The 72089-nt window shown below is 44.3% G+C and overlaps 2 protein-coding genes and 2 non-coding genes across 4 annotated transcripts; 1 reads left to right on the top strand and 3 right to left on the bottom strand.

Annotated features, from left to right (window-relative positions):
- Positions 1-33644: 33644 nt before the first annotated feature.
- On the bottom strand, positions 33645-34034 carry LOC137365904 (histone H2A-like). Its single transcript, XM_068028148.1, has one exon. It carries the CDS (start codon positions 34032-34034, stop codon positions 33645-33647), a length of 390 nt encoding a protein of 129 aa, XP_067884249.1.
- An 896-nt stretch (positions 34035-34930) lies between these two features.
- LOC137365872 (histone H2B-like) lies at positions 34931-35308 on the bottom strand. Its single transcript, XM_068028116.1, has one exon. It carries the CDS (start codon positions 35306-35308, stop codon positions 34931-34933), a length of 378 nt encoding a protein of 125 aa, XP_067884217.1.
- Positions 35309-48747: 13439 nt separating this feature from the next.
- trnat-agu (transfer RNA threonine (anticodon AGU)) lies at positions 48748-48821 on the top strand. Its single transcript has one exon. It is a non-coding gene; the product is annotated as a tRNA-Thr (tRNA).
- A 23119-nt stretch (positions 48822-71940) lies between these two features.
- Positions 71941-72029, bottom strand: trnar-ucg (transfer RNA arginine (anticodon UCG)). The gene is given in 2 exon segments: positions 71941-71976; positions 71993-72029. It is a non-coding gene; the product is annotated as a tRNA-Arg (tRNA).
- Positions 72030-72089: the final 60 nt, after the last annotated feature.

Below are 72089 nucleotides of genomic sequence, written 5' to 3'. Positions count from 1 at the left end.
ACTGCCTGTGAGTGTAGGTTATGTTCAGTATCTGTCAGTCTCTGGTACTGCCTGTGAGTGTGGGTTTTGTTCAGTATCTGTCAGTCTCAGGTACTGTTCGCGTGTGTACGTTTTGTTCAATATTTTCAGTTTCTGGTCCTGCCTGTGAGTGCAGGTTATGTTTAATGTCTGTCAGTCTCTGGCACTGCCTGTGAGTGTAGGTTATGTTCAGTATCTGTCAGTCTCTGGTACTGCCTGTGAGTGTGGGTTTTCTTCAGTATCTGTCAGTCTCTGGTACTTCCTGTGAGTGTGGGTTTTGTTCAGTATCTGTCAGTCTCTGGTACTGCCTGTGAGTGTAGGTTATGTTCAATGTCTGTCAGTCTCTGGCACTGCCTGTGAGTGTAGGTTATGTTCAGTATCTGTCAGTCTCTGGTACTGCCTGTGAGTGTGGGTTTTGTTCAGTATCTGTCAGTCTCTGGTACTTCCTGTGAGTGTGTGTTTTGTTCAGTATCTGTCAGTCTCTGGTACTGCCTGTGAGTGTGGGTTTTGTTCAGTATCTGTCAGTCTCTGGTACTGCCTGTGAGTGGAGGTTATGTTCAGTATCTGTCAGTCTCTGGTACTGCCTGTGAGTGTGGGTTTTGTTCAGTATCTGTCAGTCTCTGGTATTTCCTGTGAGTGTGGGTTTTGTTCAGTATCTGTCAGTCTCTGGTACTGCCTGTGAGTGGAGGTTATGTTCAATGTCTGTCAGTCTCTGGCACTGCCTGTGAGTGTAGGTTATGTTCAGTATCTGTCAGTCTCTGGTACTGCCTGTGAGTGTGGGTTTTGTTCAGTATCTGTCAGTCTCTGGTACTTCCTGTGAGTGTGGGTTTTGTTCAGTATCTGTCAGTCTCTGGTACTGCCTGTGAGTGTGGGTTCTGTTCAGTATCTGTCAGTCTCTGGTACTGCCTGTGAGTGGAGGTTATGTTCAGTATCTGTCAGTCTCTGGTACTGCCTGTGAGTGTGGGTTTTGTTCAGTATCTGTCAGTCTCTGGTACTTCCTGTGAGTGTGAGTTTTGTTCAGCATCTGTCAGTCTCTGGTACTGCCTGTGAGTGTGGGTTTTGTTCTGTATCTGTCAGTCTCTGGTACTGCCTGTGAGTGGAGGTTATGTTCAGTATCTGTCAGTCTCTGGTACTGCCTGTGAGTGTGGGTTTTGTTCAGTATCTGTCAGTCTCTGGTACTTCCTGTGAGTGTGAGTTTTGTTCAGCATCTGTCAGTCTCTGGTACTGCCTGTGAGTGTGGGTTTTGTTCAGTATCTGTCAGTCTCTGGTACTGCCTGTGTGTGGGATGCATTCAGCAGCCATTAATCTCTGGGTTAGTTTGTCATTCTGGATTCACTCTACACAAAATTACATAGTATTTACAGCACAGAGACAGGCTTTTCTGCCCAAGTGCTGGTAGTTCCAATGAGGTTACTCCAACCCTACTTCATCTAATCCTATCAGCAAATCTCTCAAATTGTTTCTGCCTCATTTAATCATTTCGCTTGATGTTAAATGTAACAATGTTCAGCAGCTCAAGTGCTGTCAAAGCAGGGTAAAGAAGATTCCCCTGAGTTATTTATTTAATTTATTACTGACTATTTCATATCGACAGCTTTGGACTCCACCACAAGTGGGAAACATCTCTACCTCTACCCTAACGAAACCCTTCATATTATTCAATGCTTCTATTAGGTGACCACTTAGAGAAAAGAGCCCAGGCTTGTTCAATAGTATGAACTCCTGTGGAACATATAGCTCATTTTGCATTTATGGAATAAATACTGTATCTCAGTCTGAAACTGTATGTGATTTTAGATTGGCATATAATGTGTAGCTCAGGCTGCAATAAATAACTGAGACAATATCTTTCACTCTAACACTATAGTTTTGTGGAGTGCTATGTTATTTGTCATTCAGTCTGTTCTGATAGAATATATAATGTTACCTTTAAGTCTGAGGCAATGGGGGGTCAGGTAGAGGGTCCGGGGGTGCCCAATGGGGACGGTTGGAGCTTTGAGGGTGGCCCTCCATGGGGAACAGGGTCCCTAATCAGGAGGACCCCCCCCCCCCCCGCAGCCCGCAAGAAAGATGCCTGGTTTTATCAGGCAGGGTTCTTGGTGCCTTTGCCACACTGCCTCCCCGCCCCCAACCCAACCGAGGATAAAATACCTGCAGCAGAGAGAGGAGGCCCATAAGTGGCTGTTAATTGGCCAATTAAGGGCCTTGATTGGCCTGGGGCAGACAGGCTGTTTCTCCCCACCCCCGTTCCCTGTAATATTGCAGTGGGTGTGGGAGGGGGTCAGAAAATTTCCATCAGATTGGAAGTTGGCAAATGTTACACTGCCTTTCAGGAAAGGAGGGAGAGAGAAAACTGTGAACTACAGGCCAGTTAGCCTAATATCAGTCCTTGGGAAAATGCAGGAAGTCTGAACAATGCATTGAGAAAAGTATTCAAACAAGTCAACATGATTTTCCTGAAGGGAAATCTTGTTTGACAAATTTATGAGAGTTTTTTGAGGATTTAACTAGCAGGGTAAAGGGAAACTAGTCGTATTCCTGGATTTCCAAAAGGCATTCAATAAGGTGCTACATAAAAGGTTGATAGAGAAGATAAGGGAATCATGGAATTGAGGGTAATATATTAGCATGGATAGAGGATTGGTTAATGGACAGGAAGCAAAGAGTGGGTATAAACAGATTGGCAGGCAGTGAATAATGGAGTGTTGCAAGGATAAGTGCTGGGGTCTCAGCTATTTACAATCTAAATTCATGACTTAGATGAAGAGACAGAGAGTAATGTATCTAAGTTTGCTGATGATACAAAGGTAGGTGGAAAGGGAAGCTGTTGGAGGACATAGAGAGGCTGCAAAGAGATATAGACAAGTTCAGTGAGTGGGCAAGAAGATGGTAGATGGAGTATAATGTAGGGAAGTGTGAAGTTCTTCACTTTGGTCATAAGAATAGAAAAGTAGAATATTTGATAAAAGGTGTGAAACTTGTAACTGTTGGTGTTCAAAGAGACTTGAGTGTTCTTGCACAAGGAATACAGAAAGTTAGCATGCAGGTACAACAAGCAATTAGGAAGGCAAATGGCGTGTTGGCCTTTTTTTTGAGGCGATTAGAATACAGGAATAAAGAAGTTTGCTACAATTGTACAGGATTTCGGTGAGACCACATCTGGAATACAGTGTGAAGTTTTGGTCTGCACACTTAAGAAAGGATATATGTGCATTGGAGGCGGTGCAGCAAATGTTCACTAAATTAGTCCCTGGGATGAGGGGATTGTCCCATGATGGGAGGCTGAGTAAATTGGGCCTATACTCTGGAGTTTAGAAGAATGTGAGGTGATCTCATTGAAACATACAAAATTCCAAAGGGGCTGGATAGGGGAGACACTGAGAGATTGTTTCTGCTGGTCAGACAATCTAAAACATGGGGACACAGTCCCACGATAAGGGGCTGATCATTTAGGACTGAGATGAGGAGAAATTACTTCACTCAAAGGGTTGTGAATCTTTGGAATTTTCTACTCCAGCGGATTGTGGATGCTCCATCATTGAATACATGTAAAGCTCCGATAGACAGATTTTTGATCTCTCAGAGAATCAGGGGATAAGGCGAGCAGGCGAGAAAGTGGAATTGAAGCCTAAGATCATCCACGATGGTACTGAATGGTGGAGCAGGCTCCACGGGCCACATGATCTACTCCTGCTCCTATTTTGTGTGTTTTTGTGTTCTGACTAATTCTGCTGTCGGTGATTGTGGAACTGATGTCTCTGCTCTCTGTGAGTGATACTGTACTTACTGTGTGTGAGGAGCTGGCTGCACTTCCCCTTGTGTCGAGGAATCACTACATTTATTCAGCTTCCTCAAGTATTGCCTGTAGAAAGAAAAAGTATGAATTATAATTCAGGAAGAGATGTGGTGGAAGTTACAAGAGAGACCAAAACAATTTTTCAATGAATAATCATTGTGAACAATCACAAAGGAAACCCAGCAATACAAACAGAATCAGTGTCTGATTCCACTGCCGTCCTGCAGCCCCCAGCTACTGCATACCAGGGGCTTTGGCCATTTTACAAAAATTAAATAACATCCAGAAACAATCCACTGGGCCATGAATGGGACTGACCGACGGAACAGGGACTTTTAGACAGGTCAGATTTCCTGTTCCCGCTCCCATGGTCTAACCGTTCAAATGAAACCAAACAGCCGCTGTTTAAAATGTGTCCTTCACACTTCTCACCTGGTGCCGATAATAGTGTACCTCTTTGTGTAACTCCCCACATCCTGACTGTCCGCTTCTGTTTCTACTCTTCACTGTCCAATAACAACAGACTGTGGGAACAGGCTATATCCCTCTCATTCCGCTAGCGCGGACATGATGGGCCGAATGGACTCATTCTGTGCCGGAAGTTTTCCAAGTTTCTGGCTGAAGTGCTGCAGAAATCTGGGCCTGCGCTCCCCTCCCCCAGCACTGCCTGTGAGCGGAAGAAGATGGTTTAAAACAGCCGCGAATGGAGAGATCCCGGTCCCGGGGGAAGGGAGCAAACAGCAGCCTCCTTCCAGCAGGACATCGCTTTGGGAGCATGTCCGCAGATAGACTCAGAGATCAGCATCGAGTCCGGGGCAAGTTCAGGGGCAGGCGGGGGCTGTTTGTAGGAGGCGGAGTGGATCTGAAACTGGTCTCGGAACATGGAGTGAGTGGAGAGGCCATTCTCCGGTTGTGTGTGGACAAGGGGATGGAGACAGAATGGGAAGAAACTTATTGTCGTGGAGTGAAACAGTGACAATATTTGTGTTGCGGTGGTTCTTTTGCGGGTATCCATAATGATTATTATTTGAGAGATTAAATTCATTAAAACTCTATATCTTTGATCTCACCTGTATTTTAGTTACAAACATACTTTTGTTCAAACAGGCAAATGATTGAATGAACCAGAATAAATGGGCTATTTCCTCCACCCAAGTTACAAGGAAGAGTGCCACCAGATCCTTCTCACACACAATACGTACATTATCACTCACAGAGCGCAGAGACACAGACAGGTCATCAGTTCCACAGTCTCAGACAGCAGAAATAGTTCCAGAGACACATTTTCAATCCATCAATCAAATAGAGCAGGAAAGACAGACGTTGTTTCTATGTCACCCCAACTCATTACCACTGACAGGTAGATACATAAATCCCAGTCCAACATCTCACCCACAATCAAATTATCAGTGTGGCAATCCCACAATAGTGCAACCTCAGCTACAAATTAAACACACAGAGAACTGACACGTGGTTTCTGTTTCAAAGTTGCAGAATTAACCTCAATAATGTACTCTGAGATTTAAGTTAAATACCAGCCCAATATTTACACAGGTTATGAGTTTATTATCAGTATTAATTCCCATAATGTTTCCAGACATAAACATTAGACTCAAGTCCATAATCAGATTGAGAGATTCTGAAATATCGTATAACCTGAGATCCAAACTCAGATTCCAGTTTAAAACTCATCCAGATTGTGAAACTAAAAGATACATTATAAATTTGATCAGTATAGTCTGAGCTCTAAATTACATAGCAGTCCTGAAACCGCATAGTGTCAGATGGAAGATACTGTACAATTCCAGACTGAGCTCATTTTACATGCAAAACCAAGATACTCACTCAGACTGAATGGCACTGATCAAATTGATTAGTACAGCCTGAGTTACACTTGCACACCAATCCTGTATCAGATTGTAGGATACATTATCTTTCACTATTGTGTTCACAGTGACAGATATTTAATACTAAGCAAAACCTCAAATATATTGTCTGCTTAAAACCTACCACATCAGTGGCCTGTTGCTGTGCTGACATTTTATGGAGAATAAATCCAGACTTGCCATCAGTCCCAGGGACGGAAGATTATATAATGAATCCCACACTCACACAGAGTACCACATACTGACAGATAGATAGTGATGCTGAAACACATGCTCAGTGCCAGATGCTGAAAGATATAGGTTGATTACTGCACTCACTCACAGTACTTCAGCCTGAGTCATCTAAAGCAACCTAACACACAAAAAATAGCAGTGGGAGAGTAAGAAAGAGTCCAAAACTCACATAGTGTACCAGACACTGATAGATACAAACTGAAAACTACACACACATGGATATAAGATTGGCTAACTCACAGGAAGCAGAGAGTGGGGACAAATGGGGCATTTTCAGATTGGAAAACTGTAACTAATGGAATGTCACAGGGATCAGTGCTGGTGCCTCAACTATTTATGGTCTATATTAATAATTGCATGAAGGCACTGAGTGTACTGTTGCCAAATTTATGGGTGGTACAAAGATAGGTAGGAAAGAAAGTCGTGAGGAGAACATAAAGTGTCTGCAAAGAGATATAGATAGGTTAAGTCAGTGGGCAAAAGTTTGGCAGATGGAGTATAATATAGGAAAATGTGAGATTGTCTACTTTGGCAGGAAGAATAGAAAAACAGAATATTATTTACATCGAGACAGACTGCAGAATGCTGCTGTACTGAGGGATCTGGGTGCCAGGTACATGAATTACAGAAAAGTTAGCATGAAGGTATAGCAAGTAATTAGGAATGCAAATGGAATGTTGGAATTTTTTAGCAAGAGGAATGGAGTATAAAAGTAGGGAAGTTTTGCTGTAACTGTACAGGGCATTAGTGGCATCCCAACTAAAGTACTCCATACAGCTTTGGTTTCCTTACTTAAGGAGGGATATACTTGTATTGGAATCAGTTCAAAGAATGTTCACTAGGCTGATTCCTGGGATGAAGGGTTGACTTGTGAGAATAAGTTGAGCAGATTGGGCCTCTACTCACTGGAGTTTAGAAGATTGAGAGGTGATCTTATTGAAACCTATAAGATTCTCAGTGGGCTGGACAGGTAGATGCTGGGAAGATGTTTCTCCTTGTGGGGGAATGTAGAATTATGGGCCACAGTTTCAAGATAAGTGGTCTCCCATTCAAGAAAGAGATGAGGAGGAATTTCTTCTGTCAGAGGGTTGCTCATCTTTGGAATTCTGTTCTCCAGAGGACTGTGGAGGCTGGGTCATTGAATATATTCAAGGCTGTGATAGACAGATTTTTTGATGTACAAGGGAGTCATTGGTCAATGGGCACAGGCAGGAAAGTGGAATTAAGGCCTCAATCAGAACAGGCATGATCTTATTGAATGGCAGAACAGGATTTATGGGCCACATGGCCTTCTGGAAGCGATCCTGAGTGTCATTGTCGATATCTGCCCTTGGTGACAGGAGGTTCCCAAGGTATGAGCAGTGATCCACATTGTCCAGTGATTCGCCGTGGATCTTAATAGTCGGGGGCAGTGTCGGGGAGCAGGCTGGCAGAGGACCTTAGCTTTCCGGATGTTTTGCTTCAAGCCAATTCTTTCATACGCCTCCATGAATGCATCGATGAGGGTTTGAAGCTTGGCCTCTGAGTATGCGCATATGCAAGCATTGTCAGCATACTGCAGCCCGATGACAGATGTTGGAGTGGCCTTGCTTCAGGACTGCAGGCAATGTAGTTTCAATAGTTTCCCACTCGTCCTGTAGAGTAGATCTGCTTACACAAACTAAAGAACAGCTGATGGGCTGAAAGAGTGCAGGAAATACAGCAACTTGCTGACAGCCACGACATGTGTGGATTCTTCAGCACCGTCAAGACCATTTATGGCCCAAATTACCAAGGACCGACCCTACTGAGAGTAAAGAATGGAGTGACACTGATCAAGGTCAGAGAGGCAGTCAGCACTCGTTGGAAGTAGCACTTTGAAGATCTTCTCAATCGCAACTCAGTCCTTGATGCAAGTGCCACATTCCACAGCATGTTACCCACCATGACGTCAGCACAATCCCAGCCCAACAGAAATTGAAAAGGCAATCTAACAGGTAAAAAAAAAATGAAGGCCACCGGCATAGATGGAATTCCCTCTGAAAATCTAAAATACGACAGAGAATAACACTTAACACAAATACATGGTCTCATTTCCCTCAGCTGGAAGGACGAGAGCATGCCAGGGATCTCTGAGATGCTGTCATTGTGATCATCACCAAAAATGGTGACAAGACCGACTGTGGTAATGACAGAGGGGTATCCCAGCTGTTCACTACAGGGAAGGTCATCACAAGAGTCCTTCTCAACTGTCTCTGCCCCGTGGCTGAAGATCTCCTACTGGAATCACAATGTGGATTCTGTCCATCAAGAGACACAGTTGACATGATCTTCACAGCAAGACAACTCCAAGAAAATGTAGGGAGCAGCAGCAACCTTTCTACCTGGTCTTCTCTGACCTGACAAAGGCCTTCGACTCTACCAACCAGGAGGGATTATGGAACGTCTTCCTCAAATTTGGCTGCCGGAAAAATTCGTCACCAACCTCCAACGACTGCATGATGACATGCAAGCTGTAATCCTTCCCAACGGACCTACCACTGACCCAATCCCAATGCAAACTGGGGTCAACTAAGTCTGTGTCATCGCACCAACGCTCTTTTCCATCTTCCTCGCCGCAACACTCTGCCTCAACTCCTCACACTCAAACACAGCAACAGAGACTGACAGATACAGAATGGATGTCATACTCAAACACAGTACCAGAGTCTGACAGATACAGTGGTGCAGTGGTTAGCACTGCAGCCTCACAGCTCCAATAATCCGGGTTCGATTCTGGGTACTACCTGTGCAGAGTTTGCAAGTTCTCCCTGTGACCGCGTGGGTTTTCGCCGGGTGCTCCGGTTTCCTCCCACCGCCAAAGACTTGCAGGTTGATAAGTAAATTGGTCATTGTAAATTGCCCCTAGTGCAGGTTGGGATTACTGCAGGGCTAGTATAAATGGGTGATTGTTGGTCGGCACAGACTCGGTGGCCCGAAGGGCCTGTTTCAGTGCTATATTCTCGAAATAAATAAATACGGAATAAATCCACACAGCACCAGAGACTGAGAACTGCTGAATGACAGAACACACTCAAACACAGGAGCAGAGAATAAAAGAAATGGAATTAATTGCACACTCACAACGACACAGAATCATCAATAAGCGTCCTCTCAACAACATGCAGAACATTTCCAGAGAGCTTGACACAGGGAGCGGCTCTTTCAATGTAAACTGCAGCTGGAGAGAGTCTTTGTGAAACAGACTTCCTGATTGCAGTACGAATGTTTGTGATTGGCTGCAAAGTTTGAATGTGATTGGATGGTGAAGGACACCAATTATAGTATGACAATATAAAATCATTGTGACATCACTCCCAATCACGCAATCACAATCTTTACTTTCCCCCATCCCTCATTAGCATAGTGCTGTGGGATTGTCTATTTAATCCGCACTCGGAAGGGGTTTGGTTTATTTCTGTGTCTGAAATTGAATCTGAAGATGGTTGAGGAGAAGAAGAAAGCAGCTGCTAAGAAGGGCGCAAAGAAAACTGTGAGTAAACCATCAGCAAAGGGCGGTAAGAGGCGGAGAAAGTCGAGGAAGGAGAGTTACTCCATCTACATCTACAAAGTGATGAAGCAGGTTCACCCCGACACCGGCATCTCCTCCAAGGCCATGAGCATCATGAACTCGTTTGTGAACGATATTTTCGGGCGCATCGCGGGTGAGGCTTCCCGCCTGGGCCATTACAACAAGTGCAGAACCATCAGCTCCCGGGAGATCCAGACCGCCGTGCGCCTGCTGCTGCCCGGGGAGCTGGCCAAAGACGCCGTGTCGGAAGGGACAAAGGCGGTGACCAAGTACATCAGCTCCAAGTAAAACTACACAATGGACTGAAAAACATCCCAAACACAACGGCTCTTTTAAGAGCCACCCACAATCTCTCTGAAAAAGCTACATCATCATCTCTGGTTTTAATTTGTTTTGTTTTTTTATACGGAGAGTCTGGAACTTTCTAATTGCCTTTCTGATCTCTTTTAACCCCATGGATTCTGGGTGATTCAGTTTCACTGTCTGTGAGATCTTTTTGTCTCTACTTAATAATGCGGCGTAAATTAATTACTGATCACTGAGCCCATGTGCGCTTTGATCTCGGACTATTCTCCGTCCTTTTTGAAACAGTCTGTAAGCGGCGGCAGAAAGTCTCTCACAGCATTCTGGAAGCGGACACATTTCAGGTCAATCTTTGTGAAGATACCGCATCACTGATTCTAGATTGAACCTATCTGTGGGAGAAAAAAGCGGAGAGAAGATTTTTACTGTCAGGAGTTGAAATGAGAGACTGAGGTTTCCTACAACAGCGGGGTTTCTAGTAAATGTACTTATTATTGAGGCCGAGCTTGAACAAGGGAAACAAGTGACTGAGAACTGATCTGTCAGCTTATTGACGAAATAGTACAATAGCGAAAATGAACGCGCACATGGGGTCAGTGATCAGTAATTAATTTACAGGGCATTATGTAGAGACACAAAGATCCCAACAGTGAAAGTGAATCACCCAGAATCCATGGGGTTAAAACAGAGATCACAAAGGTAATTGGAAAGTTCCAGACTCTTCATGAAAAAAACAAATTGATACCATAGAGATGATGTACCTGTCACTCACTGGAACTTTGTGAAAGTGTGCAATACATTCTGTATCTGTCGGCCTCTGGTAGTGTGTGTGATTGTGGGATGAATTAATTAGCAGTCAGTGGTGCTCGATGGGAATGTGGAAATCATTCTGTAACTCAGTCAGATATTGTTCTGTGAGGGTGGGAATCACATGTATCTTTCAATCCCTGGTGCTGTGTGTGAGCATGGGATTCATTCTGTACCTGTCAGTCATACTGTACGTATCTGTGGGATTTATTCTGTACCTTTCAGTCGCTGGTATTTTGTACGAAAATGGGATTAATACTAGATCCACTGCCACACACTGGTTGAGTGTGTGTGTGTGTGTGTGTGTGTGTGTAAGAAGATAAAAAGATACAAAATAGGAGCAGGAGATGGCCATTTGGCCCATCGAGCCTGCTCTGCCATTCAATAAGATCGGGGTTGTTCTGATTGTGGCCTTAACTCCACTTTCCTGCCTGCGCCCATGACCATTGACTCCCTTGTAGATCAAAAATCTGTCTATCACAGCCTTGAATATATTCAATGACCCAGCCTCCACAGTCCTCTGGAGAACAGAATTCCAAAGATGAACAACCCTCTGAGCGAAGAAATTCCTCCTCATCTCCTTCTTGAATGGGAGGCCACTTATCTTGAAACTGTGGCCCCTAATTCTACATTCCCCCACAAGGAGAAACATCCTCTCAGCATCTACCTGTCCAGCCCACTGAGAATCTTATAGGTTTCAATAAGATCTCTTCTCAATCTTCTAAACTCCAGTGAGTAGAGGCCCAACCTGCTCAACTGTTTCTCCTAAGACAATCCAACTTCCCAAGTATCAGCCGAGTGAACCTTCTCTGAACTGATTCCAATGCAAGTATATCCCTCCTTAAGTAAGGAGACCAGAACTGTGTGGAGTACTTTAGTTGGGATGTCACTAATGCCCTGTACAGTTACAGCAAATCTTCCCTACTTTTAAACTCCATTCCCCTCTCTAAAAATGCCAACATTCCAGTTGCCTTCCTAATTACTTGCTATAGCTGCATGCTAACTTTTTTGTAATTCATGTACCTGGACACACAGATTCCTTGGTACAGCAGCATTCTGCAGTCTCTCTCTATGTAAGTAATATTCTGTTTTTCTATTCTTCCTGACAAAGTAGACAATCTTACATTTTCCCATATTATACTCCATCTGCCAAACTTTTTCCCACTGATTTAACCTAGCTATATCTCTTTGCAGACACTTTGTGTCCTTCTCACAACTTGCTTTCCTCCCTATCGTTGTACCATCCATAAATTTGGATTTACACTCGGACCCTTCATGCAAGTTATTAATAAAGACCATAAAGATTGAGGCACCAGCACTGATCTCTGTGGCACTCCATTAGTTACAGTTTGCCAATTTGAAAATTCCCCAATTATCCCCACTCTGTTTCTTGTGAGTTAGCCAATACTGTATCCATGTGCATGCAGTTTTCAGATTGTGTCTATCAGTGTCTGTTACTCTGAGTTTTGGACTCTTTCTCAATCTCTCAGTGCTACTATTTGTGTGTTAGGTTGCTTTAGATGACTCAGGCTGAGGTACTGTCAGTGAGTGCAGTAATCAACCTATACCTTTCAGCATCTGGCACCTAGCATGGGTTTCAAAATCACTCTCTAACTGTCAGTGTCTGGTACTCTGTGAGAGTGTGAGATTCATTACATAACCTTCCGTCACTGGGACTGGTGCAAGTCTGGATTTATTCTACATAAAAATTCAGCACCGCAACAGGCCACTGATGTGGTAGGTTTTAAGCAGATAGGTAGATACATAAATCCTGTTTGAGGTTTTGCCTGGTATTAAATAGTATCTGTCACTGTGAACACAATAGTGAAATATAATGTATCCTGCAATCTTATACAGGATCGATGTGCAAGTGTAAGTCAGGCTGTACTCATCAATTTGATCAGTGCCATTCAGTCCAACTCTGAGTGAGAATCTTGGACTTGCATGTAAAATGAGCTCAGTCTGGAATTGCACAGTATCTTCCATATGACACTATATGAGGTTTTAGGACTGGTACGTAATTTATAGCTCAAACTATACTAATCAAATTTATATTGTATCTTTTAGTTTCACAATCCGGATGAGTTTTAAATTGGAATCTGAGTTTGTACCTCTGCAATCTGATGATGCACTTGAGATTTGTATCTAATGTATATGTCTGGACACATTATGGGAATTAATACTGATAATAAAGTCAAAACCCGTGTAAATATTAGGCTGGTATTTAACTTGAATCTCGGAGCACTTCATTGAGATTATCTCTGTAACTTTGAAACAGCAACCATGTGTCAGTTCTATGTGTATTTAATTTGTAGCTGAGGTTGCTCTATTGTGAGATTGACACACTGATAATTTGATAGTGGGTGAGAATTTGGACTGGGATTTGTGTATATACCTGTCAGTGGTACTGAGTTGGGGTGACATGAAAACAACGTGCGTCTCTCCTGCTCCATTTGATTGATGGATTGAAAATGTGTCTCTGGATCTGTTTCTGCTGTCTGAGACTGTGGAACTGATGACCTGTCTGTGTCTCTGCACTCTGTGAGTGATAATGTACGGACTGTGTGTGAGAAGGAGCTGGTGACGCTCTTCCATGTAACTTGGTGGAGGAAACATCATATTTATTTTGGTTCATTCAATTATTTGCCTGTTTGAACAAAAGAATGTTTATAATTCAAATACTGGTGAGGTAGAAGATACAGGATTTTAATGAGTTTAATCTCTCATAATAATTATAAACGCCCACAAAGGAAGCCCAGCCTTACAAATATTATCATTGTTTGACTGCACTGCAGTAACAGGTTCTTCCCATTCTGTCTCCATCCCCTTGTCCACACACAACCCGAGAATGGCCTCTCCCTTCCCCCACTCACTCCATGTTCCGGGACCAGTTCCCGCTCCACTCCGCCTCTCACAAACAGCCCCCGCCTGCCCCTGAACTTGCCCCGGACTCGATGCTGATCTCTGAGTCCATCTGCGGACACGCTCCCAAAGCGATGTGCTGCTGGAAGGAGGCTGCTGTTTGCTCCCTTCCACTGGGACTGGGATCTCTCCATTCGCGGCTGTTTTAAACCATCTCCTTGCGCTCACAGGCAGTGCTGGGGGAGGGGAGCGCAGGCGCAGATTTCTGCAACAATTCCGCAAACAGAAACATGGAAAATATCCGACACAGAATGAGGCCATTCGGCCCATCATGTCCGTGCCAGCGCAAAGAGAGCGATTCAGCCTCATCCCACAGTTTCTTGTTATTGGACAGTGAAGTGTGGAAACAGAAGCGGACAGTCAGGATGTGGGGATTTACACAAAGAGAATCTATTATAGGCACCAGGTGAGAAATGTGAAGGACACATTTTAAACAGTGGCTGTTTGGTTTCGCGTGAACGGTTAGACCATGGGAGCGGGAACTGGAAATCTGACCTGTGTAAAAGTCCCTGTTCCGTCGGTCAGTCCCATTCATGGCCCAGTGGATTGTTTCTGGATGTCATTTAATTGTTGTAAAATGGCCAAAGCCTCTGGTATGCAGTAGTTGGGGGCTGCAGGACTGCAGTGGAATCAGACACTGACTCTGTTTGCAATGCTGGGTTTCCTTTGTGATTGTTCATAATGATTATTAATTGAAAAATTGTTTTGGTCACTTTTGTATCTTCTACCACATCTCTTCCTGAATGATAATAAATACATTCCCTTTCTGCAGGCAAATACTTGATGGAAGCAGAATAAATGTCGTGATTCCTCGACACAAGAGGAAGTGCAGCCAGCTCCTCACACACAGTAAGTACAGTATCACTCACAGAGAGCAGAGACATCAATTCCACAATCACCGCCAGCAGAAGTAGTCAGACTGGCACTGATCCCAAGTTCCAGAGACCAACAGTCAATGCAACAGTCACACAGAGCAGGAAAGATTGAACTTGTTTCCATTTCACCACAACTCAGTCCCACTGACAGGTAGATACATCAATCCCAGTCCAAAATCACACCCACTATCAGATTGCAAGGCACTGTGTCACTCTCACAAGACAGCAGCCTGAACTACAAATTCAATGTCAGATGGAACAGACAAACAGTACCTGATTGTAAAATACAGAATTAATCTCAATAATGTACCCAGACTGCAGACTGAGCTCCATGTTACACACGACTCCACAAATCTCACTAATAGTCAGAGTGGAAGACACAGTATTCATTCCATTACTGCAAACTGAATGAACCTGACCATTACATACCAGGACATAAAACATATTGTAAGATGAAAGGACACAGACCTGAAATGTTAATTCTGTTTCTCTCTCCACATACGCTGCCTGAACTGTTGAGTATTTTGAGCATTTTTGTTTTTTTAAATTTCATATTTCCAGAATCTGCAGAATTTTGCTTTTATTTTAGAGTTAAGGAAACATTGCATTGTGAGGTGAGAGTGACTGCCCTTGACATCAAGGCAATCTTTGACCATTAATGGCACCAAGGAGCCCTAGCAAAACTAGTGTAAATGGGAATCATGGCAAAACTCTCTGCTGGTTGGAGTCATACCTCGCACGAAGGAAGATGGCTGTGGTTGTTCAGGTCAATCATCTCAGTCTCAGGACATTACAGCTGGAATTCCTTAGGCTCGTGTTCTAGGCCCAACCATCTTCAGCTGCTTCATCAATGACCTTCCCTCCATCACAAGGCCGAAAGTGGGGATGTTCACTGATGATTGCGCAATGTTCAGCACCATTCATGACTCTTCAGCTACTGAAGCAGCCCGTGCCCAGATGCAGCAAGACCTGGACAACATCCAGGCTTGGGCTGATAAGTGGCAAGTAACATTCGCGTCAGATAAGTGCCAGGCAATGACCATCTCAAACAAGAGAGAATCTAATCATCTCCTCTTGATGTTCAATGGCATTACCATCACTGAATCCCCCACCATCAACATTGGGGGTGGGGGGGGGTTACCATTGACCATAAACAGAACTTGACCAGCCACATAAATGCCGTGGCTACAAGAGCAGGTCAGAGGCTAGGAACTCTGTGGTGAGTAACTTACCTCCTGTCTCCCCAAACCTATCCACCATTCACAAGACACAAGTCAGGAGTATGATGGAATACTCTCCACTTGCCTGGATGAGTGCAGCTCCAACAACACTCAAGTAGCTTGCTTGATTGCCCCCAAGCACCACCTTCAACAATCACCCCATTCACCACTGATGCAAAGTGGCAGCAGTGTGTACCATCTACAAGGTGCACAGCTGCAACACACAATAGCTCCTTTGACAGTACCTTCCAAACCTGGAACTTCTACTACTGAGGAGGACAAGGGCAGCAGTTGCAAGGGAACACTACCACTTGCAAATTCCCCTCCAAGCCACACAACATCCTGACTTGGAACTATATCGCCATTCCTTCATTGTCGCTGGGTAAAAATCCTGGAACTCCGTTCCAAACAGCACTGTTGGTGTTCCTACATCTCAGGAACTGCAGCGGCTCAAGAAGGCAGCTCACCACCACTTTGTCAAGGGCAATTTGGATTGGGCAATAAATGCTAGCATAGCCACTAATGCCTACATTCCACAAACAAATGAAAAAAGTGAGGAAATAGCGAAGGGCTTTTTTAGAATACATGGAGACATGCTTCCACTTGTGGTGGCGTCTGAAACAAGAGCCAAAATATAAAATCGTCATTCATAAAACCAATGAGGAATTCATGAAAAATGTATTTACGCAGTGAATGGTTCGAATCTGGAATTTGTTATCACAGGGAGATGTTGGGGTGAATAGTATCGATGCACTGAAGGGGAGGTGGAACAAATGAACAATTGTATGTGGAGAAAGGAATCGAGGGATGTACATATCGAGCTTCATTAAAAAATTTTTTTTGCATATGAAGCAGGATGGCTGGAAATATATGTCGAGCAGAGAGCAGTTGGGACGATCCCAGTGCAGTGTTTTGTCTGGATGGATCTGCCCAGAACACTTGCGATGCAGGAGCTGGGAGCTTCAGTACTTCAGTGGAGGCAGATAATGACACCGGTTTTCATTTGTGGATGTTCTTAATGATTATTGATTGAGAAATTAAATTGACCTCTTTGATATTATGCACCGCATCTGTTCTTGAGTTATCAGATGTATTTTTTTCTTCATACAGGCAAATACTTGAAGATATTGTGATGAATGTGATGGTTGCTGCACTCGAGGCACAAGGAACAGTGCAGCCAGCTCCACTCACACACAGTAGGTACATTATCACTCAGAGTGCAGATAGTGCATCAGTTCCCTGGTCTCAGACTGCAGAAATAGTCAGGCTCACATTGATCCCAAGTTCCAGAGACACATTTTCAATCCAACATCCAAACAAAGCAGGAGAGAAAGAAGTTTTTTCCATTTCACCCCGATTGAGTCGCACTGACAGTCAGATACTTCAATCCCACGTCAAAATCACACCCACTAGCAGATTGAAATGCAATGTGTCAATCTAACAAAGAACAAAGAACAGTACAGCACGGGAACAGGCCATTCGGCCCTCCAAGCCTGCGCCGATCTTGATGCCTGCCTAAACTAAAACTTTCTGCACGTCTGGGGTCCGTATCCCTCTATTCCCATCCTATTCATGTATTTGTCAAGATGCCTCTTAAACGTCGCTATCGTACCTGCTTCCACCACTTCCCCCGGCTGCAAGTTCCAGGCACTCACCACCCTCTGTGTAAAGAACTTGCCTCGCACATCCCTCTAAACTTTGCCCCTCGCACTTTAAACCTATGTCCCCTAGTAACTGACTCTTCCACCCAGGGAGAAAGATTCTGACTATCCACTCTGTCCATGCCACTCATAACTTTGTCAACCTCTATCATGTCGGCCCTCCACCTCCGTCGTTCCAGTGAAAACAATCCGAGTTTATCCAACCTCTCCTCATAGCTAAGGCCCTCCAGACCAGGCAACATCCTGGTAAACCTCTTCTGTACCCTCTCCAAAGCCTCCACGTCCTTCTGGTTGTGTCGCGACCAGAATTGCATGCAATATTCTAAGTGTGGCCGAACTAAAATTCTGTACAGCTGCAGCATGACTTGCCTATTTTTATACTCGATGCCCCGACCGATGAAGGAAAGCATGCCATATGCGTTCTTGACTACCTTATCCACCTGCGTTGCCACTTTTAGTGACCTGTGGACCTGTACGCCCAAGTCTCTCTGCCTGTCTAATATAATGCAGACTGAGCTAGCAATTAAATATCAAATAGAATTGGCACACGCTACTGATTGAATGGCACAGAATCTAACCTAGTGATGTACCCTGAGATTTAAATTAAATATCATACCCAAAGCTCACACCCATTCATTATAAAGGATGTTTAAACATCCCCATGGTGTACCCTGAGGTACAAGTTACATACAAGTCCAACATTCATTGCAGTGAATGTTTCAAAGGTGCTGAAAGATATTGTCAGCTGAGACACAAATTAAATACCAGTTCAGACCTCGCCCACACTGTGAAATTGAAAGAGACAGAATCAATTCCATCAGTGTAGATAGATATAAACATTACATACCATTCTAAAAAGTGATGCAATATCAAACTAAAATACAGTATCAATTCCACCAGACCCCCACCACCCTCTGGCTAAAAAGTCTTTTCCTCATCTCCCCTGTGATCTTTCTGCCAATCACTTTGAATCTATTCCCCTAGTCACTGATCTCTTTGCTCAGGTAAACAGGCCCTTCACTTCAATTCTATCCAGACTCCACAAATTTTGTACATGCCAGTCAGATCTCCCCTCAGCCTTCTCTGTGCCAAGGAGAATAGCCCCAGCCTATCCAATCTTTCCTCAAAGCTGCATTTTTCCAGTCCCGGCAACATCCTCGTAAATCTCCTCTGTACCCTCTCTCGTGCAATTACATCCTTTCTGTAATGAGGTGATCAGAACTGCACACAGTACTCAAGTTGTGGCCTGACTAATGATTTATACAGTTCCAGCATAACCTCCCTGCTCTTATATTCTATACCTCAGCTAATAAAGGAATGGATTCCATATTGTCTTCTTACCACCTTATCGCCCTGTCCTGCTACCTTCAGGGATCTGTGGACATTTACTCCAAGGTACCTCACTTTCTCTACACCTCTCAACATTTTCCTCTTAATCGTGTATTCCTTTGCCTTGTTTGACCTCCCCAAATGCATCACCTCACACTTCTCTGGATTGAGTTCCATTTGTCATTTTTCTGTGCATCTGACCAGACCATGAAGATCTTCCTGCAGCCAACAGCTATCCTCCTTGCTATTTACCACACAGCCAATCAAAATTTCAATCAAGTTGGTCAGACAAGATCTTCCCTTAACAAATCCATGCTGACTCTCCATGATTAATCTGTGCATTTCTAAGTGACATTTTATCCTGTCACTCAGAATAGATTCCAATAATTTGCCCACTACTGAGGTTAGACTGACTGTCCTGTAATTATTCGGTCTATCCCTCACTCCCTTTTTAAACAGAGGTACAATGTTTGCAGTCTTCCAATCCTCCAGCATCACACCTGTATCCAGTGAGGTCTGGAAAACGATGGTCAAACCTTCCGCTGTTTCCTCTCTTGCTTCTTTTATCATCGTGGGGTACATTTCATCCATCCCTAGTGATTTATCAACTTACAAATATGCTATTTGTATGTCCTGTCACTAATATGTCCTCTCTCCCTCTATTGATCACATCCAATACTTCATACCCTTCTTCCTTAACTCCAATATCTGCATCATCACCCTCTTTTGTGAAGACAGATGCAAAGTATTTATTAAGAACAGTGCCAACATCTTCTGCCCCTACTCATAGGTTACCTTCATGATCTTTTATGGGCCCTACTCTTTCCATAGTTATCCTTTTTCTGTTAATGTATTGATAAAACATCTTTGTGCGAACCTTGATTTTGATTGCCAATATTCTTTCATGCCCTCTCTTTGCTTTCCTAATTTCAATGTTGATATCCCCCCTCCACATTCTATACACCTCTCGGCTTTCAGCAGTATTGAGTTCTCTGAGTCGGGCATAAGCTTTCCGTTACTGTCTTATAATACTACCTTATAAAATCCATGGCGCTCTAGATTTGGCCATCCCACCCTTTTTCTTTGTGGGAACATATTGACTCGGAACCCCTGGAATCTCCCCTTTGAGTGCTTCCCACTGCTCTGACATTGATTTACCTTCAAGTAGTTGTTTCCAGTCCACTTTTGCTAATTCACTCCTCAGCTTAGTAAAGTTGTCCTTGCCCCATCTGAGAACTTTAACTCCTGTTCTATCCTTGTCCTTTCCATAATTATGTTAAAACTGACTGAATTATGATCACTACCACCAAAATGCTCTCCCACTGCCACTCCTTCCACCTGCCTATCATCATTTCCTAAAACTACATCTAAAACTGCACCCTCTCTTGTTGGACTTGCTGCATATTGGCTAAATAAGTTCTCCTGAATGCACCTCAAGACTTCTGCTCCCTCAATTTCTTTCACACTAAAAGTATCCCAGTTCATGTTGGGGTGGTTAAAATCCCCTACTATTACTGCCCTATTGTTCTTGCAATTCTGCTCTTCTATCTCCTGTTTGGGGGTCTATAGCACACTCTCAGCAGTGTGATTGCCCCTTTTTTGTTCCTCAGCTCAATCTATACGGCCTCATTTGATAAACCTTCCAAAATATCATCCGTCTTCACAGCTGTAATAGTTACTTTGAGCAAAACTGCCACCCCCCCTCCTTTCTTATCCCCCTCCCTATCACATCTGAAAACCCTGTAACCAGGAATGTTGAGCTGCTATTCCTGTCCCTCCTTAAGCCATGTTTCTGTAATAGCTGTGATATCATACTGCCACATGTCTATTTGTGCCCTCAGCTCATCTGCTTTATTTTCTATACTCCTTGCATTGAAATAGATATGCTTGAGCACTGCCAAACTCTTTTTAAATTTTCTAACCTTTGTTTCCTCTTTCTTCCAGACTCATCCATTAATTTTGTGACTTCCATTTTCATTTCTGATTTTGTCCCATCTGACTCCACCTTCCGTTTCCCATCCCCCTGCTAAATGAGTTTAAACCCTCGCCAACAGCACTAGCAAAATGTCCCGCAAGGAACTCTGTCCAGGCTCTGTTCAACTGCAATCCGTGGGACCTGTCCCAAGAATCTAAAGCCCTCCCTCCTGCACCATCTTTCCAGACACACGTTCATCTGTCTTATCCTTTTATTCCTGTACTCACTTGCGCGTGGCACTGGGAATAATCCGGAGATTACTACTTGTGATGCCCTGCTTGCTAATTTCTTACCTAGCTTCATAAATTCTGACTGCAGGACAACATCCTTATTTCTACCTATGTTGTTGGTTCCGATGTGGACCACAAAGGATGGCTGTTCACCCTCACCCTTCAGGATGCTCTGTAACTGCTCAATGACATCCTTGACCCTGGCACCAGGGAGGCAACACACCATTCCTGGATTCACGTCTGTGGCCACAGAAACAGCTGATTGTTCCCTTCACTATTGAATCATCTATCACTATGGGTTTTCCAATCTTCCCTGTCTCCACCGTTGCAGCTGAGTCACCCATGGTGCCATGGACTTGGATCTGGCTGCACTCCCCTGGTGAAGCATCACTGTCCTCCGTATTCAGAAGTGAATACCTGTTGGAGAGTGAGATGCACTCGGGATGTCCTGCACTTCCTGCCTGATTCTTTTTGACTGCCTTGTGGTCACCCATTCCCTCTCTCCCTGCGTACTCTTAAGCTGTGGGGTGACCACATCTAAGAACATGCTTTCCATGTAACTCTCCTCATGAATGCACAGCAGTGTCTCCAGCTGCTGCTCAAGTTCCAAACCCAGAGCTCAAGCAGCCGCAATTGACAACACTTACTTGCACAAATGTTTTTTTATTTCCAAAATATACTTTATTCATAAAGATCTGTAAAAAATACATGACAAAACAGTTCCAAACAGCACCAAGTCAAAAAATACAAACAGTGCAAAGGAGGTCAGTTTCATTCAATACAGGAGTGAGTTGCCTCACAACCCTTCCATTTCATTTTTCATGCCACATACATTTTATGGCAAACGAAAATTTTCCCGCTGCAGTTTGAGGGGTTTTCCATGGATCCAGCCCCTCAGTTCAGCTTGGTGGGGGGAGCTTACATGGTGGTCTTTCCCCATTGAGCCTTTGCTGTGGCTACCCCAAGCTTTAGTGCGTCCCTCAACACGTAGTCCTGGACCTTGGAGTGTGCCAGTCTGCAACATTGGACAACTCTTTGTGCTGGAAGACCAGCAAGTTTTGGGCAGACCAAAGAGTGTCTTTCACCGAATTGATAGTCCTCCAGCAGCAGTGGTGGTTATCTCGGTGTGTGTCCCTGGGAACAGCCCGCAGAGCACAGACTCCTGTGTTACAGAGCTGCTTGGGATGAACCTCGACAAAAACCAATGCATCTCTTTCCACACCTGCTTTGCAAAGACACATTCCAGAAGAAGCTGGGCAACCATGTCATCCCCACCACAGCCACTTCGAGGGCATTGTGCGGAGGGGGTGAGACTTCGGGCGTGCAGGAAGGATCTGACGGGGAGGGCTCTTCTCACCACCAGCCAAGCTACACCTTGGTGCTTGTTTGAAAGTTCTGGTGATGAGGCATTCCGCCAAATGATTTGGCGGTCTGCTCTGGTAACCATCCGACAGGATCCACCATCTCCTTTTCCCGTTGGGCCTTGAGGACATTCCGTGCAGACCACTGCCTGATGGATTGGTGGTCAAAGGTGTTTTCCGCAGAAACTGTTCCACGAAGGATTGGTGGTACGGCACAGTCCAACTAGATGGAGCGTTCCACGGCAATGCGACCAGGCCCTTCCTTCACAACACTGGGGACAGAGAGAATCTCAGCACGTAGTGACACTTGGTGTTGGCGTATTGGGGATCTGCACACAGCTTGATGCAGCTGCACACGAAGGTAGTCATCAGGATGAGGGTGATATTGGGTACATTATGCCCGCCCTTATCCAGAGGTTTGAACATCGTGTCCCTTTGGACCCGCTCCATTTTGGATCCAGAGATGCAGCTGAAAATGACTCGGGTGATCGCCACAGCGCAGGAATGGGGTATGGGCCAGACCTGTGCCACTTACAACAACAACGTGAGCGCCTCGCACCTGATGACCAGGTTCTTACACATAATGGAGAGAGTTGCTGCTCCCACATGCTCAGCTTGTGTTGGACCCTGGCTACTCGCTCCTTCCAGGTTTTGGTGCATGCCACGGCCCTTCAGAACCATATCCCCAGCACCTTCAGGTAGTCTGACCTGACGGTGAAGGGGACAAAGGATCGGTCAGCCCAGTTCCCAAAGAATATGGCCTCTCTCTTGCCGTGGTTAACGTTGGCTCCCAAGGCCAGTGCGAACTGGTCGCAGATGCTCATCTCTGCGCACAGACAGCGGGTTCGAGCAGAAGGCGGCGACGTCATCCATGTCCAGGGAGGTTTTAACCTGAGTGCCTCCACTGTCTGGGATTGTCACCCCTCTCATGCTCGCATCCTTCCTGATAGACTCAACAAAGGGTTCAATACAGCAAATAAACAAGACAGGGGAGAGAGGACAACCCTGTCTGACTCCGGATTGGATCGGGAAACTTTCCGATTCCCACCCATTGATTGAGACTGTGCTACTGATGTTTGTGCAGAGCAGTTTGATCCAATTGCAGATTCCCTCCCCAATCCCCATTTTGGAAAGTACGTCCATCATGCAGGTGTGCGATATCCTGTCAAAAGCCTTCTCCTGGTCCAGGCTGATGAGGCAGGTGTCCACCCTCCTGTCCCGTATGTGGGTGATCGTGTCCCTGAGTGGGTAAAGTACAGGTCTGATCAGGGTGGATCACCAACTCCAGAGCAGACTTGACTCGACTGGCTATGACTTTTGACAGTATCTTGTGGTCGACATTAAGCAGTGAGATGGGCCGCCAATTTCTGATTTCTGCCCTCTCCCCTTCCCCTTGTTGATGAGGGTGATGATGCCTTTCCTCATGGATTCTGACATGCTGCCGGCTAGGAGCATACTGTCGTATACTTCCAGCAGGTCCGGGCCGACCCAGTCCCACAGGACCAAATACAACTCAACCGGTAAGCCGTCGCTTCCAGGAGTTTTATTTATCTCGAAGGATTTGATGGCCTTAGTCAGCTCATCCAGAATTAGCGGTTTGTCCAGTCTCTCCCTCCTGCTGTCATCGAAGACCTCTGTGATAGATGACAGGAAGGACTGGGAGGCTCTGCTGTCTGTGGGCTTCGCGTCATACAGCCCAACATAAAAGGATTTGCTGGTCCTTAGTATGTCGGACTGCGAAGACGTTACCGAGCCATCCTCTTCCTTCAGGCTGCTGATAACAGAGCTCTCTCTGTGTACGTTTTAGAAGAAGTAACACGAGCACATCTCATCCTGTTTAATGGAGGGGACTCTGGACTGGAAGATGATCTTGTAGGCCTCCGTGGCAAAGAGCGAGGCCTGCTGGCTCTTCACCTCATGAAGGTCCTCCTTGACCTTGACCCCCATCGACTGAAGCCAGAGCAGATTTTGCATACTTGTCTGGAGTCGCGACATTTCCATCTGTCTCTCTCTCTCACCCTCTGAACCCCTTTGAAGATAAAGAACCTCTTGATGTTCTCCTTGATCGCTTCCCACCAGGGAACTGGAGACTCAAAGGTGGGGTTTCACAGTCCTCCAACCTTTGTAATCTCTTTTGAGTTCCTCAACATTCTCTGGGGTTAGCAGTGTAGCATTGAGCTTCCATGTCCCCCTGCCAACCCGCTGGTCATCCTGTAAGTGAAAGTCAGCCAGTAAAAGGCAATGCTTGGAGAAGAACACCGGCTTGACGTCGGTGAATCTGACCGTGAAAACACGGGACACAAATAGGAAGTCAATACTGGAATGGGCAGACCCGTCCTTTCTTGACCATGTGTATCTATGCTGCGCTCTGTCTGCAGGTTTGATGAAGACGTCGTGCAGTTTGGCATCTTTTACTGTTTCTATTAAGAATATGGACATAGCATCCAGTTTGCTGTCGTCTCTGCCGGATCATCCAGGTGCATCGATGATGCCGTTGAAGTCACTGCCTAGGATGACCGGCCTGGACGTCACCAGCAGCAGTGGGAGATGCTGGAAGACGGTCAGATGCTCGCTGCATTGATCCGGGAAGTAGACGTCAATCAACGAGAGCGGAGTATTGTTGTACATTACATCTGCTACGAGGTGATGACCGCCAAATGGTTCTCCAGGACACGGGAAGCATCCAGGAGCTTCCACATAGCACAGGAGGTGCACTCTCGAGGTTGAAGCCCCCCTGCCATTCCTTTACGTTCACTGTTTTTCGGCTGCCGCATACAATGATGGGCCAAGTGGTCTCTTTCTCTGCCTTAAACCTTCTATGATTCTATGATGCTCACTAACATTATCCCCTTTTCATATACAGCACCACAGAGAGAGAGAGAATCAGTCCGGCCATTCGTAACAGTGTGTCCATATCACACTGTATTACACATTCTTATGTATCATCAGAGACAGTATTAGTAACACAATAAAGTGCATACATATCATCCTAAATAATGGTATCCCAAACATATGTACAGCATTAGAGAGGGAGTGTCAATAGTGCATTTTCTATTCGTGTGTCCATATCACACCCAATAACTGGGTCCCACGTTTTTCTAGAGCACTAGAGACAGAGCTGAAAGTGAATAAGTGAGAGAGAGAGAGAGATCCCCATCAGCAGTTACAGGCTGACCTGGAAGCCTCATTTTGTCTTGAAAGATCCGTGGGAGACAGACGGTGCAGTCTCATCTCTAACTGATATTGTCTCAGAAACAGACACATTATTATTCCTAGACTCTGGGTAACAGTTCGAGAGTGAGGTGAACAATGTTCCAAATTTAAGGCTCTTGGCCCTGTTGATCTCTGTAATCTCTCAGCTCACACCGTTCGATATGACTGTCAGTGAGGGACAGTTTCAATGTGATGACTTTAATCTGGGACTGTTACTGTCAGATATTAACTCCTGCGCGATCGCAGCAAACACAGCGACTCCCTCGGAGGATTGCTTTGAGAAGACGGGTGAATGAAGAGCAAACACACTGCAGGGAATGATGTCAAACTGAGCTTCAGAAAGGGGGAATCCCCCAGCTTGAAACGTTCTCTGACCTTTCCCCACAGCCCCAGTTCCTTTGCTCAAACTCGGAGAAAACTGAACTGGGGAAAGTTCCAGTTTATTTTTGTCAGTTCCGATGAAGGGTCACTGACCCGAAACGTTAACTCTGCTTCACTTTTCACAGATACTGCCAGACCTGCTGAGTGGTTCCAGCATTTCTTGTTTTTATTTCAGAATTCCAGCATCCGCAGTATTTTGCTTTTCTTCCAATTTATTTTTTTTTTGTCAATGAGTGGGGAAAGAAGCGCATGCGCGATGCGCCTCCTCCAGCCGTGTCCTTCTGCGTCATTTAATTAGTGAGCGGAAGAAGTTTGTTTGAAACAGACGGGAATGGAGACTGAGAGCCCCGGGATAAGTGAGTAAACAGCAGTCTCCTTCCAGCAGCACATTGCTTTGAGAGCCCGTCCGCAGAGGGGCTCAGAGATCAGCATTGACTACGGAGCAAGTTCAGGGGGAGTTGGGGGCTGTTTGTAAGAGGCGGAGTGGAGCAGGAACATGGAGTGAGCGCGGAAGGAGAAGCCTTTCTCAGGCCGTTTGTGGACAAGGTAACGGAGACAGAGCAGGAAGAAGCTGCTGTTGAAAATCATTGTTGTTTTCTCTCCTCAAACCTGTAATGCATGTTCATGGTTTAGCTCCAGTTTCACACTGTGTTGTTATTGAGCAGTGAATACAGGGAACAGAGCCAGACAGTAGGGATGGGGACAGTTATGCAAACAACACCTATTGCTGGCGCCAGGTGAGTAGTGTCAAGGAAACATTTTAAACAGCAGCTGTCGGTTTCCGTTGAACGATTGATCCAAGAGAAGCAAGGAAATGGCAGATACTCTGAACAAGAATTTTTCATCTGTCTTCACAGAAGTAGACACAAAAAACATCCCAAGAATAGTAGAAAATCAAGGGGAGTAAGGAGGGGGGACCTTAAAACATCACCATCGCGAGAAAAACATGTTTTTGGAAAACTAATGGGACTAAAGGTTGACAAGTCCACTGGATCTGATGGCCTACATTCTAAGGTTTAAAAGAAGTGTCTGCATAGATAGTGGATGCATTGGTTGTAATCTTCTTAAATTCCCTAGTTCCTGCAACAGTTCCAGTGGATATTAAACTGCAAATGTAATGTCCCTGTTCAAGAAAGCAGTAAAGAGAAAGCAGGCAATGATAGGCCTGTTAGCCTAATGTCTGCCATTGAGAAGATGCTGGAACCAATGATTAAGTCAGTCATCGCAGAAAACATAGAAAAATTGGAGCAGGAGTAGGCCATTCGGCCCTGCTCTGCCATTCAAAAATGATCAAGTCTGATCATATAATTCAGTACCCTCTTCCCGCTTTCTCCCCATATCCCTTGATCCCTTTTGTATTAAGAAATATATCTATCTCCTTCTTGAATATATTTAATGACTTGGCTTCCACTGCCTTCTGCAGTACAAAATCATGAGAGGTATAGACAGGGTGGATAGCAAGAAGCTTTTTCCCAGAGTGGGGGATTCAATTATTAGGGGTCATGAGTTCAAAGTGAGAGGGGAAAAGTTTAGGGGGGATATGCGTGGAAAGTTCTTTACGCAGAGGGTGGTGGGTGCCTGGAACACGTTGCCAGCGGAGGTGGTAGACGTGGACACGATAGCGTCTTTTAAGATGTATCTAGACAGATACATGAATGGGCAGGAAGCAAAGAAATACAGACCCTTAGAAAATAGGCGACATGTTTAGATAGAGGATCTGGATCGGCGCAGGCTTGGAGGGCCGAAGGGCCTGTTCCTGTGCTGTAATTTTCTTTGCAGAAAATTCCACAGGTTCATCACCCTCTGAGTGAAGAAATTTCTCCTCATCTCGGTTCTAAATGGCATACCCGTATCCTGAGACCGTGACCCCTGATTCTGGACTCCCCAGCCATCAGGAACATCCTCCCTGCATCTAGCCTGCCTAGTCCTGTTAGAATTTTATAGGTTTCTATGAGATTCCCTCTCATTATTCTAAACTCAAGTGAATATAGGCCTAGTCAACCCAATCTCTCCTCAATGTCAATCCTGCCATCCCAGGAATCAGCCTGGTAAATCTTCTTTGCACTCCCTCCATGGCAAGAACATCCTTCCTCAGATAAGGAGACCAAAACTGCACACAATACTCCAGATGTGCTCTCACCAAAGCCCTGTATAACTGTAGTAAGACTTCCTTGCTCCTGTACTCAAATCCACTTGCAATGAATGCCAACATACCATTTGCCTTCCTAACTGCTTGCTGCACCTGAATATTTGCTTTCAGCGACTGGTGTACAAGGACACCCAGGTCTCTTTGTACCTCCCCCTTTCCCAATCTGTCGCCATTCATATAATAATCTGCCTTTCTGTTTTTACAACCGAAGTGAATAACCTCACATTAATCCACGTTATACTGCATCTGCCATGCATTTGCCCACTCACCCAACTTGTCCAAATCACATTGGAGCCTCTTTGCATACTCCTCACAACTCAGTTTCCTCCCCTGCTTTGTGTCGTCTGCAAACCTGGAAATGTTCCCTCACCCAAGTCATTAATATATATTGTGAATAGCTGGGGCCCAGGCATTGATCCCTGTAGTACGCCACTTGTCACTGCCTGCCACCTGGCAAAAGGCCCGTTTATTCCTCCTCTCTGTTTCCTGTTTGTCAACCAATTATCAATCAATGCCAGTATATTACCCCCAATTCCATCTGCTTTAATTTTGCACACGAACCTCTTATGTGGGACCTTATCAAAAGCCTTCTTAAAATCCAGCAACAACACATCCCCTGGTTCTCCCTTATCTATTCTACTAGTTCCATCCTCAAAAACGACAGTAGATTTGTTAAGCAAGATTTCCCTTTCGTTAACCCATGCTGTCTTTGTCCAAACCCGTTTATGCTTTCCAGGTGTTCTGCTACCACATCCTTTATAATAGACTCTCGCACTTTCCCCACTACTGATGTAAGGCTAACTGGTCCGTAATTCCCTGTTTTTTCTCTCTCTCCTTTTTTAAATAGTGAGGTTACATTTGCCACCCTCCAATCTGTGGAACATTTAGAAAATTATAATACAATCATGCAGAGTCAACATGGATTTATGAAAAGGAAATCAATTTTGCAAACATTATTAGCGTTCTTTGAGGATGTAAGAAGCACGGTAACTGAAGGGGAACCAGTAGATGTAATGTATTTGTATTTTGAAAAGGCATTCGCTAAAGTGCCATGCAAAATGTTCTTACACAAGCTAAGCGCTTGTGGTGTTAACGAGTACTATATTATTTATTTTATTTATTTAGAGATACAGTACTGAAACAGGCCCTTCAGCCACCGAGTCTGTGCTGACCATCAACCACCCATTTATACTAATCCTACATTAATCCCATTACCCTCTCACATCCCCAACTTCCCTCAATTTCCCTACCACCTACCTATACTAGGGGCAATTTATAATGGCCAATTTACCTATCAACCTGCAAGTCTTTGGCTGTGGGAGGAAACCGGAGCACCCGGCGAAAACCCACGCGGTCACAGGGAGAACTTGCAAACTCTGCACAGGTAGTACCCAGAATCGAACCCAGGTCGCTGGTACATGCTAACTAACAAGAACCAGAGAATTAGGATAAATGTGTCATTTTCAGGTTTGCAAACTGGAACTCGTGGAGTGCCACAGGGATCAGTGCTGGGGCCTCAACTACTTACAGCCTAGATTAATGATTTGGATGAAGGGATCGAGTGTATTGTAACTAAATTTGCTGTTGATACAAAGAAAGGTGTGAAGGCAAGTTGTGCGGAGGACACAATGAGTCTGCAAAGAGATAAAGACAGGTTAAGTGTGTGGGAAAAATTTGGCATATTAAGTATAATGTGGGAAAATGTGAGGTTATCCACTTTGGTATGATGTAGAGAAAAGAAGAATATTAAATAGGGAGAGACTGCAGAATGCTGTAGTATAGAGGGATCTGGGTGTCCTCTTATATGAATCACAAAAAGTTAGCATGGAAGTACAGCAAGTAATTAGGAAGGCTATTGGAATTTTGGCCTTTATTGCAATGGGGTTGGAGTAGAAATGTAGGGAAGTCTTGCTACCACTGTACAGCGTGTTGGTGAGACTTGACTTGTGCAAATATCCCTGCTCCAGCAGGTATTCTCATTCATGGAGCAGTGCAGATGTTGGGTTGTTCCTGGATGTCACTAAATTGTTATAAAACTACCAAAGAAAACCTGATCAGCAGAAGCTGAGTGCTGCAGTGGAATCAGACACTGACACTCTTTGTATTACTGATCATCCTGTGTGGTTGGTCATAATGATTATTAATTGAAATATTACATTCATGTCTTTTCTAGTTTCTACCTCAATTGATCTTGAGTTACAAGAGATATTTTTCTTTCTTTCTGTCAGGAAATACTTGAAGGAACCAGAAGGATTGTGATGATTCCCCAGCACAAGGATATGTACAGTCCACTCCTTCTAACACAGAGTAGGTACATTATCACTCCCAGAGCTCAGAGACACAGACAGGCCATGAGTTCCACAGTCACAGAGAGCAGAAGCAGTCAGACGCACACTGATCCCAAGTTCCAGAGACACATTTTCAATCCAGCAGACAATCAAACAAAGCAGGAGAGGCAGAAGTTGTTTCCAATTCACCCCAACTCAGTACTGCTGAAAGGTAGGTCCATCAATCTCAGTTCAAAATCACACCCACTATCAGATTGAAAGGCACCGGATCAATCCCACAAGAGTGCACCCTAAGCTACAAATTAAATATGAGGTAGAGCAGCTGATGGAAACGTGCAGAATGAATCCTAATAATGTAGCCCAGACTGCAGACTGAGTGACAGATTACAATGTAGTACAAACATCTGATACAGTATCAAAAGGAAAGTTACAGTATTATGTCAATTAGTGCACACTGCACTGCACATTACATACCAATCCAATAATCTCTGTAAGAGCTGTACTGAATGATATCGTATCAAATGAATGATTCTGATTATACTGAGCATGCCATGTGTGAGTTTGAAATATATGTTGTCATTCACAAATGTGTTCATACAGTTGCAGACTAAATACTAGTCCAAAAAGCTCAGACCACAACTGAGTAAAACACACAGTTAAAATGTGCAGTGGTTTATATTTTAAAATACCAGTGAGACAAGAAAATAGTGATACATTATGGTGTCCAACAAATAGTTCTCAATAGCATCCCGTAGATACATATTAAGTACAGGTACAGAAGAATTCCACACTCATACAGCACCAGCGTCACATAGATACAGAATGTATCACGTTTGCAGACAATACCAGTAGCTGAGAGATACAAAATGAATCCTACTGTAATGGACTGTGCTAGAGATAGACACATAAAAAATAAATTGTAACACACATTCAGTACCAGAGACTGCCAAATGCAAAATGAGCACTGGATATGCACACGCAGACTGTACCAGAAACTGACTGATACAGAATGAGACCCACACTCATACGTAGTACCAGAGGCGAACAGGTAAAGAATAAATACAATATTCACTTCCAGTACCAGAAAATAATATATGCATAACAGATATCACTTACATACATTAGCAGAGATTGACAGACAACAGAATGAATCCCACAATCTCATTCAGTACCAGATACTGACAGGTACAGAATGAATCCCATACACACTGAACTAGGCACTGAAAGACAAAGGAAGAATTGCACAGTCACATACAATAGAAAATACTGACAGATACTGTCGGACTCACATGCTCACAATCATTACCAGATACTGTTGAAAAGAGAGTTAATCCCACACTTGTATTCATTGCGAGAGACTGAGAGACATAAAAGATATCCACACTCATATAGAGTAACAGAGACTGACGTGCAGAACTTGAACCACACATATGCATAGTAGCAAAGTCTGAAAGGTATTGAGTCAATCCCATAATCAGATACAGTGTCAAAGACTGATAGGCATATTTGAGTTCACTTCCATAGAATACCAGAGATTTTCATGTACAGAATGAACCTTATTTCACATTCAGTCTGGATACTGATAGATACACAATGAATCCTACAATCATGTTCAATACCAAGTTCAGACAGACACCATATATACCCCCCACTTATTCACAGTATCATAGACTGACAGACACAGAGTGAATCACAAAAGCAATTAATTTCAGAGACCAGCAGATAGAGAATTAATCTCACTCTCACAGAAAGAACCAGAGATTGACATATATACATTGATACCCAAGCTCACATAAAATGACAGACACATAATTAAAACCATGGCATATATAGTACTTTAGACTGACACATAGAGAATGAATCACACAGTCACATTCTGACTGTGAAGAGTGGTGCATACAGAATGAATCTCACACTCACATTTAGTTCCAGACACTGACAGATACAGAATGATATCCACATTCAGCCACAGTAGCAGATAGATACAGAAGCTGCCACGCATACAATACTCATGATTGACATACAGAATGAATCACACAATCACATTTAGTTTCATAGACTGATACTCAAATAATCTCACACTCAGACACAGTACCACAGACAGATAGATGTAGAATTAAACTCGCTGTCACATAATGTACCAGAAAGTGTCAAAATTAATCTCATGAAGTACAAAAGATGGATGGAATTTGTCTCGCACTCAATGTAATCACCTGCACTGAGCACGCCAAGCGCAAGACGGTCACTGCCAATAATGTGGTGTACGCTCTGAAACGGCAGGGCCGCACTCTCCGGATTCGGCGGCTGAACAATTCGACCCTTTTCAGCAAACACACAACAAAGGCTCTTCGAAGAGCCACCCACTGCCTCACAGAGCGAGCAGTGACCTAGAAATGGGAGCTGGGATAGGCTGTTTAGAACAGTTCAATCAATCTGAAATATTTCAGATTTCCAGCATTCGCAGTATTTTGCTTTCACTTCTTTGTTCAATCAATCTGCTGTGTTCGGGATGAAAAAAAATGGAATCCCCGAATTTGACATTTCATTTGCAGCAAGGATGTGCAGTGGATTTGATTTTCTAAACGGGCTGTGTAAACAGTGCCCGAGACTCTACAGTTAGTTATTTCCCCAGTCGACACATGCCCTCAGTGAAAAGCCACATCACTCCTCCAGAATCACTCATTGTTTTCATAGAATTTCAAAATGATTTCGCTGCAATGAGGGAATCCGGGAGTTTAGCAGCAGCCGTTGAATCGGTCACTGGAACCAAACCCACTTGTGATGTTATTTCCCCCGAGACGGTGTTTCCTGCACTGAAACTGACAGGGTTTGTGAAACTGATCAGTTTCAGCTCAATCATTCAGGGACCTGGAATTCCCGCAGTTTGAGCCAGCGCTATCCCGAGCCCACTTCTGATTGGTCACCCTCTTCTCATTCACATGTCTTAACCAATCGCAGAGCTTCGAATTAGGAAATACAACAATCACTGGCTTAAATTGGCAGACAGTTTGAATTCGAAAAAGCCGCCAATTTCAGTGTCGGAAAGAAGCGAATTGATGGAAAATCTGGCGTTAGTTTTAAGCTGTTCGTAAAATCGCGCCAGGACTTTGTGCTGATAAAAGCGGAATTAAAAAAGTTTTTGATGGGTTATATATATTACGTAGTTCTAATCTAATTTTTTGTCTACTTATCTGTATCTGGCGGGAAAAGACTCTATTCAGCAATCTGTAACGGGACAAATAACTCAAACTTGGTGTTAAAGTAATAAATTAGACAGGCTTTGAGGGGAGTGAGAAATCACTGAAACAGATGCTTAAACATTTGAAATAGTTCTCATTCGGTCCTGTTACTGACATTTTGGAATCAGACAGGAACCAGCCCTTACACAGAGACTGTGGGTGGCTCTGAAAAGAGCCTTTGGTTTATTAGATGACATTTTGGCCGCTTTACTTTTTCTGGGAGCTCTGAGCGCTGGTTTTCTTGGGCAGCAGCACGGCCTGGATATTAGGCAGCACCCCGCCCTTAGCGATAGTCACCCCTCCCAGCAGCTTGTTGAGCTCCTCGTCGTTGCGGACGGCCAGCTGCAGGTGTCTGGGGATGATGCGGGTCTTTTTGTTGTCCCGGGCCGCGTTACCAGCCAGCTCGAGGATTTCAGCGGTCAGATACTCGAGCACAGCAGCCAGATAGACCGGGGCTCCGGCACCCACACGCTCAGCATAGTTACCCTTTCTTAGGTGCCTGTGAACACGACCCACCGGGAACTGCAGTCCAGCCCGGGAGGAGCGAGACTTGGCCTTGGCCCGAGCTTTGCCGCTGGTCTTTCCTCTTCCAGACATTTCCACAATCTCACAAAGACTTTCACAAAGAATGGATATTTTCTGCAGCATTTACTTTACTTATAGACTGAAAACTCTCCCCATTGGTCGCTACAAAATTCACCTCATTTGCCTATATTCTTCACCAATCAAGTCACTGACAAACAGAAGTGGGCGGGATTTTCCCGCCACAACATCAGAAGCAGAAAATGTGTCAATTTCAAAAAGCCCGCCAATTTCATTGTCAGAAAGGAGCGGATCAAAATAAATGTCATCCTAAGTCAAATATTTAAAATCCCTTCTCTTTATTTTGTTCTATTCAACTCTTTCCGTCACCAATTACAGACGCGGGTTTAAAATGTTGTTTAAATTGTGTATCTTTCTCCAATCGCTTTCAAACTGTCCCGGGACTAAATCCCTGTTCACAGCATTTCCCTGAAGCGAAACATTCAGTTTATCTTCAATCAGAGCCCAGTGTCCTTCTCTGAAAAGAGGGAGCCGGATCGAGTCCTCAAACTTCCCTTAGTCTGCTGTGTAATAATCCCATTCAGGGCTGTTGCAGTGCGGAGAGTTGCTGTTAATAAAATGATGAATTAGTTCACATTTCAGGAACAGAGTGAAGGGACTGAGGTCTGACCCTTACCGCTGAAAGCAGCTGTTAATGCGGTCATTCAGGGGCTGTGCAAAACCACATTAACAGCTTTATGCAAAAAAGGAAAGGCGGATGAGCGGATTATGGGTTTGAGTTCGGTTTTTGGGACAGCAGTCAAAAACACAAGAGTGGGACATTTATTATGTTACACATTGTCTTAAAATGATTTCATAGAGATGTTCGGATGCAGCTATTTCAGAGAGATTGTGGGTGGCTCTTAAAAGAGCCGTTGTGTTTGGGATGTTTTTCAGCCCATTGTGCAGTTTTACTTGGAGCTGGTGCACTTGGTCACCGCCTTTGTCCCTTCCGACACGGCGTGCTTGGCCAGCTCCCCGGGCAGCAGCAGGCGCACGGCGGTCTGGATCTCCCGGGAGCTGATGGTGCTGCGCTTGTTGTAATGGGCCAGGCGGGAAGCCTCACCCGCGATGCGCTCGAAAATATCGTTCACAAACGAGTTCATGATGCTCATGGCCTTGGAGGAGATGCCGGTGTCGGGGTGAACCTGCTTCATCACTTTGTAGATGTAGATGGAGTAACTCTCCTTCCTCGACTTTCTTCGCTTCTTGCCACCCTTTGCTGACGGTTTACTCACAGTTTTCTTGGCGCCCTTCTTAGCAGCTGCTTTCTTCTTCTTCTCAACCATCTTCAGATTCAATTTCAGACACAGAAATAAACCAAACCCCTTCCGAGTGCGGATTAAATAGACAATCCCACAGCTCTATGCTAATGAGGGATGGGGGAAAGTAAAGATTGTGATTGCGTGATTGGGAGTGATGTCACAATGGTTTTTTATTGTAATTCTGTCAGTGGTCTCTTTCGCCATCCAATCAGATTAAATATTTGCAACCAATCACAAACACCCTGAATGCAATCAGGAAGTATATTGCACAAAGACTCTCCCCAGCCCCAGTTTATATTGAAAGAGCTGCTCACTGTGTCGCGCTTCCTCGAAATGTCCTGGCTGTTGTTGGGAGGACACTTATTGACTGATTCTGTGTCGTTGTGTCTCTGCTATTGCATGTGAGTGTGCAATTAATTTCCTTTTTAGTCTCGGCTACTGTGTTCGAGTGTTTTATGTAATTTGGTAACTCTCAGTCTCTGGTGCTGTATGGATTCATTCTGTCTCTGTCAGGTACTGTGTTTGAGTGTGAGGAGATGAGGTGGAGTGTTGCAGCAAGGAAGATGGAAAAGAGCATTGGTGCCGATGACAGCCTTACTTGACGTCGTTTGCACTCGGATTGGGTCAGTGATAGATCCGTTGGCAAGGATTACAGCTTGCATGTCGTAGTGCAGTATGTTTGAGGAGGACATTCCATAATCCCTCTCGGCTGGTAGAGTCGAAGGCCTTTGTCAGGTCAGAGAAGGCCATGTATAAATGTTGCTGCTGCTCCCTACATTTTCTTGAAGTTGTCTTGCTGTGAAGATTATGTTCACTGTGCCTGTTGATGGACACAATCCACATTGTGTTTCCAGTAGGAGCTCTTCAGCCACGGGGAGGAGGCAGTTGAGAAGGACTCTTGTGATGACCTTCCCTGTGGTGGACAGCAGGGATACCCCTCTATAGTTAACACAGTCGGTTGTGTCAACTTTTTTTAAAGATGATCACAATTACCGCATCACGGTGATCCCCTGACATGCTCTCCTCCTTCCAGATGAGGGAAATGAGACATGTATTTGTGTCGAGTGTTTCTCTGCCATATTTTAGAATTTTGATGTGAATTCTATCTATTCTGGCAGCCTTATTGTTTTTTTGGCGATCCATCTCTAGTGTCATGTGTGAATGTGGGATTCATTCTGTACCTGTCACTCACTGGTACTTTGTGAAAGTGTGAGTTACATTCTGTATTTGTCAGTCTTCAGTATTGTATGTGAGTGTGGAATACATTCTGTCAGTGGCACAGTATGTGAGTATTTGATTCATTCTGTTAGTCTCTGGAATGTTATATAATTTGGGACTTTGTCTGAATCTGTCAGTTGTTCTGTATATGTGGAATTCAAGCTATATCTGTCAGTAGCTCAGTGTGTGTGTGAGTTCATTCTTTATCTGTCAGTCTCTGGTGATTTATGTGAGTTTGGCAGTCACTGAATCTGCCAGCTACTGTAGTAGTATTTGAGAATGATTTTGTATGTGTCAGTCTTTGCTACTACATAGGAGTGTGGGATTAATTCTGTATCTGTCAGCCTTTGGTAGTGTGTGTGATTGTGGGATGAATTAATTAGCAGTCATTGGTGCCCAGTATGAATGTGGAAATCATTCTGTAACTCAGTCTGATATTGTTATGTGAGGGTAGGAATCAGATGTATCTTTCAATCCCGGGTGCTGACTGTGAGCATGGGATTCATTCTGTACCTGTCGGTGGTACCGTATCTATCTGTGGGATTCATTCTGTACCTTTCAGTCACTGGTATTGTGTATGAAAGTGGGATTAATTCTAGATCCGCCACACATTGGTTGTGTGTGTGTGTGTGTGTGCATAAGAACATAAGAAGATACGAAATAGGTCAGGAGTAGACCATTTGGCCCATCAAGCCTGCTCCGCCACTCAATAAGATCGTGGCTGTTCTGATTGTGGCCTTAACTTCACTTTCCTGCCTGCCCCCATAACCATTGACTCTGTTGTAGATCAAAAATCTGTCTATTGCTGCGTTGAATATATTCAATGACACAGCCTCCACAGTCCTCTGGAGAGCAGAATTCCAAAGATTAACAACCCTCTCAGAGAAGAAATTCCTCCTCATCTCCTTCTTGAAAGAGAGACTGCTTATCTGAAACTCTGGCCCCTAATTCTACAATCCCCTACAAGGAGAAACGTCCTCTCAGCATCTACCTGTCCAGCCCACTGAGAATCTTGCAGGTTTCAATAAGATCACCTCTCAATCTTCTAAACTCCAATGAGTATAGACCCAGCCTGCTCAACCTTTTCTCTTAAGACAATCAAACATCCCAGCAATCAGCCGAGTGAACCTTCTTTGAAGTGATTCCAATGCAAGTATATTCCTCCTTATGTAAGGAGACCAAAACTGTATGGGGTTGGGATGTCACTAATGCCCTTTAAAGTTATGGCAAAACTTCCTTACATTTATACTCCATTCCCCTTGCTAAAAATGCCAATTACTTGCTATACCTTCATGCTAACATTTTTGTAATTCATGTACCTGGACACCCAGATTCCTTGGTACAGCAGCATTCTGCAGTCTCTCTCCATATAAATAATATTCTGTTTTTCTATTCTACCTGCCAAAGTAGACAATCTCACATTTCCCCATATTATACTCCATCTGCCAAATGTTTTCCCACTGACTTAACCTTTCTATATCTCTTCACAGACACATTGTGTCCTCCTCACAACTTGCTTTCCTACCTATCTTTGTACCATCTACAAATTTGGCAACAATATACTTGGTCCCTTCATGCAAGTTATTAATATAGACCATAAATAGTTGAGGCCCCAGCACTGTACCTGTGGCACTCCATTAGTTACAGTTTGCCAATCTGAATATGCTCCATTTATCCCCACTCTCTTTTCTGTGAGTTAGCCAATCCTATATCCATGTGCGTGCAGTTTTCAGTTTGTATCTGTCAGTGTCTGGTACTCCATGTGAGTTTTGGACTCTTTCTCAATCTCTCAGTGCTACTATTTGTGTGTTAGGTTGCTTTAGATGACTCGGGCTGAGGTACTGTGAGTGAGTGCAATAATCAACCTATACTTTTCAGCATCTGGCACTGAGCATGTGTTTCAGCATCACTTTATCTGTCAGTATCTGGTACTCTGTGTGAGTGGGGGATTCATTATATAACCTTCCGTCCCTGGGACTGTTTGCAAGTCTGGATTCATTCTGCATAAAATGTCAGCACAGCAACAGGCCACAGATGTGGTCGGTTTTAAGCAGACAATATGTTTGAAGTTTTGCCAAGTATTAAATATCTGTCACTGTGAACATAATAGTGAAAGATAATGTATCTTTCAATCTGATACAGGATTGATGTGCAAGTGTAACTCAGGCTGTACTAATCAATTTGATCAATGCCATTCAGTCTGACTCTGAGGGAGAATCTTGGACTTGTGTGTAAAATGAGCTCAGTCTGGAATTGTACAGTATCTTCCATCTGACACTATGAGGTTTTAGGACTGGTATGTAATTTATAGCTCAGACTAAACTCATCAAATTTATAATGTATCTTTTAGTTTCACAATCCGGATGAGTTTTAAACTGGAATCTGAGTTTGTATCTCAGGTTATACGATATTTCAGAATCTCTCAATCTGATTATGCATTTTAGATTTGGACTTGTATCTAATGTATATGTCTGGACACATTATGGGAATTAATACTGATAATAAACTGATAACATGTGTAAATCTTGGGCTGGTATTTAACTTGAATCTCAGATTATATTAGTTTAGTTTAGAGATACAGCACTGAAACAGGCCCTTCGGCCCACCGAGTCTGTGCCAACCATCAACCACCCATTTATACTAATCCTACAATAATTCCATATTCCTACCACATCCCCACCTGTCCCTATATTTCCCTACCACCTACCTATACTAGGGGCAATTTATCATGGCCAATTTACCTATCAACCTGTAAATCTTTTGGTCATGTGGGAGGAAACCAGAGCACCAGGAGGAAACCCACGCAGACACAGGGAGACCTTGCAAACTCCACACAGACAGTACCCAGAATTGAACCCGGGTCGCTGGAGATGTGAGGCTGCGGTGCTAACCACTGCGCCGCCCTTAATTCTGTAACTTTGAAAAGGGAACCATGTGTCAGTTCTTTGTGTATTTAATTTGTAGCTGAGGTTGCACTATTGTGGGATTGACACACTGATAATTTGATAGTGGGTGAGAATTTGGGCTGGGATTTATGTATCTACCTGTCAGTGGTACTGAGTTGGGGTGACATGGAAACAACGTCTGTCTCTCCTGTTCTGTTGGATAGATGGATTGAAAATGTGTCTCTGGAACTATTTCTGCTGTCTGAGACTGTGGAACTGATGACCTGTCTGTGTCTCTGCGCTCTGTGAGTGATAATGTCCGGACTGTGTGTGAGAAGGAGCTGGTGACACTCTTCCTTGTAACTTGGAGGAGGAAACATCACATTTATTCTGGTTCATTCAATTATTTGTCTGTTTGAACAAAAGTATGTTTATAACTAAAATACAGGTGAGATAGAAGATACAGGATTTTAATGAATTTAATCTCTCGAATAATAATGAGCCCCCACAAAGGAAGCCCAGTCATACAAATATTATCATTGTTTGACTGCACTGCAGTAACAGGTTCTTCCCATTCTGTCTCCTTTCCCCGTCGCAACACAGCCTGAGAATGGCCTCTCCCTTCCCCCACTCACTCCATGTTCCGGGACCAGTTGATTCTCCATTCCACCTCTTACAAACAGCCCCCGCCTGCCCCTGAACTTGCCCTGGACTCGATAGTGATCTCTGAGTCAGTCTGCGGACACGCTCCCAAAGCGATGTGCTGCTGGAAGGAGGCTGCTGTTTGCTCCCTTCCCCCGGGACCGGGATCTCTCCATTCGCGGCTGTTTTAAACCATCTTCTTCCGCTCACAGGCAGTGCTGGGGGAGGGGAGCGCAGGCGCAGATTCCGGCAACAATTCAGCAAACAGAAACATGGAAAATTTCCGGCGCAGAATGAGGCCATTCGGCCCATCATGTCCGTGCCAGCGCAAAGAGAGCGATCCAGCCTGTTCCCACAGTTTCTTGTTATTGGACAGTGAAGTGTGGAAACAGAAGCGGACAGTCAGGATGTGGAGATTTACACAAAGAGAATCTATTATAGGCACCAGGTGAGAAGTGTGAAGGACACATTTTGAACAGCAGCTGTTTGGTTTCGACTAAACGGTTAGACCATGGGAGCGGGAACTGGAAATCTGACCTGTGTAAAAGTCCCTGTTCCGTCGGTCATTCCCATTCATGGCCCAGCGGATTATGTCTGGATGTCATTTAATTGTTGTAAAACGGCCAAAGCCCCTGGTATGCAGTAGCTGGGGGCTGAAGGACTGCAGTGGAATCAGACACTGACTCTGTTTGTATTGCTGGGTTTCCTTTGTGATTGTTCACAATGATTATTCATTCAAAGATTGTTTTGGTCTCTCTTGTCACTTCCACCACACCTCTTCCTGAATTATAATAAATACTTTTTCTTTCTACAGGCAAATACTTGAAGGAAGTAGAATAAATATAATGATGCCTCAGCACAAGGGGAAGTGCAGCCGGCTCCTCACACACAGTAAGTACAGTATCATTCAGAGAGAAAAGAAACATCAGTTCCACAATCACTGCCAGCAGTACTAGTCAGACTGGCACTGATCCCAAGTTCCAGAGACTAACAGTCAATCCAACAGTCACACAGAGCATGACAGACTGAAGTTGTTTCCATTTCACCCCAACTCTGTCCCACTGACAGGTAGATACATCAATCCCAGTCCAAAATCACATCCACTGTCAGATTGCAAGGCACTGTGTCACTCTCACAAGACAGCAGCCTGAACTACAAATTCAATGTCAGATAGAACAGACAAACAGTACCCGATTGTAAAGTACAGAATTAATCTCAATAATGTAACCAGACTGCAGACTGAGCTACATGTCACACACCACTCCACAAATCTCACAAATAGTCAGGCTGGAAGACACAGTATTAATTCCATTACTGCAAACTGAATGCACTGTTATCTACCAGGACATAAAACATATTGTAAAATGAAAGGACACAGACCTGAAATGTTAATTGTGTTTCTCCCTCCACAAATGCTGCCTAAACTGCTGAGTATTTCCAGCATTTTTGTTTATTTCAGATTTCCAGCATCTACAGACTTTTGCTTTTATTTTAGAGTTAAAGAAACATTGCATTTTTTTATTTATTTAGAGATACAGCACTGAAACAGGCTCTTCGGCCCACTGTGTCTGTGCCGACCAACAACCACCCATTTATACTAACCCGACAGTAATCCCTTATTCCCTATCACCTACCTGCACTTGGGGCAATTTACAATGGCCAATTTACTTATCACCTGCAAGTCTTTGGCTGTGGGAGGAAACCGGAGCACCCTGGGAAAACCCACACAGACACAGGGAGAACTTGCAAACTCCACACAGGCAGTACCCAGAATCGAATCGGGGTCTCTGGAGCTGTGAGGCTGCGGTGCTAACCACTGCGCCACTGTGTCTTCTCGAGACATCCCTTGAGAAGTGAGACTTTTTGCCCAGAGATGGGGCTCTGTGAGGTGAGAGTGACTGCCCTTGACATCAAGGCAGCCTTTGACGTGCATGGCAACAAGGCAGCCCTAGCAAAACCAGTGTAAATAGAAATCAGGGCAAAATGCTCTGCTGTTTGCAGTCATACCTGGCACTAAGGAAGATGGCTGTGGTTGTTCAGGTTAATCATCTCAGTCTCCGGCCATTACAGCTGGAATTCCTCAGAGAGGTGTTCTAGGCCCAACCATCTTCAGCAGCTGCATCAATGACCTTCCCTCCATCACAAGGCCAGAAGTGTGGATGTTTTCTGATGATTGCACAATGTTCAGCACCATTCATGACTCCTCAGATACTGAAGCAGCCCGTGTCCAGATGCAGCAAGACCTGGACAACGTCCAGGCTTGGGTTGATAAGTGGCAAGTAACATTGGCATCAGATAAGTGCCAGGCAATGACCATCTCAAACAAGAGAGAATCTAATCATCTCCCCTTGATGTTCAATGGCATTACCATCACTGAATCCCCCACCATTAACATTGACCATTGGTTACCATAGACCAGAAACTGAACTGGACCAACCATATAAATGCTGTGACTGCAAGAGCAGGTCAGAGGCTACGAATTCTGCGGCGAGTAACTGACCTCCTGTTTCCCCACATCCGTCCACCATTCACAAGACACAAGTCAGGATTGTGATGGAATACTGTCCACTTGCCTGGATGAAGGCAGCTCCAACAACACTCAAGTAGCCTGTTTGATTGCCCACATCCACCACCTTCAATATTCACTCCATTCACCACTGATGCACAGTGGCAGCAGTGCGTACCAGCTAAAAGATGCACTGCAGCATCACACCAAGGCTTCTTCGACAGTACCTTCCAAACCCAGAACCTCCACCACCAACAAGGACAAGGGCAGCAGATGCATGGGAACACTACCACCTGCAAGTTCCCCTCCAAGCCACACACCATCCTGACTTGGAACTATATCACCATTCCTTCACTGTCGCTGGGTAAAAATCCTGGAACTCCCTTCCAAACAGCACTGCTGGAATTCCTGCGGCTCAAGGACTGCAGCGGCTCAAGAAGGCAGCTCACCACCACTTTGTCAAGGGCAATTTGGAATGGGCAATAAATGCTGGCATAGCCAGTGATGCCTACATCACACTAACAAATGAAAAAAGTGAGGAAATAGTGAAGGGCTTTTATAGAATACACAGAGACACGTTTCCACTTGTGGTGTCTGAAACGAGCCAAAAATATAAAATCGACATTCATAAAACCAATGAGGAATTCATGAAAAATGTATTTACGTAGTGAGTGGTTAGAATCTGGAATTTGCAACCACAGGGAGAGGTCGAGGCAAATAGTATTGATGCATTTAAGGGGAGGTGGAACAACTGTATGGGAAGAAAGGAATTGAGGGATATACAGAATGGGCTTTATTTTTGTTTATTTGTGCATATGAAGCAGGGTGGCTGGAAATATGTGTAGAGCATAGAGAAGTTGGGACGATCCCAGTGCAGTGTTTTGTCTAGATGGATCTGCCCAGAATACTTGTGATGCAGGAGCTGGGAGCTTCAGTACTTCAGTGGAGACAGATACTGACACTGGTTTTCATTTGTGGGTGTTTTTAATGATTATTAATTGCGAAATTAAATTCACCTCTTTGATATTTTGCACCTCCCCTGTTCTTGAGTTAAGACATATTTTTTCTTCATACAGGCACATACTTGAAGGTATCGTGATGAATGTGATGGTTGCTGCACTCGAGGCACAAGGAACAGTGCAGCCAGCTCCTCTCACACACAGTAGGTACATTATCACTCAGAGTACAGAGGGATAGACAGTTCATCAGTTCCCTAGTCTCAGACTGCAGAAGTAGTCAGGCCCACATTGATCCCGAGTTCCAGAGACACATTTTCAATCCAACAATCAAACAAAGCAGGAGAAAAATAAGTTGTTTCCATTTCACCCCAATTCAGTCCCATTGACAGTCAGATACATCAATCCCAGGTCAAAGTCACCCTCATTAACAGATTGAAATACAATGTGTCAATCTAAATATAATGCAGACTTCGCTATCAATTAAATATCAGATAGAATTGGCACACGGTATTGATTGAATGGCACAGAATCTCTTGTAATGCTGTACCCTGAGATTTAAATTAAATACCATACTCAAGGCTCACATCCATTCATGATAAAGGATGTTTAAACATCCCCATCGTGTCCCCTGAGATACAAGTTACATACAAGTCCAACATTCATTACAGTGAAAGTTTCTAAGGTGCTGAAAGATATTGTAACCTGAGACACAAATTAGATACCAGTTCAGAACTCACTCACACTGTGAAATGGAAAGATACAGAATCAATTCCATTAGTGTAGATTGATCTAAATATTATATACCATTCTAAAAACTCATACAATATCAAACTGAAATACAGTATCAATTCCATGAGTGTAGATTGATCTAAACATTGCCAGTCCAAAAATAAAACAGTATTAGATTAAGTAATGCTGATAGAAAGTGCAAACTGTGATGTAAATTAGATGTCTGAACTCACCCAGACTGCGGAATTTAAAAATACAGTCGACTGAGATACACATTATTTACCAGCCAAAAACATCTCAAACATTATCAGAGTGAAATAGATTATCAATTCCATTTGTGTAGACTGAAATCCACAGAACAAACCAGTAAAAAATCTCATACAGCGGTATGGTGGTTTTGTGGTGACATTACAGGACGAGTAATCCTGAAGCCTCCACTAATGGTCCAGAGAAACAAGTTCAATTTCCATTACAACAGCTGGGTAATTATAGTATCATAGAATCAAAGAAAGTTTAAGGCACAGAAAGAGGCCACTTGGCCCATCGTGTCTGTGCCAGATGAAAAACTTTCCACCCATTCTAATTCCACCTTCTAGCATTTGGTCTGTAGCCCTGCAGATTACAGCACTTGAATGTATATCCAAACTTCTTTTGAATGAATTGAGGCAGTGAGTTCCAGACCCCCACCAACCTCTGGCTGAAAAAAACTTTTCCTCATCTCCCCCGTAATCTTTCTACCAATCACTTTAAATCTATTTCCCCTCGTCACTGACCTCTCTGCAAAGGTAAATAGGCCCTTCACTTCAACTCTATCCAGGCACCTCAAAATTTTGTATGTTTCAATGAGATTTCTCCTCAGCCTTCTCTGTGCCAAGGAGAACAGCCTCAGCCTATCCAGTCTTTCCTCATAGCTGCATTTTTCCAATCCCGGCAACATTCTCGTGAATCTCCTCTGTACCCTCTCTAGTGCAATTACATCCTTTCTGTAATAAGGTGATCAGAACTGCATACAGTATTCATTGTGGCCTGACTAATGATTTATACAGTTCCAGCATAACCTCCCTGCTCTTAAATCTATACCTCGGCTAATAAAGGAAAGGATTCCATATGCCTTCTTACCACCTTATCGACCTGTCCTGCTACCTTCAGGGATCTGTGGGCATTTACTCCAACGTCCCTCACTTCCTCTACACCTCTCAGTACTCTCCCATTAATTGTGTATTCCTTTGCCTTGTTTGACCTCCCCAAATGCAGCAACTCACACTTCTGAATTGAATTCTATTTGCCATTTTTCTGCCCATCTGACCAGACCATGAAGATCTTCCTGCAGCCTACAGCTATCCTCCTTGCTATTTACCACACAGCCAATCTTTGTGCCATCTGCAAACTCATACCCCCTACATTTACATCCATGTAGACTACATCAACTGCACTTCCCTCATCTATCTTCCTTCTTAATTCTTCAAAATTTCGATCAAGTTGGGCAGACAAGGTCTTCCCTTAACAAACCAATGCTGACTATCCTTGATTAATCTGTGCATTTCGAAGTAACATTTTATTCTGTCTCTCAGAATAGATTCCAATAATTTGCCCAATACTGATGTTAGACTGACTGGCCTGTAATTATTTGGTCTCCCTCACTCCCTTTTTAAACAAAGGTACAACGTTAGCAGTCCTCCAATCCTCCATCACCACACCTGTATCCAGTGAGGTCTGGAAAATGATGATCAGCTCTTCTGCTATTTCCTCTCTTGCTTCTTTTTAACAGCCTGAGGTGCATTCCATCCGGCGCTCGTGATTTATCAACTTTCATACACACTAATCCCATTAATATGTCCTCTCTCCCTCTGTATGAATCATATCCATACTTCACACCCCTCTTCCTTATCTACAATATATGCATCTTCCCCCTCTTTTGTGAAGACAGATGCAAAGCATTTATTCAGAACAATGTCAGCATCTTCTGCTCTGCACATAGGTTACCTTTTTGGTCTTTTCTGTGCCCTACTCTTTCCTTATTTATCCTTTTACTCTCAATGTATTGATAAAACATCTTTGGGTTCACCATGATTTTGATTGCCAATATTCTTTAATGCTCTCGCTTAACTTTCCGAATTTCAATGTTGATTTCCCCCCTCCACATTCTATACTCCTCTCGGCTTTCTGTAGTATTCAGTTCTCTGTGTTGGGCATAAACTTTCCTTTACTGCCTTATTATACCTGTAAACTCCTTGACATCCATGGGGCTCTAGATTTGGCCTTCCCACCCTTTTTCTTTGTGGGAACATGTTGACTCCGAACCCCTTGAATCTCCCCTTTGAATTCTTCCCACTGCTGTGACACTGATTTACCGTCAAGTACCTGTTTCCAGTCCACTTTCGGTAAATCACTCTCCAGCTTAGTAAAGTTGGTCTTGCCCCAACTGAGAACTCTAACTCCTGTTCTGTCCTTGTCCTTTCCATAATTATATTAAAACTGACTGAATTATGATCACTACCACCAAAATGCTGTCCCACTGCCACTCCTTCCACCTGCCCCTCTTCATTTCCTAAAACTAAGTCTAAAACTTCACCCTCTCTTGTTGGACTTGCTACATATTGGCTAAAAAAGTACTCCTGAATGCACCTCAAGAATTCTGCTCCCTCAATTCCCTCCACACAAAAAGTATCCCAGTTAATGTTTGGGTGGTACAAATCCCCCACTGTTACTGCCCTATTGTTCTTGAACTTCTCAGCGATTTGCCTACATATCTGCTCTTCCATCTCCCTCTGACTGTTTAGGGGTCTATAGTGCACTCCCAGCAGTGTGATTGCTTCTTTTTTGTTCCTCAGCTCAATCTATACGGTCTCATTTGAAAAACCTTCCAACATATCATCCCTCCTCACAGCTGTAATAGTTTCTTTGACCAAAATTGCCACTCCCCCTCCTTTTTTATCCCCTTCCCTCTCACGTCTGAAAACCCTGTAACCAGGAAAATTGAGCTGCCATGCCTGTCCCTCCTTTAGCCATGTTTCTGTAATAGCTATGATATCATACTGCCATGTGTCTAACTGTGCCCTGAGCTCATCTGCTTCATTTGCTATACTCCTTGCATTGATTTAGATATCCTTGAGCACTGCCAACATTTTTTGTTTTGAATTTTCTAATCAGTGTTTCCTCTCTCTTCCAGACTCCATTAATTTTCTGCCTGCCATTTTTATTTCTGATTTTGTCCCATCTGACTCTACCTTCCAGTCCCCATCTCCCTGCCAAACTAGCTTAAACCCTTCCCAACAGCACTAGCAAAACATCCTGCAAGGAACTCCGTCCTGGCTCGGTTCAGGTGCAACCCGTCCAACCTGTCCCAAAAATCTAAAGTCCTCCCTCCTGCACCATTTTTCCAGCCACACGTTCATCTGTCTTATCCATCTATTCCTGTACATTCATCTGTCTTATCCATCTATTCCTGTACTCACTTGCACGTGGCACTGGGAGTAATCCGGAGATTATTACTTTTGATGTCCTGCTTGCTAATTTCTTACCTCACTCCCTAAGTTCTGACTGCAGCACAACATCCTTATATCTACCTATGTTGTTGGTTCTGATGTGGACTACCACTGCTGGCTGTTCACCCTCCCCCTTCAGGATGCTCTGTAACTGCTCAATGACATCCTTGACCCTGGCACCCGGGAGCCAACACTCCATTCCTGGATTCACGTCTGTGGCCATAGAAACACCTGATTGTTCCCTTGACGATTGAATCACCTATCACTATGGCTTTTCCAGTCTTCCCTGTACTCCCCTTTGCAGCTGAGTCACCCATGGTGTCATGGACTTGGCTCCGGCTGCACTCCCCAGGTGAAGCATCATTGTCCTCTGTATTCAGAACTGAATACCTGCTGGAGAGTGAGACGCACTCGGGGTGTCCTGCACTACCTGCCTGATTCTTTTTGACTGCCTGGTGGTCACCCATTCCCTCTCTCCCTGCATACACTTAAGCTGTGGGGTGACCACATCTATAAACAAAGAACAGTACAGCACAGGAACAGGCCATTCGGCCCTCCAAGCCCGCGCCGATCTTGATGCCTGTCTAAACTAAAACCTTCTGCACTTCAGGGGACCGTATCCCTCTCTTCCCATCCTATTCATGTATTTGTCAAGATGCGTCTTAAACATCGCTATCTTCCCTGCTTCCACCACCTTCCCCGACAGCAAGTTCCAGGCACTCACCACCCTCTGTGTAAAGAACTTGCCTCGCATATCCCCTCTAAACTTTGCCACTCTCGCCTTAAACCTATGTCCCCTCGTAACTGACTCTGCCACCCTGTGAAAAAGCTTCTGACTATCCACTCTGTCTCTGCCACTCATAACTTTGTCAACCTCTATCATGTCGCCCCTCCACCTCCATTCTCAGTTTTGGGAAAAATAGAGTATATGACTGTATCAGTAAGTAGGAAAAGTTAAAATATGTTGTGACCAGTGGAGAAGTGTGATGAGAATAAACAGATCCTCCTCTGATTTCAACGACGCAATCATTTGTGATCTGGCTCTGTAGCTTAGTTGGTTAAAGCACCTGTCTAGTAAACAGAAGAGACTGGGTTCAACTCCCAGCAGAGCCTTATTTCACATTTGTGATATGCTTTAGAAGTTTCCTTATCAATCATTTATATCTCGGTTTTGTGAACTTGAACTTGGAATTCAAATTACATGATGAATTTCAGTCACAGGAGAAAACAGCCTTTGTGAAGGATGTGAGTTGGGAATGGCTGTTCCTCCTTGTCCAGAAATTCAGTGCTGATACGCCAAAGGCAACTTCTTTGATACAAATTTGTTCACGGTTACATTCAATCTGGAAAACAGCTCGACATTAATCTCACAGAAGGAATGTGTGACTGAGTTGTATATTTCAGAGTGTTTGTGTCGTTATGTGTTGCTTTTAACCGAGACTGGGGACATGACGCAAGTGGGAGGGTTGATCCGAGGTTTGGAATATTTGTCAATCAGGAACAAGAAAAATCAAAGGAACCAAATAAGAAAACCTATGTCTCGTGGGTATTGAGAGACGGTGAGAAGATATTAAACTTTGTTCCATTCAATCCGGCTGCGATGAACTTTGAATTTTTCCGCCTTTTATAAACATTATTTGAAGGGTCTCTGTAACAATGTTCAGTGTTGATGAGAGTGGGGTCTGGGTGAGCAGCTGCTGAGTGTGACAGGGTCAGGACTGGATGCAGGAAGTGCTCTGACACACTCTCTCTCTCTCTCTCTCTCTCTCTCTCTGATGGCTTTGAGTTGATTTTCAAGTGTTTGAATAAATGAAGGAAGTTCCCTCCACCCATTTGTTTGGACAGACAGTGTAGTATAAGGATGTAAAGGGTTAATGCTGAAGACAGTGGGATCAACCCCTCCCACTGTCAGAGTGGTGATGTAACAGTCACATGAGATGAGGTTTGGGAGAAGAGAGAGCAGCACCAAGGATGCTAGCTTAAGAGGTTTGATGAATGTGTATATAGTATTGTGTAAATTAGAAAAGAGTTCTTCGTTCTTTCAGCAGGAAATGTGTCCAGAAAATATTCAGGAGTCGGAATGCAGATATTAACTCCAAGTGACAGTTCTGGGTTCATTTAACAAAAAAAAGGTAGAGAATAATATTGCTCACTGATTGAAATCCCCCAGTGAGGAGACAGTTAAACAGGTGATCTGTTGGGGCATCCTTCGATCCAAGGTTTCGGCAGCATTTAATCTCCCTTTTTGGTGAAATTCTCTGTTATTTGCATCTTTTTTTAATCAGCTTTCATGGGTGAGTGAAAAACTCAAAAAAACTGAACAGTTCCATTCTTCCTTCTTCCCATCAGTTTCTCTTTTCTGTTTCAGATCAATATGATGATGAGAATCCCAATTTCATCTGCTGTTTCTGGTGTTTTATCCATTCCAATCAAAATTCAACATTCCAATCAAATCTATTTGTTATTCCACAATGTCTCTCCATGTGTTTTATTCTGTTGTATTCTCTCACAGTTTGTTTGATGATCAATGTTACATCTCACTCTCTGTTCTGGTGAAGATCAGAAGCAGTGTTATCTGTTTGCAACACCCGACAAGTCGGCCTGAGGCTGTGTCTCGCCGATCATGTGGAATTAGGAACATCGAAACATAGGAGCAGGAGTCGGCCATTCAGCCCATCGAGCCTACCCCACCATTCAATATGATCATGGCTGATCATCCACTTCAATGCCCTTTTTCCCCACACTTTCCTCATATTCCCTTATGTCATTTGTATTTAGAAATCTATCAATCTCTGCTTTAAACATACTCAATGACTGAGCTTCCACAGCCCTCTGGTGTACAGAATTCCAAAGATTCACAACCCTCCGAGTAAAGAAATTTCTCCTCATCTCTGTCCTAAGGAGCTTCCCCCTTATTTTGAAATTGCGTCCCCTGGTTCTCGACTCCCCAACCAGGGGAAACATCTTAGCTGCATCTACCCTCACTGTCCTTTCAATATTTTGTGGGTTTCAATGGGATCACCTCTCATTCTTCAAAACTCTAGAGAATACAGCCCCAGTTTCCCCAATCTCTCTTCATAGGACAATCCCACCATCCCAGGAACAAGTTTGATGAACCTTCATTGAACTCCCTCCATGGCAATAATATCCTGCGTAAGGTAAGGAGACCAAAACTGTACACAGTACTCCAAGTGCAGTCTAACCAAGGTTCTATACAATTGAAGCAAGAATTCACTACTCCTGTACTCAAATCCTCTTGTGATAAAGGCTAACATACTATTAGCCTTCCTAATTGCTTGCTGCACCTGCATGTTAACTGTCAGTGACTTATTGACATGGACACCCAGGTCACCCTTACATTCCATACCTCAGTTAATAAAGGAAAGGATTCCATATACCTGCTGAACCACCTTATTGACCTGTACTGCTACTTCAGGGATCTGTGGACATTCACTCCAACGTCCCTCACTTCCTCTGCACCATTCAGTGTTCTCCCATTAATTGTGGATTCCTTTGCCTTTTTTGACGCCTGCTCTCACTGTTCCCTGCTCTCCGAGTGAACTCATGCTCCCTCTCCTGGGCTCTTTATGCTCCACTCTGCTCTCACTGTTTCCAATTCTCTTAATGTATCAATATTTATTTGCCTTGTGTTTAATTCAAAATATGGATTAACTGTATTTTACAGTTGTAGGTTTTATTTGGTAGTCCTGTACAAGTTGTGGATTGGTATTCAATATTTAGCTCTGTGAAAACGATTGTGAATGAAAATATAACTTTCAATCTTATACATGGGCTGGTCTGCAAGCTCCAAGTCCTTCATTTTGTAGTAATGGAATTGATACTGTATCTTTCAGTCTTAATCTCTGTGGGATTTTTGAACTGGTATGTAATGCATAACTTGGTCTAACGTTCTGATGTACATTATTGGGATTCAAAGGATGATAGGAAATTGGGGCATTAGACCATTCAGCCCATCAAGCCTGCTCCAATATTCAAACAGATCGTGACTGATCATCTATCTCTACGCCATTTTTCCCTGCTATCTCCATATCCCTTGATCCCGTTAGTATTTAGAAATCTATCGATTTCTGTCTTGAATATGTTCAATGATTGATCTTCCACAGCCCACTGGGATAAAGAATTCCACAGATTTCTCACCCTCTGAGTAAAGAAATTCCTGCTCATCTCAGTCTCAAATGGCCTGCCCTTATTCTGAGACTGTGTCCCCTTGTTCTGGACTCACTAGACAGAGGAAACATCCTATCCATATCTACCCTGTCACACCCCATAAGAATTTTGTAAGTTTCAATGAGATCACCTTTCATTCTTCGAAACTCCAGAGAATTTCGGCCCGGTTTCTGCAGTCTCTCATCATAAGACAATCCCACCATCCCAGGGGATTAGTCTGGTGAATCTCTGTGGCACTCCCTCTGTGACAAGTCTATCCTTCCTTCAATAAGGAAACCAAAATAGTACAGAATACTCCAGGTGCAGTCTCAGCTAGACTTTATACAATTGAAGCAATACATGTTTAACCATGTACTCAAATACGCTTTCAATGAAGCCAACATACCATTTGCCTTCCTAATTGCTTGCTGCACCTGCACACCAGCTTTTAGTGTCTCATGAACAAGGACACCCAGGTCCCTTTGGACATCGACACTTCTCAACCTCTCACCATTTAAGAAATACTCTGTCTTTCTGTTTATTCTACCAAAGTGGAGAACTTCACACTTATTTACATTATATTCCATCTGCCATGTTCTTGCCCATTCACTTACCCTGTCCAAATCCCCTTGAAGCCTCCTTGCATTCATTCTGTACCTTTCAATGAGGTAAATTGTGTCTGTTCTGTTTCAAGTTTTATATTTAAAATGTAACCATGGTGACAGACTTTATTTAGATCTGATAGTGAGTTTGTTTTTATACTGTGATTGATGTATCAACCTGTCAGCTGTACTGAATTGGAGTGAAATGGAAACAACTTCTGTCTGTCCTGCTGTTGTTTGACTGTTGGATTGAAAATGTGTCTCTCGATTTTGGGATCAGTGTCTGTCTGACTACTTTTATTTGTTCCAGTGGAACTGATGAGCTGGCAGTATCTCTGTGCTTTGGGAGTGATCCTGTACCGACTGTGTGTTGGAACGAGCTCGCTGCACTTTTCTTTGTGTCCAAGAATCACCACATCCAGTCAGGTTCCTTCATGTATTTTCCTGCAGGAATGAAAGAATTGATGAGGTAGAAGATACAAAAACGATCAATGTAATCGTCCCAATTATAATCATTATGAACAATCGCGAAATGAAAACCAGGAACACAAACAGTGTCAGTGTCTGACTCCACTGCAGCACTGCAGTATTCAGCTTCTGTTTACCAGGTGTTTGCAGTGGTTTTACAAGACGTTTGTGACATTCAGAAACAACACAAGCCCTGAACTGCTCAATGACTGGGACTGTCCGACAGAGCAGTGACCTTCACACAGTCACATTTCTATTTCAACGAAAAAACCAGCAGCCACTATTTAAAATGTGCCTTTCACACTTCTCACCTGTTATCTGCAATAAATGCTCTTTGTCTAACTGTCCACATCGTTATTTTGCAGCTATTTTCCCCCCACTGTTCACAATCCAACAAACAGTGAGAGACTGGAACTAAAGCAGGAAAATTCCCTCTCCTTTGGGTGGTGAAATTGTCAGTGATTTTCAATAGTGATTTCTTCCCATTGTGTCTCCCTGAGCCTGTACAGACACTGTCCGAGAATGAACTCTCCCTTCCCCGTGTCCCCGGCTCACTCCATGTTCCAGGAGCAGCTCCTGCTCCACAGTGTCTGTTACAAACACTCCCCGACTCCCCCTCAACTTCCCACCACTCAATGCTAATCTCTGAGCACATCTGCGGACACGCTCCCAAAGCAGTGGCTGCTGGAAGCAGATGCTGTTTGTTCCCTTCCCCCGGGCCCGGGAAGTCGCCATTCGCAGCTAATTTAAAGCATCTTCCCCTGATTGAGTGAATGGCCTCACAGACTGGGTTGGGGAAGGATGCGCATGCGCTCCACTCCTCATTGTGACGTCCCACTGGGGGGCGGGGTTATGTCGCGCGTGCGCAGATCTTTGCAGCAATTCAGCATTCAAATATCAATGGGAACTTTCCCCATTTCACCCTCATCAAAGTCCCAAAGAAAGTGAAGAGGGGCTTGGACTGGAGGGAGGGAGGGGCGGTGTAGGGGGAACCTAGAACCCAGAAAGCTGCCCACTTGCCCCATTTGGATGCTCAATTTGCGGTCATTCCATGCAGGGGGTTTGTTATTATTGAGCCCCTCCTGGTAAAACAATCCGATAGAAAGAGGGGAGAAAGGAGGGAGCCGGTGTGTTTGCTGGGACCTTGCAGAATTCATTTCAGCAGCAAAAGTCCCGGTTTATATTAACCCGAGTGAAACACGCTGTCAGTGAGAGGAAAACCGAACGGCCCTTTTCATCTTTTCATTGGAAACAAAGTAGAGCCGGAAGTGCGGCGAGCAGAGCAGACACACAAGCTCAATGACAGGAGAGCTCGGCCGTCCCTGAGTTTCAGCTCCCAGCTCTGACATTTCCTCATCCACACTGTCTTTACTGTGGATGTTCAGGGGTTCCTTGTCGGATCTGAGGACTGTATCCATGAAACATTCTGAGTCAGGAGATCCACACACTCTCTGTTATCAAGATTTATGGGCAGGAATGTTTCAAAACTTTGTCTATTAAATCATTGTATTATTCACAGAACGAATGATGCAATCGGTTCATTATTCAGGCCTTGAACTTGGTTTGGGTAGACCGAAAACTGAGAGGTTCAGCACCTTTTTACTTCTTCCTTATTGGCCTTGTGGCCTAATGGCTAAGGCGTCTAACTTCGGTGCATTTAACAAGGTTATCAGAAGATTGTCGGTTCGAGTCCTGCCACGGTCATTTTGGGCGATCAGTGTTTAGCACCGCAGCCTCACAGCTCCAGCTACCCGTGTTCAGTCCCTGTGCGCAGTTCGAGTTCTCCCTGTGACTGCGTGGGTTTCTTCGCACAGCCAAAGACTTGCAGATTGATCGGGAAATTGGCCATTGTAAATTGCCCCCAGTGCAGGGAGGTGGGAGAAGAATGGTGGGGCTGTGATAGGGAATATGGGATTAATGTCAGATTAGTATAATTAGGTGGTTGTTGGTCGGCACAGACTTGATGGGCCGAAGGGCCTGTTTCAGTACTGCATCTATTAATAAATAACTGATTTTTCTGATGAAGTAACAGAATGGTTGATGAAGGGAAAGCAATGGATGTTGTCTATATGGATTTTAAGAAAGCGTTTGACAAACTACCACATAAAAGGCTGGGTAACAAAACTCAGGCTCCTGGAATAGGAGGGTCAGTATCTGCTTAGATTAAAAAATGTATGAAATATCAAGAAAAGCGAGTTGTGGTATTTAGTTGTTTTTCAGAATGGAAGATGGTGAACAGTGATGTCCACAAGTGTCAGTGTCAGGACCACCATATATATAAATGACTTGAATATTGGAATCACAGAATCACAGAATTGTTACTACAAATTCACAATGCTTCCAATTTTCGTATCATCCATAAACTTTGAAATTCTGCCCTGTACACCAAGGTTTAGGTCATTAATATATATCAGGAAAGGCAAGGGTCCCAACACTGACTCCTGGGGAACTTCACAACAAACCTTCCTCTCGCCCGAAGAACATCCATTGATCACTACTCTTTGTTTCCTGTCACTCAGCCAATTCCATGTCCATGTTACTACTGTCCCTTTTATTCCATGAGTTATAACTTTGTTCACAAGTCTGTTGTGTTCCATTGTATCAAACTCCTTTTGAAAGTCAATAAAAGCAAAATACTGCAGATGCTAGAAATCCGAAATGTAAACAAAAAGTGCTGGAAATACTCAGCAGGTCTGGCAACATCTGTGGAGAGAGAAACAGAGTTAATGTTTCAGGTCAGTGACCATTCAGATGCTGCCAGACCTTTTGAAAGTCCATGTAGACCACATCAACAGCATTGCCCTCATCATCCCTCGCTGTTACCTCATCAAAAAACTCCAGCAGGACAGTTAAACATGATTTTCCCTGAAGAAATCCATGCTGTCTTTCCTGAATTAACCCACATTTGTCCATGGGACTATTAATTTTGTCCCGAATTATTCTTTCGAGAAGTTTTCCCACCACCGACATTGAACTGACTGGGGAGTGAGACGAGGTGAGTTGCTTTAGCAGAGAGCCAACATGGGTTCGTCAGGCCGAATGGCCTCCTTCTGTGCTTTAGCCATTCTATGATTGTATGATTCTAGCAGCAACTGTTGGTGGAGAGGCAGTGATGCAGGAATGGGTTGACAGAAAGGGGAAAGTCTGGGCTGGTGTGTGTTTGCAGCATTTGCAGCTTGTGTTCGGGTTTGTGAATAAAGGTGATTTGGAAGCTGTGTTCCAAATTGAAGTGTTTATTGGAAGCAAGAAGTTGATGTCAATGAAGAATAAAACGTGTTAAGATGAAGGGTGGTGTGATTGAGGATCGCAGTAAATATATTGCTGGTGAATTATTTGTGTTAATAAACTTCCACTGCACCCTCTGCTGCAGGCTGCTGTTTATATCCAGCTGTGTATTAGTGCTGTGTGTTAACTAGATAAATGTTTGTTTCAACGCTGTTTATAAAGCAATAGCATTGCACTCAAACAGTCCCAGACATAGCAACACACGTACAAAAGCAAAATACTGCAGATGCTGGAAATCTGAAACATAAACAGAAAATGCTTGAAATAGTCAGCAGGTCTGGCAGCATCTGTGGAGAAAGAAACAAAGTTAATGTGAGCGAAGGAAACAGACCTGAACTGTTAACTGTTTCTCTCTGCACAGATGCTGCCAGACCTACTGAGCATTTCCAGCATTTTCTGTTTTTATTACAGCAACACCTTTGATCAGCAGTAGCGGTGATAGTGCGAGCCAGGGGGCAGCCGGGAAGGTACGTTTCACTATAAAGTACTTACCTGATGAATCGGCGGACGCGGACACGGGGACTGCTGGGTAAGTGAACTTATATATTCGGGCAGTGGCTAAACCCGAAACACTACATGTGTCGTGTCTCCCACCCATCCTCCTCCTCCAACCAAAAGAAAGGACTCTTGTGTCGAGGGTTTGGTAAGGTAAGGTTTTCCTTTTTTTTTTAAATTCTCTGTCGTCAATTTGGAGCAGAGGGGATGGAAGCTAGGGCAGTTGCATACTCCTCTTGCAGGACGTGGGAGGTAAGGGTCACCACTTGTGTCCCTGCTGACTTCACCTGTGAGAAGTGCACCCAACTCCAGCTCCTCACAGACCGCGTTGGGGAACGGGAGCTGGAGCTGGATGAACTTCGGATCATGCGGGAGGCAGAGGGGATGATAGAGAGCAGTTATAGGGAAGTCCTGACACCTAAGTCACAGGATAAAGGTTGCTGGGTGACCGTCAGGGGAGGGAAAGTGAATAGGCACACAGTGCAGGGATCCCCTGTGGCCGTTCCCCTCAAGAATAAGTATACCGTTTTGTATACGGTTGTGGGGGGGGACCTACCAGGGGAAAGCCACAGCGGCCAGGTCTCTGGCACTGAGCCTGGCTCTGCGGCTCAGAAGGGAAGGGTGGAGAATAGGAGAGCGATAGTGATAGGAGATTCAATGGTTAGAGGAACAGACAGGAGATTCTGTGGTCACGAACGAGACTCCCGGATGGTATGTTGCCTCCTGGGTGCCAGGGTCAGGGATGTCTCAGATCGAGTCTTTCGGATTCTTAAAGGGGAGGGGGAGCAGCCAGAAGTCGTGGTACATATGACATAGCTAGGAAAAGGGATGAGGACCTGAAAAGCGAATATAGGAGTTAGGTTGGAAGCTAAAAGGCAAGACGAGCAGAGTAGTAATCTCAGGATTGATACCGGTGCCACGTGCTAGTGAGGCTAGAAACAGAGAGCGAGTGCAGCTGAACACGTGGCTACAGAGCTGGTGTAGCAGGGAGGGCTTCAGTTATGTGGATCATTGGGATACCTTCTGGGGAAGGTGGGACCTGGACAAGAAGGACGGGTTGCATCTGAACTGGAGGGACACCAATATCCTGGGCGGGAGGTTTGCTAGAGCTCTTCGGGAGGGTTTAAACTAGTTTGGCAGAGGTATGGGAACCGGAGCTACGGATCAGTGAATGGGGTAGCTGTTGAACAGGCAGATACAGAGTGCAGAGAGTCTGTGAGGAAGGTTAGACAGTTGACAGGGCAAAGTTTCAGCCAGTATGATGGGTTGAAGTGTGTCTATTTTAATGCAAGAAGTGTCAGGAATATGGGCGATGAACTTAGAGCATGGATCAGTACTTCGAGCTACGATGTTGTGGCCATTACGGACACTTGGAGATCACAGGGGCAGGAATGGATGTTGGATGTTCCCGGGTTTGGATGTTTCAAAAGGAATAGGGAGGGAGGTAAAAGAAGTGGGGGAGTTGCATTGTTAATCAGGGATAGTATCACAGCTGCAGAAAGGGAGGTCATCGAGGAGGGTTTGTCTACTGAGTCATTATGGAAGTCAGAAACAGGAAAGGAGCAGTCAGTTTATTGGGAGTTTTCTATAGACCCCCCAATAGCAACAGAGACACGGAGGAACAGATTGGGAGGCAGATTTTGGAAAGGTGCAGAAGTAACAGGGTTGTTGTCATGGGTGACTTCAACTTCCCTAATATTGATTGGAACCTCCTTCGTGCAAATAGTTTGGATGGAGCAGTTTTTGTCAGGTGTGTCCAGGAAGGTTTCCTGACTCAATATGTAGATAAGCCGACTAGAGGGGAGGCTATGTTGGATTTGGTGCTTGGCAACGAACCAGGCCAGGTGGCAGACCTCTCGGTGGGAGAACATTTCTGTGATAGTGATAACAACTCCCGGACCTTTACTGTAGTCATGGAGAGGGACAGGAGCGGACGGGATGGGAAAATATTTAATTGGGGGAGGGGGAATTACAATGCTATTAGGCAGGAACTGGGTTGCATAAATTGGGAACAGATGTTCTCAGGGAAATGCACGACAGAAATGTGGAGGTTGTTTAGGGAGCACTTGCTGCGACTGCTAGATAGGTTTGTCCCGATGAGGCAAGGAAGGGATGGTAGGGTGAAGGAACCTTGGATGACAAGAAATGTGGAACAGCTAGTAAAGAGGAAGAAGGAAGCTTACTTAAGGTTGAGGAAGCAAGGATCAGACAGGGCTCCAGAGGGTTACAAGGTAGCCAGGAAGGAACTGAAGAATGGACTTAGGAGAGCTAGAAGGGGACATGAAAAAGTCTTGGCGGGTAGGATTAAGGAAAATCCCAATGCGTTCTACACTTATGTGAGGAACAAGAGGATGGCCAGACTGAGGGTAGGGCCGATCAGGGATAGTGGAGGGAACTTGTGCCTGGAGTCGGAGGAGGTAGGGGAGGTCCTAAATGAATACTTTGCTTCAGTATTCACTAGTGAGAGGGACCTGGACGTTTGTGAGGACAGCGTGGAACAGGCTGATATGCTCGAACAGGTTGATGTTATGAGGGAGGATGTGCTGGAAATTTTGAAAGACATGAGGACAGATAAGTCCCTGGGGCCAGCCGGGATATACCCAAGGATATTACGGGAAGCGAGGGAAGAGATTGCCGCGCCTTTGCCGATGATCTTTGCGTCCTCACTGTCCACTGGAGTAGTACCACATGATTGGAGGGTGGCAAATGTTATTCCCTTGTTCAAGAAAGGGAATAGGGATAACCCTGGGAATTATAGACCAGTCAGTCTTATGTCGGTAGTGGGCAAATTATTGGAGAGGATTCTGAGAGACAGGATTTATGATTAGTTGGAAAAGCATAGTTTGATTAGAGACAGTCAGCATGGCTTTGTGAGGGGCAGGTCATGCCTCACAAGACTTATTGAATTCTTTGAAGATGTGACAAAACACATCGATGAAGGAAGAGCAGTGGATGTGGTGTATATGGATTTTAGCAAGGAGTTTGATAAGGTTCCCCATGGTAGGCTCATTCAGAAAGTAAGGAGGCATGGGATGCAGGGAAAGTTGGCTGTCTGGATACAGAATTGGCTGGCCCATAGAAGACAGAGGGTGGTAGTAGATGGAAAGTATTCAGCCTGGAGCTCGGTGACCAGTGGTGTTCCGCAGGGATCTGTTCTGGGACCTCTGCGCTTTGTGATTTTTATAAATGACTTGGATGAGGAAGTGGAAGTCTGGGTTAGCAAGTTTGCCGATGACACGAAGGTTGCTGGAGTTGTGGATAGTGTGGAAGGCTGTTGTAGGTTGCAACGGGACATTGACAGGGTGCAGAGCTGGGCTGAGCAGTGGCAGATGGAGTTCAACCTGGAAAAGTGTGAAGTGATTCATTTTGGAAGGTCGAATTTGAATGCAGAATACAGGCTAAAAGACAGGATTCTTGGTAGTGTGGAGGAACAGAGGGATCTTGGGGCCCATGTCCATAGATCGCTCAAAGTTGCCACCCAAGTTTGATAGGGTTGTTAAGAAGGCGTATGGTGTGTTGGCTTTCATTAACAGGGGGATTGAGTTTAAGAGCCGCGAGGTTATGCTGCAGCTCTATAAAGCCCTGGTTAGACCACACTTGGAATATTGTGTTCAGTTCTGGTCGTCTCATTATAGGAAGGATGTGGAAGCTTTAGAGAGGGTGCAGAGGAGATTTATCAGGATGCTGTCTGGACTGGAGGGCATGTCTTACGAAGAAAGGTTGAGGGTGCTGGGGCTTTTCCCATTGGAACGAAGAAGGATGAGAGGTGACTTGATAGAGGGGTACAAGATGATGATAGGCATAGATAGAGTGGATAGCCAGAGACTTTTTCCCAGGGTGGAAAGGGCTATCACCAGGGGGCATAATGTTTAGGTGATGGAGGAAGGTTTCGGGGAGATGTCAGAGGTAGGTTCTTTACACAGAGAGTGGTGGGTGCGTGGAATGCAATGCCAGCGGTGGTAGTCGAAGCAGATACATTAGGGACATTTAAGCGTCTCTTGGATAGGTACATGGATGATAGTCGAATGAAAGGTATGTAGGTAGTTTTGATCTTAGAGTAGGTTAAAGTTTCCGCACAACATCGTGGGCCGAAGGGCATGTACTGTGCTGTACTGTTCTATGTTCTATGTTCTCTAACACAGGTGTTGGAAGGCTCAGCCTGGCTACGCAATGTTACAAGGACGCTGAGTGACACCATCGACAACGGGACAGAGAGAAAAACACACAGAAAACTAATAGACTGTGAGGAAATAAAAGTGAGGAACGGAGAGAGAGAGACAGACAACGAAACTGAGATGGAGAAACAAGGCATTTGTATGATTGTGTTCTCCCTGTTGTGTAACGGTATTTCCTGTTGTGTAAATATGTTTTCTGTTGTGTAAAGATGTCTCCTGTTGTTGTGCAAAGGTTTTCCCTGTTATTGTTTTATTTTCTGTTGCTGACCGTCTCCTCACTGTGACCATTTGTCCTGGTTTTATTGTGGCCAACATCACCATCTGGTGGTGGAGAGGAGGCTCTGCAGGAAGGGGGTTGACAAAGTGGGAGAGACTCGGCTGGTCCGTGTTTGCAGCTTGTGTTCGTGTGAGCAAAAGTGAGTTGTTACTGATTGATGTGTTCACGAGAAGGAAAAAGCTGATCGCAATCGAGCGCATCTTGTTATTATGGGGAAACACTTCATGTTTTGAAAGTGAACTGTTTGTCTTCCGACCAAACATAAATAGCAGAGAATGGTTTCGATCCAACGACCCAGCACGCTTCCGCTGCGCCACTCTGCAAACTGCTGGTTTAAATTTTAGCTGCCTGTTCGTGAAATATGTTCATTTCCCCAATGTTTTTATAAAAATAGGATTGGAGTCGGATTTCTCAAGAATCCCGGACTCAGCAACACACGTGCTGACGGACTCACCCTCACTGCCCAATGACACAAGGACACAGAGTAACAGCACCGACAATGAGGCAGGCAGAGAAAGACACACAGAAAACCGGGTAGAGATCATTCGGACCCAGAAGGGAACAGACAGAGAAAGACACACAGAAAACCAGGAAGAGATTATCAGGACGCAGAAAGGAACAGACAGAGAAAGACACACAGAAAACCAGGAAGATATTATCAGGACTCAGAAAGGAACAGACAGAGAAAGGTACTGAGCAAACCAGCAAGAGACAGCAAAAGACTGATGACTTATGTAATTGTGTTCTCTGTTGTGTAAAGATGTTCCCTGTGTTCTTTTAAAGATATTTCCTGCTGTGTAATATGTTCTCTGTTGTGTAACTATATTCGCTGTTGTGTAAAGATGTTCTCTGTTATTGTGTAAAATGGTTCCCTGTTGGGTAAATATCTTCTCAGTTGTGTAAATATGATCCGTCTTGTGTAAAAGTGTTCCCGGTTGTTTAAATATGTTCCCTGCTCTGTAATGTAGAGCTGAGTCTGCACTAATGGAATTGCTACAGTATCTTCCAGTCTGATACTGTATGAGGGCAGGAATATGATCCAAAGCACAGTCTATACAGATTGAATTGCTATTGTATCTTTTAGTTTCACAATCCAGGGGAGTTTTAAACTGAAATCTCAGTTTGTATCTCAGGTTATGCTATCTTTCAGAATCTCTCAATCTGATGACGCACTTGAGATTTAGACTTAAGAAAGGATGTACTGGCATTGGAGGAGTTCAAAAGCGATTCACTCAGCTGATTCCTGGGATGAAGGGGTTGACTTATGAAGAACGGCTAAACAGGTTATTCATTCGTGTTTAGAAGAATGAGGGGTGATCTTTTTGAAACGTGCAAGATTCTGAGGGTGCTTAACAGGGTGAAGAAGGGTCTCTGACCTGAAACATTAACTCTGCTTCTCTCTTCACAGATGCTGCCAGACCTGCTGAGTATTTCCAGCATTTCTTGTTTTTATTAACAGGGTCGATGTTGAGAAGATGTTTCCACTAGTGGGGGAATCTCAAACTAGGCGACATAGTTACAGAATAAGGGGACACTCATTTAAACTGAGATGCAAAGGAATTTCTTCTCTCAGAGGGTAGTGAATGTCTGGAATTCTCTACCCCAGTCAGTATTGGAGGCTAAATCACTGAAAGTATTTAAAGAGGATGTCAATAGATTTTTGAAATATTGGAGAGTTGAGGTCTATGAAGAGCTGGCATGAAAGAGGAGTTGAGGTCTGGGGCAGATTAGCCATGATCTTACTGAATGGCAGGGCAGGCTTGAGGGGCCGAATGGCCTACTCCTGCTCCTATTTCTTCTGTTCTTATGTTATGTTATATCTAATGTATATGTCAGGATGCACTATGGGAATTAATACTGAAACTTATAAACTCATAATGTGTGTAAATATTGGGCTGATATTTAACTTGAATCTCAGAGTACACTATTGTGGTTAATTCTGTAAGTTTGAAAAGGGAACTCTGTGCCATAATGAAAACAAGAAATGCTGGAAATACTCAGCAGGTCAGGCAGCATCTGTACAGAGAGAAGCAAAGTTAACGTTTCAGGTCAGTGACCTTTCAGATGCTGCCAGACCTTTTGAAAGTCCATGTAGACCACATCAACAGCATTGCCCTCATCAACCCTCTCTGTTACCTCATCAAAATCTCCAGCAGGACAGTTAAACATGATTTTCCCTGATGAAATCCATGCTGGCTTTCTTGAATTAACCCACATTTGTCCATGGGACTATTAATTTTGTCCCGAATTATTCTTTCGAGAAGTTCTCCCACCTCCAAAATTGAACTGACTGGGGAGTGAAATGAGGTGAGTTGCTCTAACAGAGACAAAAACAAGAAATGCTGGATTCACTCAGCAGGTCTGGCAGCATCTGTGGAAAGAGAAGCAGAGTTAACGTTTCGGGTCAGTGGCCCTTCCACAGATGCTGCCAGACCTGCTGAGTGAATCCAGCATTTCTTGTTTTTGTTTCAGATTTCCAACATCCGCAGTATTTTGCTTTTACGGGTTCGACAGGCTGAATGGCCTCCTTCTGTGCTGTCGCCATTCTATGATTGTATGATTCTAGCAACAACTGTTGGTGGAGAGGCAGTGATGCAGGAATGGGTTGACAGGAAGGGGAAAGTCTGGGCTGGTGTTCGGGTTTGTGAATAAAGGTGATTTGGAAGCTGTGTTCCAAATTGAAGTGTTTACTGGAAGGAAGATGTTGATGCAAATAAAGAGTAAAACGTGTTAAGACGAAGCGTGGTGTGATTGGGGATAGCAGTAAATATAGTGTTGGTGAATTATTTGTGTTAATAAACTTCCACTGCGCCCTCTGCTGCAGGCTGCTGTTTATATCCAGCTGTGTATTAGTGCTGTGTGTTAGCGAGATAAATGTTTGTTTCAACGCTGTTTATAAAGCAATAGCATTGCACTCAAACAGTCCCAGACATAGCAACACACGTACAAAAGCAAAATACTGCGGATGCTGGAAATCTGAAACATAAACAGAAAATGCTTGAAATAGTCAGCAGGTCTGGCGGCATCTGTGGACAGAGAACAAAGTTAATGTGAGCTAAGGAAACAGATCTGAACTGTCAACTGTTTCTTTCTCCACAGATGCTGCCAGACCTACTGAGCATTTCCAGCATTTTCTGTTTTTATTACAGCAATACAGGTGTTGGGAGGCTCAGCCTGGCTACACAATGTTACATGGACGCTGAGTAACACCATCGACAACGGGACAGAGAGAAAAACACACAGAAAACCAATAGACAGTGAGGAAGCAAAACTGAGGGACAGAGAGAGAGACAACGAGACTGAGATGGAGAAACAAGGCATTTGTATGATTGTGTTCTCCCTGTTGTCTAAAGGTATTTCCTGGTGTGTAAATATGTTTTCTGTTGTGTAAAGATGTCCCCTGTTGTTGTGTAAAGGTTTTCCCTGTTATTGTTTTATTTTCTGTGACTGACCGTCTCCTCACTGTGACCATTTGTCCTGGTTTTATTGTGGCCAACATCACCATCTGGTGGTGGAGAGGAGGCTCTGCAGGAAGGGGTTGACAAAGTGGGAGAGACTCGGCTGGTCCGTGTTTGCAGCTTGTGTTCGTGTGAGCAAATGTGATTTGTTACTGATTGATGTGTTCACTGGAAGGAAGAAGCTGATTGCAATAGAGTGCCTTTGGAAGCATCTTGTTATTATGGGGAAATACTTGATGTTTTGAAAGTGAACAGTTTGCATTATTACGAAGCATAAATAGCAGAAAATTGTTTTGATCCATTGACCTCTGGGTTATGAGCCCAGCACGCTTCCACTGCGCCACTCTGCTAACTGCTGTTTTAAACTTTGGCTGCCCGTTAGTGAAATATGTTCATTTCCCCAATGTTTTTATAAAAATAGGATTGTAGTCGGATTTCTCAAGAATCCCGGACTCAGCAACACACATGCTGACGGACTCACCCTCACTGCGCAATGACACAAGGACACGGAGTAACAGCACCGACAATGAGGCAGACAGAGAAAGACGCACAGAAAACCAGGAAGATATTACCAGGACTCAGAAAGGAACAGACAGAGAACGGTACTGAGCAAACCAGCAAGAGACAGCGAAAGACTGATGAACACCACTTGGAGGGAGCACTGAGGGTGGCAAGGGTCCAGAATGTAGTCTGGCTGGGGGATTTCAATGTCTATTACCATGAGTGGCTCGGTAGCACCACTACTGACCATGCTGGCCGAGTCCTAACGGACATAGCTGCTCGATTGGGTCTGCGGTAGGTGGTGAGGGAACGAACAAGAGGGAAAAACATACTTGAACTCATCCTCACCAATCTGCCTGCCGCAGATGCATCAGTCCATGACAGTATTGGTAGGAGTCACCACTGCACAGTCCTTGTGGAGATGAAGTCCCGTCTTCACATTGAGGATACCCTCTATCGTGTTGTGTGCCACTACCACTGTGCTAAATGGGATAGATTTTGAACAGAACCAGCAATGTATAACTGGGCATCCATGAGGTGCTGTGGACCATTAGCAGCAGCAGAATTGTAGTCAACCACATTCTATAACCTCATGGCCCGGCATATTCCCCCACTCTAACATTACCAACAAGCTGGGGGATCAACCCTAATTCAATGAAGAGTGCAGGAGGGCATGCCAGGAGCAGCACCAGGCATACCTTGAAATGAGGCATCAGCCTGATGAAGCTACAGCCCAGGACTACTTTCATGCCAAACAGCAGAAGCAGCATGTAATAGACAGGGCTAAGTGATCCCACAACCAATGGATCAGATCTACACCCTGCCACATCCAATGATGAATGGTGGTGGACAATTAAACAAGCAACAGGAGGAGGTGGCTCCACAAATATCCCCAACCTCAATGATGGGGGAGCCCAGCACATCAGTGCAAAAGATAAGGATGAAGAATTTGAAACAATCTGCAGCCAGAAGTGCTGGGTTGATGATCCATCTCGGCCTCCTTCTGAAGTCCCCAGCATCACAGATGCCAGTCTTCAGCCAATTCGATTCACTCAATGTGATATCAAGAAACGACTGAAGGCACTGGATACAGCAAAGGCTACGTGCCCTGACAATATTCCAGCAATAGTACTGAAGACCTGTGCTCCAGAACGTGCCGCGCCCCTAGCCAAGCTGTTCCAGTACAGGTACAATACTGGCATCTACCCGGCAATGTGGAAAATTGCCCAGGTATGTCCTGTACACAAATAGCAGGACAATTTCAACCCAGCCAATTGCTGCCAAATCAGTCTACTCTCAATCATCAGTATCGTGATGGAAGATGTCATCGATGGGGCACTTGCTTTGCAATAACCTGTTCAGTGACGCTCAGTTGGGTTCCGCCAGGGCCATTCAGCTCCTGACCTCATCACAGCCTTGGTTCAAACAAGGACAAAAGAGCTGAACTCAAGAGGTGAGGTGAGAGTGTCTGCCCTTGACATCAAGGTAGCATTTGACTGAGTATGGCATCAAGGAGCCAGAGCAAAACTGGAGTCAATGGGAATCAAGAGGAAAACTCTGCACTGGTTGGAATCGTACCTCGCACAAAGGAAAATGGTTGTGATTGTTGGAGGTCAATCATCTCAGCTCCAGGACATTCCTGCTGGAGTTCCTCAGGGTAGTATCCTCGGCCCAACCTTCTTCACTACTTCATCAGTGACCTTCCTTCAATCATAAGGTCAGAAGTGGGGATGTTCACTGATGATTGCAAAATTTAGCACCATTCGCGACTCCTCAGATAGTGAAGCAGTCCATGTAGAAATACAGCAAGACCTGGACAATATCCAGGCTTGGGCTGATAAGTGGCAAGTAACATTCGCGCCACACAAGTGCCAGGCAATGACCATCTCGAACAAGAGAGAATCTAACGATCTCCCATTGACATTCAACGGCATTACGATCGCTGAATCCCCCACTATCAACTTCCTGGGGGTTCCCATTGACCAGAAACTGAACTGGAGAAGCCTTATAAATAGTGTGACTACATGAGCTGGTCAGAGGGTAGGAATCATGCGGTGAGTAACTCACCTCCTGACTCCCCAAGCCTGTCCACCATTTACAAGGCACAAGTCTGGAGTGTGATGGAATACTATCCACTTTCCCGGATGGGTGCAGCTCCAACAACATTCAAGAAGCTCGACACCATCCAGGACAAAGCAACACGCTTGATTGGCACCCCGTCCACAACATTCACTCCCTTCACCACTGACGTACAGTGGCAGCAGTGTGTACCATCTACAAGATGCACTGCAACAATGCACCAAGGCTAGTCAGGCAGCACCTTCCAAACCTGCATCCTCTACTGCCTAGAAGGACAAGGGCAGCAGATGCATGGGAACACCACCACCTGAAAGTTCTCCTCCAAGCTACACATCATCCTGCCTTGGAACTATATCGCCATTCCTTCCTTCACTGTCGCTGGGTAAAAATCCTGGAACTCCCTTCCTAATAGCACTGTGGGTGTACCTACCCCACATGGACTGCAGTGGTTCAAGAAGGAAGCTCATCACCACCTTCTCATGGGCAATTAGGGATGGACAATAAATGCTGGCCTGGCTGGCGACGTCCACATCCCATGAAACAAATAATTAAATACAATAACAGCTCATCTCAATTCCTAGTATTTCTAAATCCCACCAGTCCAACATAAGCTGAACAATTATTGCATGTTGTGATTGACGGTCTGGCCTGTAAACTGCACTGTATCACAGATTGCTGACATTTGCTAACTGGAAGTGAGAACTGCAAAATCGGGACAGTAGTTCACATAGTCTGTCAGTGTGAAAGAATCAGGCAATGTGAGGTAATAGAATTTGTCTGTAAATGTTACACTCACATTGCTTTATATTTTTATATTGAAAATAAAAGTAATCATTTCGTGAAAATAGTGACATGTTGTCCAAACTTTGGTAGCCAGTTGTTTTCGTCTTGCACTCAGCAGGGCAATCCACAAGAATACCAATTTAAGGGAAAACAACAACTTTCTTCTGTATGAGAAGAGAGTGCTGATTGGTTGGCAAGTGAACTCTGATTGGTCGAGGCATTGCCATTCAGAATGCATCAGTTTATGGTAACTGACAGATAACTGCCCAGCTTTGTCTGAAATTTAAACCAGGCAGCTTGACTCTGATTGGTCACGGCATTGCCCTGTGGAATGAGCCAGTGAATGGCTGTCACTTATTTTGTTTAGCTGAAACTGGCACAACATGTGTGCATGTTCTTTCTGTCTGCAAAGAACAGGGCCCTGTGTATTAATATATGTAGCTTACAGTACATACCAGTGCACCACACTGCGAGCCCTACTGACAGTCTTAAATCGGTTGTCAGTGTAATTCTTAGCACACTGAGAATTATTTAGCAAATGTTGTCCTATTGTGGAATCACATCTCATGTTGGATACTGTGTTTTGAGTTTTGCAAGCACGGGTTGGTTGGGTTGGGCCCATTGCGAACAGCGGAAGGGACATGTTATTTGATACAATCCGCCAGTTTTGGGATGTACGGTCTAGAAACCTAGCATCACACTGGTATTGAAATTCATATATCACGTTACTTATTTGTGTGATAGGCAGGATGTCTCTTTTGCTTGACAGCAGCATCCTGTTAGTGGCGAACACCACACTTGTTGCTCCTGCATAGTAACAGCAGGAAACAGCTCGCTTCACCTGTTACTCAAATACTGGGGATATATTACCCTTCCAGGGTAATTTGAGGGAGACTGGGCACTTTTCAGGGCTCAAAATGACGTCCTTCAGCCCATTTATAAGTTTGTGTGATATACAGTGAGAAATGATCAGATCAGTGTAGCCATTGTAATGCAGGATGTCTTTGATTCGCCCTATTTCAGCATCAAGCTTGCATGGTGAGCAAATGGCTCAGCCCTATTTATGAGGTTGTCGATAAGACCAATTTTATAGCGCGTGGAACTGTAATAATCCCAACGCGTGTATTGACCAGTGAAGGTAGGTTTGCGGTAGACCGTGGTAGAAAACCCCTTAGCAGATTTCTCAACTAGTACATCAAGGAAAGGGAACTCATTTGACTGCTCCATTCCAAAGGTGAATTTGAGTGTAGGATGGAGCCCATGAAGACGTGCAAGGAAATTATTTCATGCAGCTGCGGATTCAAATTTAGCAAACGTATCATCTACATATTGGAAATATGCAAGCGGTCGGAGGTTAGGTGTCATTCCCTTAAAAACAGTTTTGTCATGGAATCCAACAAAGATGTTTGTGAGAGCTGGGCCTAGAGGGGATCCCATGGCAACACCAGCAATGCATGGTGTCAATAAAACTGAACTCAACTGTGCAAGTTGCCGAGTTCATAAGTTCAATGAATACAGATTCACACAATGGTGACGGGTATAGATCACCATGATATAGCACTGCAGTGCAAATATCTATGGCTTCCTGAAGTGATACATTGGTGAATGGGCTAGCAATGTCAAATGACACATGGACACGGCATTGCTATCGATATGCAAGTCCTGTATGGTCTTCGCAAATGTGAAGGAATCCTTCACTGTGCATGTGGAAAACTTGCTCAAAAACTGGTTGGAACAATTTGCCCAACCATTTGGCAAATTCATTTCAGGAAACTATTTACATTACTTCAAATAAAGGCAACACAACGACACAAAGATTTGAGCACAACGCTGAAAGTTTCACAGCAAATAGTCAAGTGAGAAAAGGATGAAATACAGAAAGAAAAAGCCTAAAATACTGAAAACACTCAGCCAGTCCGGAAACAACTGTGGAAAAGAGAAGCTCGGGTTAGTGGTCCAGTTCTGTGACCCTTCTATAGACCTGAAACATTGCTCCTACCTTCCTCTCTCCACAGATACTGCTGGAACTGCTGAGTGTTTCCAGAATCTTCTGTTATTATTCAGATTTCCAGTGTGTGCAGTATTTCTCTTTTTGAAAATAAAATATTCCCTGAGAGGAATGGAACTTTACATAAAAAATAGGAGTAGGCCATTCGGCCCATCGAAATAGCTCTGCCATTCAATAAGATCACAGCTGATTTCCTACATCAACTCCATCTTACCACACTAGCACAAATCCCTTGATTCCCTTAGTATCCAAAAACCTATCGATCTCTCTCTTGGATAGACCCAACGATCATCCACATCTCTAGAGTCACAGAGAGATACAGCACTGAAAAAGGCCCTTCGGCCCACCGAGTCTGTGCCGACCAACAACCACCCATTTATACTAATCCTACACTAATCCCATATTCCTACCACATCCCCACCGACCCTGTATTTCCCTCCCACCTACCTAAACCAGGGACAATTTATCATGGCCAATTTACCTACCAACAAGTCTTTTGGCTTGTGGGAAGAAACCGGAGCACCTGGAGAAAACCCACACAGACACAGGGAGAACTTGCAAACTCCACCTAGGCAGTACCCAGAATTGAACCCGGGTTGCTGGAGCTGTGAGGCTGCGGTGCTAACCACTGCGCCACTGTGCCTCCCATAATGTGTGATCTCACCAAGGCTCGGTCTAATTGCAGTCAAACTTCTTTATTCTTATAAAAACTCTTCACAATGTTGAACACAACTATTAACTGCCATTCTGCTCTAAGAAGAAGGACCCCAGCTTCACACACCCCAGACCCCTATTCTTTCCACATTAGCTGAATTCCTGCATTTCTGATACCATTCCAGTAAATCTCCTCTGCACCCTCTCTGAGGCCTTGACATTCCTGCTAAAGTGTGGAGCATGGAATTAGACACAACGCTCTAACTGAGGCCTATAACCAGTGAGATTTCTAAAGGTCCAGCATAAATTCCTTGTCTGTGTCCCGTACTCCCATTTCTGGTTTCTGACTCAATGTCGGCTCTGAGCTGTTGAAACTGCCTGAATAAATATTTCCACCCAACAAAGCGCTCGGAATGTGAGAAGGGACAAAGTGAGTGACCAAGTACATCAACTCCAAGTAAAACTCCACCATGTAGTGAAAACACTCGAAACACAACGGCTCTTTTCAGAGCCACCCACAATCGCTCTGAAAAAACTGCACCAACATCTCTCGAGGATTGGTTTATTTCATTGGTTTTAATGCTCAGTAACTCTCTGGAACTTTCTCACTGTCTTTGTGTTTTCTGTTTCAATCTGGTATGGAGATTCTGGGAAGATGAGTTTCACTGCCTGGGAGGATCTTTGTGGTTTTCCTGCAGAAACACAAAACAAAGTCTCTTTTCAGAGTCACCCACCGCCTCATAGGGACAGCAGTGACATGGGAACGGGAGCTGGGGTGTGTTTTATGCCGGAAATATCAGTTAATGATTGATGTTCTGCTCTCGTTATATTCCAATCTCTGAATTGAGCCTTTCCACCACACCAGGGTTATGGGGAGAGTTTTCATCGTTTCTTTTCTAAACGTACAGACGATGTTATAAAGTTGCTGATTTACCCAGATGGCAGATTCTCCCCTCACAGTGAAAAGTAACATCACACCTTCACATTGTTTTATAATTGAATAATTAGTCAAATGGAATTATTTGTGATGTTATTTCCCCCGAGACGGTGTTTCCTGCAGTGAAACTGAGCAGTTTCAGCTCAGGCATTCAGGGACCTGGAATTCCTGCAGTTTGAACCCGCTGGAACCCCAGCCCACTTCTGATTGGTCACCCTCTTCTCATAAAGTCAGTGACAGCACATGAGGAGGCCATTCGCCCCATTGAGTCCATGTCGGGTTTCCAATCTGTTCAGTCCCCGACTCAATCCCCAAATCCCTGCATGATCCCTTTGGGTCAAAATGACCGTGGCAGGACTCGAACCTGCAATCTTCTGATAACATCATAGAATACATCGAAGTCAGACGCCTTATCCATTAGGCCACACAGCCATTAGCTTACATGAATGATTCAATCAGAGAATCTCGAAGCACAAAATACAAAAAATCATT

This window comes from Heterodontus francisci, unplaced genomic scaffold (genome assembly GCF_036365525.1).
Source record: "Heterodontus francisci isolate sHetFra1 unplaced genomic scaffold, sHetFra1.hap1 HAP1_SCAFFOLD_58, whole genome shotgun sequence".
NCBI classification, from domain to species: Eukaryota; Metazoa; Chordata; class Chondrichthyes; order Heterodontiformes; family Heterodontidae; genus Heterodontus; species Heterodontus francisci.
The sequence above is the reverse complement of the archived record's forward strand: the minus strand, read 5'-3'. Positions and strand labels throughout refer to the sequence as shown.

What these genes read in the sequence shown, in the direction of transcription:
- LOC137365872 (XM_068028116.1), bottom strand. Translation starts at nt 35,308, where the DNA reads ATGGTTGAGAAGAAGAAGAAAGCAGCTGCTAAGAAGGGCGCCAAGAAA.
- LOC137365904 (XM_068028148.1), bottom strand. Translation starts at nt 34,034, where the DNA reads ATGTCTGGAAGAGGAAAGACCAGCGGCAAAGCTCGGGCCAAGGCCAAG.